This window comes from Urtica dioica, chromosome 5 (assembly GCF_054948205.1).
Source record: "Urtica dioica subsp. dioica isolate 48M chromosome 5, U.dioica_male_clone48M_v1_H2, whole genome shotgun sequence".
Classification (NCBI taxonomy): domain Eukaryota; kingdom Viridiplantae; phylum Streptophyta; class Magnoliopsida; order Rosales; family Urticaceae; genus Urtica; species Urtica dioica.
The window spans coordinates 41,640,955-41,712,333 of NC_142760.1; the positions used below are offsets into that span (position 1 = coordinate 41,640,955).

The window sequence follows — 71,379 nt, forward strand, 5'->3', positions numbered from 1 at the left end:
GTTGACATATCAATAAAATTTCAAATAAAATTTCTAGATTAGTTAGTTGACATCTTGAAAATTATTGACAAATATATCAATAAACCTTAAAAAAAAATCATTGTCTAACTTTATTAATGACAAGGCAGGTCGATGACAAGAGAGGCATTATTAGTTGCCAAGGCTGACGAGGGTGGACTTGCCAAGTTTGGCCCCTTTATGAGGCACGTCGCACGTATGAAACCATTTTCTTAAATAAAAACCATGTTCGAAATTATTCATGGACATTCCTTGACAAAAAAGAAAAAGAAAAAAAAAAAGAAGAAAGAAAGTCCAATCTTGGGAAAGGCACATGAGGTTTGAACGAATAAACTCCAAAAGAAGAACCGCATGAAAGACCTTTCGTATTAGGGAATTGATTTTCGGCCCGATTCACGATTTCAAACGATCCACTCACGTGTTGACACGTGGCAACAAACTGAATGCCAACAATGCCAACAATGGCATCATCCCAAATATTCTACCTCGGAATCACTCTCAGAAGACGACATATATTCCGGATCAATTTCCGATAATCTAGCCCTACTCTTCTCAATGCCAACAATGGCATCATCCCAAATTTTAGCGGTATGTTGCTTCGCTACAAGATCAACGTGGTTCTCCTCGAGCTTATCGAACTCTGCTCGTAAAGCATCGACCTTCTGATTTCCTTCAGTTAATTCCTTCTCCAAACTCTTCAAAATCTCACGAGTTTCCACAACCCGAGCTTCGAGTTTTTCCAAGTCTTGTCTAGCTTTAGTAAGGGCGGTTTTAGACGTCTTTAAACCTAAGGCAGCTTCTATATTCAAACGAATGAGATCTTTTTTGCTAGTGCCTCCGAGCTCTTTCTTTGCTTCTGAAACAAGGCATTGGTATCGAATGAAATCCTTCGCCGCGTTGTACAACTCCTCGAAATCTGCACCGAACGCGTTCAGCGACACGAAAGCAGCGTTGGACAAGTCGATCATGAACTCGACGTCCACACCGTCTTCGCAAGACGTAAGCTCGGCGATCAAAGTTGACTTCACCGCATCAGCCAACGAGTCATACGACTCGCTCAGTCTCGAGCTGTGTTGGCTCTCGTTTGGGTTGAACTTTCGAAGCCTTGACATCAAGGCTGTCACGCGGTCAACCATGTTCGCCCCACCTGAAAATAAAAGATGAGAGCTCAGTTGCGGAAAAACATTTCATTTGCTAATTGTTTTCCAATCAATTAATTTCGGAAAAGAAAAAAAAAACATACATATAAGCTACAATATATTTGCGTGTAAACAAGGTAATGCAAGTGGGTTTTAATAGGTTTAGATCAAACTCGAAGGTGAGAGATTGCATTTGCTTGTTACGGAGCTAGAGCAAGTCCTTATTAGGGGGACTAATTCGATAATAAAAATCTCTTGGGGGCTAATTTGGAAACAAAATCTGAGAGACTAATTTCAAAAAATTACATGTAAACTAAAGAAAAAATATGAACAATAATAAAGAAAAAAAAAATCAATATTTGTCCGCATACATATATATCAATGGCAGAGCCAAGTGGAAAGACAAACCCTGAATGGATCAGTTAAGGAAAAACCCTAAATTCAGAAAAACTTAAGTGTTTATATTTAATATGTAAAGTGAAGCGTTCAAAATTCCTTCTCTGTAACTTTTCCCGCAACACACAAAAAGGTTCCTAAGGTTGCTAGTATAAAATCGGTGAAAGAAATTTTGAGACCAGAGACTAAATAAAAAATATGTGTAGTGTGTCATTATACAAACTACAATCTTTTGCATGTGTACAAGATATAGAGCAAGTGGTTTTAAAAGGTTGATTTAAGATAGATAGAACTTACAGTTTGTAATCAAGTCCATCTTCAAGGGCGAGAGAACAGTCACAAATAAACAAATAAGAATGACAAGAGCCGATCGAGTGGAAAGAGACCAAGATTCGACCAGTTACTTCATAGAATGAGTTTATCAGACTTCGTGAGATTCCAAGCGTGTCAGCAATAAATATATTGCTTAATTACATTATAATTTAGATAAGAGACTTGGGTTTGGTATCAAAAAAGAAAATAAATACGTAAGAGGCTGAAAAGACTAGGGATGGCAATTTGACCCGTTACCCGCATTTCGGCCCGTTACCCGATTTATTCGGGTCGGGTAATACCCGTTCTTTTTTGGTAAACGGGTAAACGGGTAATACCCGTTAAGGTTTTAACGGGTCCGGGTACGGGTAACGGAATAGCCATCCCGTACCCGGTTACCCGGGACCCGACCCGTTAACTTTTAAATATTTAAAAATATAATAAATCATATGTTTACCTAATTAGATGATATATTTTAAACATGGTTTTTAAAAATATAATAAATCATATGTTTACCTAAAGATGATATATTATTTTTAAACTTTATATTGTTGATGGATTTTTATTTTATAAACGGGTAAACGGGTCTACCCGACCCGCTACTCTTTTTTTAAACCGGGTAAACAGGTAACGGGTCCGACATTTTAAACCCGTTTACCCGGCGGGTATCCCCATTACCCGGCCCGTCTCAAAATCCGGGTAAACGGGTCCGGGTAACGGGTAAAAAATTATAGCGGGTACGGGTAACGGAATAGGTACCCGGCCTTACCCGTACCCGTTGCCATCCCTAGAAAAGACTATATTAGACTGTTAGTCTATGGCTCTATGCTCACTTGGTAATACTACTTTTTAACGGAAGCGATAATTTTATTAGGTAATTTTTTTGCCTTCCCGATAATATTTCTGTTAGGCAATTTTTTGATGAAAGTGATAATTTCCAATTTTTAATATAAAATAATAATTAATGAGACAACTAATACCAATTGTTAGATGTGTAATTATCAACGGTTCAAATTTTTTTAATTAAAAAAATACAAATACAAATAACTAATAGAAATTAGCGGAAAGAATACCTTCTGATAGCATTCTTCCACCTCCAAAACGCTATTGGAATAGTTCCTTCCGATACCGTTAGCTACGGAAATGATAATTCTGTAAGACACAAAAAAGCAAATGGTATATTATATGCGTAAAAATCTCACGGACTACGCCACTTAAGACATAATATTTGCAATTTAACCAACGTTTTAAGCATATTTAAAATCTTGCGACATTTGATGATGACGTTGTCTTATTAATCAAATCGTATATGATATGATTGTCTTTAACATATTCATACGTTAATTTTGGTAAATATATGTCAATTTTAGTAAATAGCTAATTACCAAAATAAACAAAATATTAGCTAGTTCCTTATAAATCAACTCCGTAATTGGCTAAAAAAATTCTAACATAATTGTAGACCACCGATGATTCTTGTGTTACAAAATTTTCGGCTCTTGAAACTAGATATTGTGTTTGGTAGTTAACTCAAAAGGTTTTTGTTTTTTATTTTTTAATTTTTGTAGTTGTATTGAAAAATTATTTTGCAGTTGTTTTCAAAAAGCTGTTTGGTATAGTTTTCATTTTTGTTTTTGAGAAATTGAAAAAACTGAAGAAAAAAAAAAGTGTTTGGTATAGTTTTTATTTTTGTTTTTGAAAAAATGAAAAGAGAAGATGAGGAGAAGGAGGAGAGAAGAGAAGAAATTTTTTTTCCAAAAACACCTTTTATTTGTTTTCAGTTTTCTTTACTCTTTTACAAAACAACTTCAAAAATTTTTGAAAATTTTTTCCAAAAACTTAAACCAAACATGTTTTCAATTTTTTCCACTCAAAAACTAAAAAATTGTTTTCGAGAGGAATACCAAACACATTTAGGAAGTACAAATGTAAATTTTAATCATTTGAGTGACTAATTTTCAATTTGCCTAAAATGCAAATTCACATTTATAAAAATGCTTTCACTATAGTGCCCAAAATAACTTTGTAGGAAAACTTTTTGATTTTCATACACCACGTTCAGCATGCCATTCGTGGACCATTTTCATAAATTAAGTTAATTTTTATTTATATTTTTTATTCGGCAACAAAGTTATAAATCATTCAGTTGTTCATTTAATTTATATTTTGACCATTTGTTCAATTTAAGCATTAAAGTGCTGATTTAAACTCACCCTCAAAGGCTTAATTCTTGTGGTAAGACCTCTTGCATGTGAAGTGATCTCTGCGAGAATACGAGAGTTCAATATCTAGAAAATGCAATATTGACGTTTGAATATTAGATCTTGTAATTGTGCTTAAATATTCAATGTAATTGATGATATGATGTATAATTGAATTATTAAAAAAAAAGTGGTGAACTAGCCAAGTTTGTCATTCTTATTGGAGGAATAGCCCAAGTTTCATTTTATTAAGCAAATAGCTCATATTTTGGGCTCAGACCATAATGCACTTGGTAAATTCGCGAATTGGTTAATTTAATTAACCTACTGGAGTGAGTTAGGTTAATTATTTAACTTATTGATTGAATATTACTTTAGGTTCTTATTTTTTTGTGAGTAAAGTTAATTTACTAAATGATTGAATTCGGAATTAGGTTGATTAATTGAATGCTTTGAATATCAATTGACTTAAGTTATGATTTTCGTAAATTTTTTGTGAATTTCAAATCCTTCACGAATCAGTTAATTAATTAACCTAACTCACTCCAGTAGGTTAATTAAATTAACCGATTCGCGAATTTACAAAGTGCCTCTCCTCAATCGCCGCCGATTTCCTCTCCCCCCGCCGATTTCCGAGTCAATCTGGTTCGTTTCGGTGAGGTCGAGCATCGCCGCCGCCGGAGCTCGACGGAATCGACGGCGTCTATGGCGGATCTTGACGACGGCGTTTATGGCGGATCTCGCCGGCGACGTGTTAGGGATCAGCAACGAGGATGGACGACGATCGGCGACGACGCGGCGGCGTAAAATGGATCGACCCGATCGGCGACGTGAAGTGGATCGGTGGATAACGAGTTTAGGTTTAGGTTTTGAGAAAATTGAGTTTTGCTTTTATATATGAGGGTAATTTAGGTAGTGAAATATTAATTGGGTTATTCACTTAATTTATTCAAACTTTGACTATTCTCCTAATATTAGTGGGTTGATTGGACTAGTATGCTCACTCACCCTTTAAACTCATTAGATTATCCAATTATTTTATGTTACTCAAAACGTACTACATATATTTCAACTAACGGAACTTTGAGTTTTTTCTGAATTTAAATTTAAATTCTAACCACTTGAGTATTGAGTTTAGTGAGCATAGAAATGACAGTTTACCATAATATTAATAAATAAAATCATCATTTACTATAATTATAAAGTAAAAACTATATGTGAAACAATAATTAAATATATGTCGATTACGTAAAAAATAAAAATAAAAAACTTTGTCGATTATTTTTATTATAAAAAATTAACTAATACAATTTGAAACTGCGTTTGGAGTAAAAAAAAATTACATTAATGAAACTCTAAAAAGTGTACTCTATTTTTTAATATAACATTCAAAGGCGAATATAAGGGGAAAAAATGTTATATGTTTCTTTATTATTCATGAAATGAACTTGATTATCTTATGATCTGTAAACAGCACATTATAATAATTTAAAACACAATTGTTAAGATTTCTATTTCCCATATTAAGAACCGTAATATTACGCGTATGAGTGCGTACTCATGAACTTCATTATCTTATGAATAGTGGTAGCTAGTTTGGTAGCTTAAAATGAAAAGTTCAGATAGAGAACAAACAGTTCAAACATTCCAAACAATACCATACAACAAAATCTTAATTACAAATATGTTGTTTACTTTGGCCTTAGAACCCGTGTCATGATATTTAATTAAATAGTATTAGTAAGGGAAAACAATTTTATTTTTCATCCGTCCAAAAAATTGGAGACAAAAAAATCAATTGAGATTTTGGCGCATTTAGATTTTTATTTGTCTATGTGAAGGAAGGTTGGAATATAATTCTTCTACAAATCTTCAACAAGAAAAAAAAAAATCTTTGGCACTTTAGTATGTGTATATGAAACAGTTGGATTTTTTTTTTTTTTTTCGCGAAAATAAAATTTAATTTTGTTTTTAAGCTTAGGAATTTATAAGGAAGAATCACCCTATTTTCTTAAACAATTTAAGCTTATTTCATATATAGAAACACAAGTTCGTTTAGTGTTTGTATTAAGTCTCATTAAAAAAAATTATTTAGTTAATTCTTACTCACTCAAACATTACCAAAAAAGCGAAAAAGATTTCCGAATTTTTTTTTATTATGATTTTGATAAGATCAATGAACACGTAGATACATCTATCGATATCAGTTCTTCTCCGACTCTGGGCCGTCCCTATATGAAAACTTTTATTTTTTTGGGTAAGATACTCTTTTCGGGTTTTTTCTTACCCGAAAGTGCCCCGGAACTTAAACCTAAAACCTATCATTTTGCGCTATAAATTCATCTCTTAGATGCACCAAATCTTATAAGAAATTCACAGCCACCTCTTCGTCTTTCGCAGCCTGAAGAAGAACGTTGTAAACTGTAAGAACTAGCCCTCTCCATGATTTCATGTTATTTGCTTAGCTTATTATTTAATCTTCATAAAACTTAAAATTTACAGGCCTTATGTGTATATATTTTAACTCTTCGTTTCAATTGTTTTTTTTTTCTTGATTTGTCCGATTGTACAGTTTTCGTGTCGCAACGAATGGTTGGTGATATACATAACTGAAAATATATAATTTAATCCAAATCCATAGGTTTATTCATTTTCTTTTCAGCGGGACAAAATTTTACGCATGAATTGAACTCGACATGGGAATATATCATTATATGTTTTTCTTAAGATTTTGTAAATCCTATATGCAATAATGCTCACTAGATATATTTAACCTTGGGTTTCTCTATTTTTATATTTCATCTTTATGTTCGTGTGTAATTAGTTGTAGCTTAGTTGAGTAATCGCTCTTAACTTTATTAAACCTACTGTGTTCAAGATTTCTCATTAGATCCATTTTTTGTATTATATTTTCGGTATAAATATATTAACTTATTTTTTGTTATTATCAATTGAAATGTAGTAGGCAGTTGATTCTTTCACCATGCAATTGATCACTATTTGTTTTTACAATGATTGCTTAGATCTTGAAGATATGGACCCCAATGCTCCGGAGCCAACACTAGATTTGTCTCGCCTAGCAACAAAGATCCCGCAATTTATCAATGCGCATAGGCGTCGCGAAGAAGCCAACTCAATTGTGGCCCACACTTCGTCTCCAAGGGAGCAAGTTCCTTGCATGAATCAAGAGACGGAAATCTTGTTCCCAATTATCGGACTCGAGCCCAATCCAGAAAAGCTATCAAGGCTTCGAGCTTATCCGAACCCAGGAGCCGAAGAAGACTCCCATTCCTCGAGGCTGAGGGAAGGGATTTTCTCCGACGCCCAATCCGTCAAGAGGGCATTGATCACAAGGCTTATGTCGGGACACGACAACAACATGGACATCGACTCAATGATAGATATGACAAACTCGGCTTTCGAGTCATTGAGCTCGTTCAAGGTAGATTTTGGCCATTTGTACGACGCGGTGAAGGTCTTCATTTACTACCACCTCCACATTCTAGAAGCAAATGACATGCTCAAAAGGAATGGGTCAATCCAAGATATGCTAGTCCATAACGGCAAACTTTGTGCCCAGTCTAGGGAAGTCGCGAATGCCTTGAGGAGGTGCAATGTCATACTAGCCCACACTTGCACAACCATGTTCATACTCGAGGCCCAAACGGCTCATACTCAGGAGGAGATGAGCCAAATCGAGGGACAATTGGCCAAGACACACGCCGAGGTTCTTGCCCTGCAGAGAGAGTCAACCCGGCTCAAAAAGACTTACGAGGAGGTGAAGGCCGAGCACGAATGCTCCTCTAAGAATATCGGGGAGAAGATGACAAAAGAGCAAGAGATCAATGTCCACCGGGACCATGTCATTACCGGCATTGACGAAATCAAGGGTAAATTGGGCACTCTTTTTTGGAGTAACTTTGACAATTGAGGAGCAAAAAAATTGAGGACCCGCCACACAGAAAATAATAAAAAAGCTTTAGTCCTATGGTTTTGGGATACATTGAACTAGTGATGATGAGAATAAATTAAGTATGAGTTTTTTTTTCTGTCCTCTTTTTCTTCTTTTGATATCTTACCAAAAGCATTGTGATTTTGATATATGTTTGCATGCTTATCTTTTATCGCATTTAAGGTGTTTCTTATCATTATTATCTAAAATTCACATTATAACTAACGGCTAAAAAATGTTTAAATGTCCATATATACAATTTTGTTCTAGAAATTATTAGTTACCTAAAATATAATCATATTAGCTGTCTAGTTTTTCTTTTAAGCAAATTTTATTTTAGGTAACTCGAACTCATCTCCTTATTTAGGACTAAGTATTTGTTTACCAAGAGAAATTTAATATATTAGACTTCATGATGTATCTAAATTCAAACCTCGACTCACCATATTAATATATTACATACTAGAATTTTTGGACAAATATACACTTACCTTCAACAAACAAACAAAAAAATAATAACTATCATAATAATGTTGGTTGTAAAGCGCTTAGAACACTAAACTTATCGTGTTTATATTTACAAATAAACAACACATGTAAAATTTGGTTTATGATATATTAAAAATTAAAAAGTGATTCAAATTTATCTTATACAAGTAACACGAATTATGAAGGAAAAAAAACAAAAAGTAAAGCAACTCTAGATATATCAAGTCTTAAGCAAAAAGTGAAATAAAAAAGTTCGAGAATGAAACTCCGAATCATTTAGAAAAAATTATTGTACTAAGTCAAATGGCTACCTCAATTAAAATTATAGCTCAAATATTCAAATATTAGAAAAAAAAAAGTAGTTCAAGTCATGCATAAGTTTAATAATATGGCGCATGCGTATTGCTTGAGTTTGACATATTTTCTTAATTTTTAGAAACTTCGCTTAGAATTTAACACATGAAGTTTAATTAGACTATATATGCCTAATTATCACAATCATATATTTGTGAATATGAAAGTTGACTAGTTCAATTATAATTATAAATTAGGAGATGAGTTCGAGTCACTGAATCAGAAAAAATAAAAACAAAATTATTAAAAATTTAAACTTGTAGTCAATGTTAATTAAGGACGTAGTAGTGATATTATCATAAATATTATTGAATTATGACAATACTCGTAATTTTTGAAAGAATCTCTCTCTCTCTCTCTCACAATTTTTATTTATTTACAAGACGCCTATTCCCACTACATGCCTATTTTCTTAAAAAAAACAATTTTCTTTCACACGACACCCCGTGATGGAGTCTTAATTCGAATTCAGGGGGCATATTTGATCCCAAAGATATACGCTCTTAAAGCCAACCTTGTCGTGCGGTCTAGGGAAGTCGCCAAAGCGTGCGATCAAGCTAGCCCAATCTTGCTCGGATCTAGTCCGATCAAGGCTCGGGTTGAAAATGCTCAAGATCAAAGCTAGCCAAATCAAGGGACATTTGGGCAAGGCCAACACTAAGGAGACGCGAAGGGCAAATACTAATGTTTCTAGAGACAAATCGAAGATAAAATGTTGATCTAGAAAGAGATCGATCGATGTCGTGACCGTGCGCTGGGAAGTATTGAAAAAAATAAGGGTACATTGTGCACTTCTTATTGGAATAAACTTAGAGACTTCAAGAATTTAATGGTGTGGTATAGGCAAATGATTTTTTTTTTCTTGGAGTAAACTTAGAGACTTAAAATTTTTAATGGTGTGGTATAGGCAAATGATTTTTTTTTCCCTTTTCTTTTTAGGGAAAATATCAAGAGTATCACTCGTGTTTAATCGAAATGCGAGATTTATCCCCTCTATTTCTAGAAATATCAGACATATCCATTCAGTTTAATATAAATGACATATATATCCCCTAAAAATGTTATATTACAAATATCACCATTTTTCGTTTATTTTTTATAAAAAAATAATTTGAACTCCCCAAAATACCCTTAATTAAATAATTTTTTTATTTTCTATTCTATATACAAAAAATTAAATTAAAAAATTTCTTTATAAAAAGTTAAGGATTTTTTTTATAAAGAGAGATTTGATTTTTTTTAATAAAATAGTAAACAAATATTTATTATATTAAGGGTATTTTGGGGAGTTCAAATAATTTTTTTGTAAAAAATAAATGAAAATTGTGATATTTGTAATATAATATTTTTTAGTGAAGGTATATGTCATTTATATTGAACTGAAGTGATATGTCTGATATTTCTAGAAATAGAGGAGATAAATCTCGCATTTCGATTAAACACGATGGATACTCTTGACATTTTCCCTTCTTTTTACAATTATATATGATGTATAGGATATTTTGAACTTGTTGGGGGATGAAATAGTTCAATAGAATTCACTGTAAAATATTACCATTGGGATGAAATAATATCGCGCTAATATTTTGTTGGGGAAAGAAATTACCTCATTTTCAAAGTTTGTCTTATAATATTTTACCACTCATTTTTATTTCAAGAATAGCTTATTTGCGTTTTGCTAGGTATTTTAAGAATAGCTTGTTTTATGCGTACATTTCTTATTACATTCATTTTTTGTTTGTTTGTTTTTTTTGTTTTTTGTTTTTTGTTTTTTTTTTTCTGACGACGATAGATGAAATGTACTATTTTTTACGAAAACGTAGTAGAGTGTAGATTTATGTTACAAATACTAAATATAATTTCAGTGGTATTTTTGTTGTTTAATTCCTCCCTTATTTTGTTGCAGCGAATACGAAAAGTCGAATCAGAAAACCTTTCTTTCTTCCAACAAAAAAGAAGAGAAAAAAATAAAAGCCACTATCGCCAAATGTACAAAAAATGCTTTGGGGAATAATATTCGCGAGCTGTCCTAAACAAATCCAGTAGTGTCTCTTTCAAGTTCTGTTCAATCAACCAGGTTAGTAATTTCCAATTAAAAAACATATACTTTCTAAACTCTATGCTATATGATGCGAAAGTTCGTAACTTTCACCGTTCTTACTTACCGTTGTCGAGTTATTAAGCTAATATTGAAAAAAGAAAAAAAAATGATATGGGTTTCAGATTTTTTCAAAGATTTAGGTTTCTGCTTTGGTTTTAACTGTTGGGTATACTCTTCTGAGAGGCAAAACACCTCGAAGAAGTTCAGTTCGTGATTAAAAAAAAAAACTAATAGTAATATAAAAAAGGAATGTTGCACTAATCTATCTCACATTTTCACTTCTTATTGCTCAAAACGTTTGTGTAGTTACAGGAATATACGATGTAATTCCTGGGTTTTGTTTGCTTGGGTGAAAAGAGAAATGAAATATATTTTATTTTATTTAAAATGTCATGTTCGTGTGATAAAACCAGACTCAAATTGAGTATCCTAGAACTGAACTAACCACTGTTTTATTCTGATTTGCATTCTTGGTTATGGAAATATTAATAACAAGTTTGTGTCTTTCCTTTGATTGGCTTTTGAATCATCATCATCTTATAGCCTGACTGGACAGTCCGATCGATGGGTCGTATGAGACGTGGCGAGTCATTGGTTTCGAAGCTGTCGAGCCAAGGAATCACAATTTACCCTCCGTCACCGCCAAAGAAACCGGGTTCTTCGAAAAAACTACGGTCACCGACCACCACCGTGAAGATAGGGACTGAGAGCCAGAAGAGGAAGAATAAGAAACCGGAGCCGATTCTCGTACAGATCAGCGATAGCGATTTGCGCGAAACCAGCGAAGAAGAGAACGACGACGCTCCGGCCGCTGAAAGTGTCCTCGGAAAGCGACAAGCTTCGAAACCGAAGAGATTCGTACAGAGCAGCGACAGCGAGTCTCGCGGAAGGGTCACCAAAAAACGACCCATTTCGAAATCGCCCGCGAAGGGAGCGAAGAGGAAAATAGTCTTACGAGGAAGCTCGAGCGAAGTAAACGAGAACGTTCTGGCCGATGATGAAGATGATCCCAGAGAACGACCCGCTTCGAAACCGCCCGTGAAGAGAGTGAAGAGGAAGAGAGTCTTACGAGGAATTTTGAGCAAAGAAAACGATAGCACTCTGGCCGATGATGAAGATGGTCTCAGAGAACGCCCCGCTTCGAAATCGACCGCAAAGAGAGTGAAGAAGAAGAGATTTTTACGAGGAAGCTTGAGCAAAGAAAACGATAGCACTCTGGTCGATGATGAAGATGATATCGGAGAACGAACCGTTTCGAAACCGCTCGCGAAGAGAGCGGAGAAGAAGAGATTCTTACGGGGAAGCTTGAGCGAAGGAAGCGATAACACTCTGGCCGATGACGAAGCGGATCCCAAAAGACGACCCGCGTCGAAACCGCCCGGGAAGAGAGTGAAGAGGAAGAGAGTCTTACGAAGAAGCTCGGGCGAAGAAAACGATAACACTCTGGTCCATGATGAAGATGATCTCAGAGAACGACCCGTTTCGAAACCGCCCGCGAAGAGATTGAAAAGGAAGAGAGTCTTGCTAGGAAGCTCGGGCGAAGAAAACGATCTTATTCTGCCCGAGGAAGGCAATCCCAGAGAACGACCCGCTTTGAAATCGCCCGAGAAGAGAGTCTCGCCAATAAGCTTGGACGAATCTCGTGGAAGCGAAGGCCGTCCGAGCGAATCTCAAGGCCGCGAAGAAAGCGAATCTCTTGGTCACGACAAGAGCGAAGACAAGGCCAAGACCGAAATACTCTCGAGGCTCGGCCGTTTTCAAGGCAAGAAGCTCGAGAATCCGACTTTTTCCGAAGCTGAATCCGGGAAGAAGGCCCTGATATCGTACCTCGTGTCGTCAAAGGACAGCTCGGGCGTCGAATCGATGATCGACAAGGCCAACGAGGCTTTCGCGTTGCTAAGCTCGTCCCGACTCGACTACGCCGAGTTCTTCGACTCGGTGAGAGACCTCATATCGTGGCGCTACGAGGTCGTCAGAGCGAAGAGCGAGGCCGAAAAGAGCCGGCCGATGAAGGAGATGATCGAGCGCCAGAACGACCTCCTCGAGCGGTCAAACGCGGAGGTCAAAGCTCTGGTCAACTCTGAGGCCTCGCTGGCGAGGGCGAGGGAGTGCCTCGCTTCGCTGGCGGAGTCGGCCGAGGCGACGAGGGAGCTTCTGAGGGAGCTCGAGGACAAGTTGGAGCGCGAAGTTGAGGCGATCGATGGGCTTCGAGTCCAATGTCGCGAGCTCGAGAAGAGCTATGAGGCCACGAAGAGCGAGCAAAGAGAAGTGGCCGAGGAAATGGAAGAGAGCCGAGAGATCGGAGAACGACGCGAAAAGGCCGAGGCTGGTCTCGAAGCCGCCGCGGCTCGGCTCTACTCGCTTTGAGATTATTTTGGATGCAAATGTGGCTAATTATTGTTCTTTTATCTGGGGTAGAAATGTAAAGAAAAAGAAAGTATAATTAGGGTAGCTACGTGTTTGGGAGCTTCTGTTTTTTGGTTTTTGGCACGTTTTTTGGGAGCTGCAAATGTGGCGATTTTTTTTTTTCCTTACTGCGAAATGTTCGTTGAAAACTGGCATTCAAATCCGAGTATTATGAAAAATAGAACCATCTGTCAATTATCAGTCTTTTAATGTTGGACAAAGAAATGAGACTGCTTTGGTTACACTTACAAATGGACGAAGGCAAATTTTGAGAGTTTTTTTTTTTTTTTTGAAAAGTGAGACAGACTTCAACCATAATAGAAACAAAAAATTGACTACGTAAACCACGTAAACTATAAGAATTGTAAATTAGTCAAACTTTGGTAAATACTTTGTAAATAGTCAATTTGCATACGTGGCAACCTATTAACTACCTTTTTTACTTGTTTGGTTGGATTAAATAAGTCTTTTATTAATATGTTAATAAATTAACTTGACTATTTACAAAAAATTAACGAAAGGTGGGTTATATCTCAATTCACTATAACCGTGTAGCTATATAACTTAATAAAATTACAGCCTTTGAGGACAACCTCCGACCACATTATATTACAACAAAGATCAATATCAATAGCAGATTTATCCAAGTAATGGGCCACATAATTGCAAACTCTAGGGCATGAAACAAGACTCAAGCTTATCAAAGAAATCAGAGAGAGAGAGAGAGAGAGAGAGAGAGAGAGAGAGAGAGAGAGAGAGAGAGAGAGAGAGAGAGAGAGAGAGAGAGAGAGAGAGAGAGAGAGAGAGAGAGAGAGAGAGGATAGTACTCAGGTCCGAACACGGTACTCTCTCTCACGATAAGAGGCAATCGGAATTAACCTCATATGCATTACCTCGAGTGTCAAGGGTGGATACATCAGCACTAAAGGTCCGTTTGGAATTCGAAAAATGTGAAAGGAAATTTTTTTTGAAGAAAAACGAAAATGTTAGAGAGAATGCCTTGTAGATATCGATGTTCGACGATCGGTCCTGCCCGGTATTGTATTTGAAGCAGTTGTTCGAATTTCTTATGATATGCAATTGAAATAAATTCATGCTAATGGTTAAAATAGTGCTTTGAATATCGAGGTTCTTATTTTACCCGAGGGTTACTAAAGCTATCAACAATTCTTTTAGCTTGATGGAAATAAAAAGTTTTTCCTTTAGATTCTATAGAGATAGATAATGAAGTAATTAGAAAGAGTCTTAGAAGCTACTTCTATAGAGATCTTCTAGAAAGCGGGTCAATTCAAAGAATATCAAAATTCTCTATTATGTTTGGAAGTAGTGAAAAATATAAGAGAAATAAAATTAAAATCCTTAGCATTTTCTCCTCCGGTGGCTGCTTCTGCTTCCCCGCCAAAAACCCCGTTCCTATTATTCCAAATATGCCAAGCCAAAATGAGGAACACATTTTGATAATACTAGATGAGATATATTTGTTCATTTTTTTATTTTATTTTTGAAAAAGACTCCCGTTAAAAATTTTCTTAGCAAACTCAAAATGAAAATCTCGGACTAATCCAACATTTAATATTTAAAACTAAAAAATACAAAATAAAATAAATATATGAAGGACTAAGTTCATCAACTATTTATTTTTTGAATTTTGACCTATCTTAGGAAATAAATAATATGACCAATAAGTTCAGCAACATGCTGTAATTCCATCCATATAAAAAGAAATCTAATTAGAATTAAAACAATTAAGATTTCACTTTGAAGTGTTAGAAGTTTAGAACATAGTTTTAAATTCCGACGAAATTCGGCGGCGGCGCCGCTGCTGCCGGAGCATAAACGGCCGGTGAAGTACAAAATTTTCGTTTTATCGTTGTTTTTCGCCGAAAGTCGTCGTTTTACGTTTTATGTCGTTTTTCGTCGAAATGGTACATGTTTGAAATTAAGCAGAGCACCAGGGTAGGAGAAGTAAGATTTCACAGAAATAAAGGACCAAATCGCAAAGACACAGCATTCAAAAACCTTAACCTGAAAGGCTCGGTTGAAAACGACGTCGTAATTGAATAGTATAAGACAGCACATTTCTACCATCTTACAGACTTGGCCTTCTTTTCCATCGATCTTTGAAAATCAAAACCCTTACCTTGCTCTCTCTGCATTCCATCGTTTACTTTCTCTCTCCAGAGCTCAGAGATCGCCGGAGATGGGGAGCGAAACCGAGCCGGCGAAGCTTCTCTTGCCGTACCTTCAGCGAGCAGATGAGTTGCAGAAGCCCGAACCTCTCGTCGCTTATTATTGTAAGCAACAACTCTCTCTCTCTCTCCCTTCGATTATGTGGAGTTCGAGCTTTGTTTTTCTTACGGTTATTGGATTCATTTCTCAGATGTTGCTTCGTATTGTGTTGTTCTTTTCCGATATTGATTTGGATGTTTTGGTTGTTGGTGTTGTTTCGTAGGTCGATTATATGCAATGGAAAGAGGTTTGAAGATTCCCGCTAAAGAGCGTACAAAGACGACGAGTTCATTGCTTATTTCTATTATGAACCAGTTGGAGAAGGTAATTTGATCTCTTTTTGCTTCTGGTTTATCTGCTAGGAAAAAAAGCGTTTATTTTTTCATCATTGAATTGGCTTTACTTAGTGTAATTAGATTGGATGTTTTGATGGACATACTAGCAGTAAACTGCGAATCTTTTTTTTTTTTTTTTTTGGTGCGAGAGAAAATAGCTCAGTCTAAGTATGTTTTGGGACCTGCTTTGAGCGAGGCTCTGAGTGACTTTTGGCAAACCAATCTCATAACTTTCTGTTTAGAGACTCTCTTTGAAGTACTGTAATGTGTTTTTCGCTGCATGTAATGTACAGTTATTTTGAATTCGTGGGCTTGATATATGCACAGCACTATTGTTGAGGCTCCGAGTGACGTTTAATATATTAGTAGCCTGGTCTTAATGTTCATTAGGATTTGGAACACCCTCTTTACAGCCAGTGTATAATGTGTTTATGCTACCTATATTGTCTGTGCGTTTTGAATCTTTGTTGGAGTTGTGATTTGTAATATTGTATAGCACTAGTACTGAGGCTCTGGGTGAAGATTAATTTACCAGTTGCCTGATCATTTAACTGTGCCAGAAAGAATTTTGGGACCCGCTTTGCAGCGAAAAATACCAATGTGTTTCAACTGCCTGTAATGCCCGTACAGTTTGAATCTTTGTTGTGTATACCAATGTGATTTTTATATTTAGCATTAGTACTGAGGCTCTGAGTGACGATTAGTTTACCAGTTGCCTGATCATCTTACTGTGCAAGAGAGATTTGGGATCCGCTTTGCAGTGAAAAAAATCAATGTGTTTCAGCTGCCTGTAATGCCCTTACAGTTTGAATCTTTGTTGTGAGTTTTAGATATAGCACTAGTACTGAGGCTCTGGGTGAAGATTAATTTACCAGTTGCCTGATCATTTAACTGTGCCAGAGAGAATTTTGGGACCCGCTTTGCAGCGAAAAATACCAATGTGTTTCAACTGCCTGTAATGCCCGTACAGTTTGAATCTTTGTTGTGTATACCAATGTGCTTTTTATATTTAGCATTAGTACTGAGGCTCTGAGTGACAATTAGTTTACCAGTTGCCTGATCATCATACTGTGCAAGAGAGATTTGGGATCCGCTTTGCAGTGAAAAAAATCAATGTGTTTCAGCTGCCTGTAATGCCCTTACAGTTTGAATCTTTGTTGTGAATTTTAGATATAGCTCTAGTACTTAGGCTCTTAGTGAAGATTAATTTTCCAGTTGCCTGATCATCTTATTGTGCTAGAGTAAAAATTTGGCACCCGCTTTGCAGCGTTAAAATTGTAACATGTTTCGGCTGCCTGTAATGCCCTTAAAGTTTGAATCTTTCACGTAATTAATAAATATGTATGTATCTCTAATATATATACCAAGGCTCTAAGTGATGATTAGTTTACTAGTTGCTTGACTATATCACTGTGCAAGTGAATAATTTGGGAACCACCTTGCATGGCTAAAATGTAATGTCTTTCGATTGATCGTAATGCTCTAACAGTTAAAGATCTTTATTATATGTATGGCATCAGTACTGAGGCTCTGTGTGAAGATTAATTTACCAGTTGCCTGATATTACTGTGCTAGAGAAAAAATTGGGACCCGCTTTGCAGCGATAAAATATAACATGTTTCTGCTGCCTGTAATGCCCTTACAGTTTGAATGTTGTGCTGTTATATTTTAGCATTAGTACTGAGGCTCTAATGACGATTAGTTTATTAGTTGCCTGATCTTACTGTGCAAGAGAAATATGTGGAACCCGCTTTGCAGCGAGTAAATGTAATGTGTATCTGCTGCCTGTAATGCCTTAACAGTTTAAGTTATTTTGTAATTTAAATACATAGCACTAGTACTAAGGTTATGATTAATGATTAAGTTACCAGTTGCCTGATCTTGCTGTGCAAGATTAATTTTTTACACCCATTTTGCAGCAGAAAGGATAATGTGTTTCTGCTGCTCGTAATGCCCTTATAGTTTTAATGTTTTGATTTATTAGCATTAGTACTGAGGCTTTGAGTGATTATTAGTTTACCATTTGCCTTTTCTTACTGTGCAAGAGAAACTTTTTGGGACCCGCTTTGCAGCGAAAAGTATAATGTGTTTCTGCTGCCTGTAATGCCCTAACAGTTTAAATTTTTTTCAATGAAAATATATAGCACTAGTACTAAGGCTGAGTGACGATTAGTTTACTAGTTGCCTGATCTTTCTGTGCAAGAAAAGATTTTGGGACCCGCTTTGCAGCGTAATTCGTAATGTGTTTCTGCTGCCTGTAATGCCCATACATTTTATTCCAATGCCCATTATTTCGTTTTTTTTAAAATTTTCTGAACAATAATTTGGGGAATCTTATTTATTAAGTCACATCTTTATTGATATTTACAAACCTGGTTTTTACTTGATAGGATAAAAAGTCTCTGGAGTTAGGGCCTGAAGACAATCTCTACGTGGAGGGTTTTGCCTCAAATGTCTTTGCTAGAGCAGACAAGCAAGATCGAGCTGGGCGAGCTGATTTGTATGTCAAATAATGCTCTCATTAATTCAAATGCTTCTTTAGCTATAATGTCCGATAACTTGAACTTCTTGCTCCCTTTCCTTTAGTACTAAGAAATTATATTTATTAATGCGAACCAATATATAATACAAGGGTTGTTGTTTCCTTGTTGGTGCAACTTGAGGATATTATATATGCAAGAGTGACAATGTGAATCCCTATTCCATTGATACTTGACATACGTGCTCCGTATTTTTTTTTAATCTAGATTATTTTTATAAATGTTTCAGGAATACTGCGAAAACATTCTATGCGGCTAGCATTTTCTTTGAGATTCTCAACCAGTTTGGCCCACTTCAACCTGATGTCAGTGCAATGACACTCTGTCTAAGCTTAAGAACATTAGTGTATTAGTTGGATTTCGATGGTCTTACCAATTAATTGAGGTGCTTATTTTCCGTTCTATGACCAATATGTTACAGATTGAGCAGAAACAGAAATATGCAGTTTGGAAAGCAGCTGACATAAGGAAAGCCTTGAAAGAGGGAAGGACGCCCACTCCGGGCCCACCTGGGGACGAGGAAGAACTGCCTGTACGTATCTAAAGCTATCATTAGTTTTTATTTTTATTTTTTTTATTTTTATTCAGTTTATTGATTAATGGGAAGATAGGAAAATATCATAAATGAATACCCCGTGTTTAGCTGAAATGCGACATTTATATCTTCTATTGTCATCTTGATCACAAAACATGTCCTAAATTTTCAGAAAATATTGATAATATCCCTTGAGCTTATTCTTTGGCTCTTGAGCATAGTAAGTTATTAAAAGAGATTTAAAGACCCTTATTTAAAAAAGAAATAAAACAACATATAAAATTGCAAAAACTATATATACTCCATTTTCTATAGATATTAATAATTGTGTGATTGTTTTTAATAGTTTTATTTATTAATTTATTTTTTTCTTCGAAATGAAGTGTAATTTATGTTAAAAAAAATTAAAGGTAATTTAGCCTTAAAATATATCGTATAGAAAGTTAAACAAAAATTGAATCTTAGCCATTAAATTGTACTTTTTTAATGCGATGGAAATTGCGACAATTTTATGGAAACACGGGGGATAGTCATGATCGATTTTAGAACAAAAGATGTCATCCTAATATTTTTGATTTTATTCACAACCATACATGTCTCTGCTTAGAAAGCTATGGTCACATGATCTCGAACCATTCATGAAATCTTTCACATTTTGCAGGATATTGGGCCAAGCGAGCCATCTTCAATAAACTCCAGACCCGAACCCGATCCATCTCAGTTTCACGATTCAGTCAACGACCGAGAGCCCACAAATTTCCCTCCACCCGCAAAGTTCCACGACAACCCGAAGAACGACCAAAACCCGACGAACATCCCGGGGCCCACTTTCCAGTACCACCACGATAAACCCAGCAACGACCACCAATCATCACCGAGCGCTCCGCAACACCATTACAACGACGAACCCGTCGACCGCCACCTGTCGAGCTTCCCGTCGGTCCCTCAGACTTACCCGACCCCCGGTTACTCTTCGCGGGACGATTTTCCTCCGTCCGAACCGTCGGATTACGCTCCGCCGTACCATCACCAACAACCATCGTACGGCCAAGATCATCCGCTGCCCCACCATAACAGCTTTCCCAAACACCACCACGAAGCCGCTCCTTCTCATCCCTTTCCTCACTTCCAATCGTACCCGAGTTTTTCCGAGAGCAGTCTTCCCGTGGTCCCACCGAACTTTCCTCCTCCGTACTATCAGGGCTCCGATGGTAATTTCGCTCCGTCGAGCAACGTCTCGGTTTCTCCGGCGCCGGCTCAGGCTCAAGCTCCGGTGCCGGCACCGGCACCGGCTTTCGAGTACGATTGTAATTACATGCCACCGCCGGAGAAGATCACAGAAGCTCATAAGGCGGCGAGGTTCGCGGTCGGAGCTTTGGCGTTCGACGATGTCTCGGTCGCTGTGGATTACTTGAGGAAATCGCTCGAGTTGTTGACCAACCCTTCGGCTAAATCAGGTCAATGGACTTGAATGATTTTTTTTTTTTTTTTTTTTTGGGTATATTTGTATAAAAGAAAAGAAATGCTGTTTGTGATGGACATTGTTGATATATTATTACCGGGTGTTGGTTAAAACGTACATGTCACTTCTGTATTTACGAGTGCCTGAGTTGAGTCTTCTTTACATAAAGGGATTTCTAATGGATCTCAATCAGTTTCTAACTGATCATAGTTATGGATAAACATTATGGTTAAACATATGCCACTTTTTTTTTTATAAAGAAAAATACTTTGTTAAACATAATACAAAGTTCCCATAAAGTAGGACCCAATGCATGATAGAAGAGACCTTTGAAGGAAAAGAGAACTTTGGAGACTTTGACGACAATTACCCTAAATTTCTCGAATAAAAATACAGAGAAGAATAGAGATCTGACTTTATGTCAAGGGATTTGGGAATATTAGTAAAATTAAAAGATTTTTTTTTTCTTTCCAAAATCAAGCATAAACAAAAAGTGTAATCATTATCGTAATTATTGCCTGTGTATATAGTTAATAAATTTAAAATTTGCTAATATATATGTCAATAAATTCAGTATTTATCTATAGTCAATAAATTCAGAATTTGTTAATATATGTCAATAAATTCAGAATTTGTTAATATACATGTCAAAAAATATACGATTTAGTGACATTTGTTAACAAATTCTTGATTTGTTAATATATATGTATGTTTTTTATAATTATGATTTTGGATTTTTTTTTTCGAATCAACCAATATTTGTGTCCAATTCCGTCACACATGGCTTTATCGAGTGAAGAAATGAAGACCTGAAAGAGTATTATATAACTCCAAAAGGAAAATGAAAAGGAAAAGAAAAAGGAGACTAAATGCTCCTAACCTTTTGAACGAAGAATGTAGATGATATTATTTAGTTTAATAACCGAAATAACTGCCAATTTTATTCAAAGCTCATAACCCATTGTTTGTTTAATTAATATTTTTCAAGACAAAAAGTTATAAAGAAAAAAAAAAGTGAAGTGAAGAAAAGTATAAAACTAAAAGGGTTACGAAAGAAAACTACTTTTTTTTCAGCGTAATAATTACTTGCAAACTTATCATTACAAAGTTACGAATGAAACGCAACGATATATCATTCAAAGCTCTTACTATCAGCTAACTTTATTTACCATGGTTTACATTAATAAAAAGGGAACACAAAGTCACAAAGCGCAAATATATATCACGAATAAAGGTAACTACACCAGTCAGTAATAACAACACCCACGACAATATAAAACATCAACACACCAAAAAAAAAGGAAAAAAAAAAAGAAAAGAAAGATAGCTAGCTAGCTAGCATAAGAAAGCCTTAGATGAAATTTTTTTTTCCCTCCTTTCTCTATGTGTTTGACTCCTCATTTTCTATGCAAAATGGAGGTAATGAAACAAACTAAAGAAAGTGGATCTAAATTTTTTAAAATAATAAAATAAAATAAAAAAAACTAAGCAAAAGAAAGAGAGGCAACAATGTGAGAGAATTGAAGCTGCTCAAGAAGCTCTTTTGCTTGGGCCGTGGCTCGGGTCTCGACCCTCGAGAAGAGCTCTTCGCTGAGCCGTTCTCCTATGTGAGCGTCCACCAAAACTCCGGCCACGCTCCGGCAACTATTGGCCAAGGCCCGGCCCACCTCGGCCTCGTCATCGGGCCGGCTCACCACAAGTGGGCTTCCACCTTTGAAAACCTCGAGCTTGTTGATCGAGAATGACCCGTCGGCTTCAACGACCTCCTTGAAGTCTTGTAGACTCGGCGCATAAACCGGGATGTTAAAATTGTCCCTTCTCTCACTACTTATTAGCCCCTGAAAATTGTTACACAATTTTTTTTTGTTATTGTTAGTAAAAATTAGAGATTAATCTCAATTGTGTTAATTGCTTTTTTTTTTTTTTTTTTTTTTTTTAACTTGAGTTTTTATTTGTCGCTTATTTATAATATGTTTAATATAATTTGATTTGGTCTATGACTGAAAAGAGGGACATAACCATACCCTTCTAGTTTGATTGAAAAAGAATACTAGTACAAGTAATTTCCAAAATGTAAAAGAAAAACAATATAAACAAGCAAAAGGTTTTTCATAAGTTTTTTATGATACAGAATTACATAATACAATTTTCAAATATAATTAGGTTCTTTTTAAGTTTTTTTATTTTTATTTTTATTTTGTGTGTGTGTGTGTGTGTGTGTGTGTTTAATGCAAGGATAACGTGTTTTTAAAATTGTAAACAATCACTCTTGATGTTTTCATTTAAAAAATAACGTGTTTTATTTAATGTTTACGATTTCATTTATAAAGAAAGTATTTATTTACCGCTTGAAAAAAATGTTATTTTTTAAAGGATTTAAAATTATCGTTATTTTATAAATATTACATTATAATACAGTTATTTTTGTAATTTTCTTATCTCAATTAGCTATACAAACATATTAGAATATCAATGCATGGACCACATATCACATGTACGTATGTTCATTTACCTTGGGGTAAAAGTAACATGCGTAGGTTAAACTTTAGGATACTAAATGTATTTTTCATGTGTATATATAATATAATATACTATGTAAGCTAGGCTCATAATTCTTCTATCAATGTTTATCATTACAATTCACACCGATTTTTTTCCCCTCTTTTTCTCTATGACCAAATGATTGTAACTTGCATTTATCACAGTTAATATATGAAAATTTAGTAACTAAGCAAATCTAATTCACCGTAATCACTGTATACGTACTCGCATGGGAAAAAAGGGGTTTAACAAGAAAATGGATTTTTTTTTTATTCATTTATTTCATAATCTTATCAAAACAATGATCCGATGCATGACTATGTACTCCTTGTCTCACTACACTAGATATGATTGTGTTGTGATATATAACATCACATAAAAATATTCTCATGATAATAAAAGTGGTCATGATTAGAGAGGAAACATAGATGGATATCGTGGACCAACCCACTAGCTACCAAATAGTTTTAACTCTACCGACACAGCGAAAACGGAGGGCCCAGATTGTTTGTAGGCCATATCCGACGGCCAACCATCATCGATGCGGTTCAATCACCACCAGTGGAATTTCATAATAAGGACTAAAGGGGTGTATTGTGATATGAAACAAAAAGAGCGCGTAATCAAGAGTGCTGATTTTTATTTTTAAATGCTATATGCCGTTCAAAAGATTTTTTTTTTTTTTCGCTAAGCATTCAATATTATATATTTTGTTTCAGAAATGTTAGGGTTATTTTTCCTTTTCTATAAAGTCACAAATATACTAAGTTCATAATTGAAAGTTGCTAATTTATTATTTCAACCCATTATCTTAAAATTCGAATTAATTAAAAAAAATTGTGTTAAGTAAGTAAGTTTTTATTTAATATAACTAATAAGTATAATTATTAAAATCTATATATAATTGTCACATTATGATGACCTAATAAAATTGAAACCTTATAATTATTAATTAAAAAAATATGTTTGAGATTAATGTACCTCATGGATAAGGTCTTCCCATGCATCTTGAAAGTGGGTCCCGAAGAGGAGGCCGGGCCCGCCTTGGTCGGTGGGGTCGAGGGAGGTGCGGCCGAGGCAGACGAGGAACATTGACCCACCTCTCTTCATCTCCTTCGATCTCGATCTCAGAAATCCGGCCAAGTCCGCCTGAAATTGCTTCTTGTAAGCCTTTGCCGTGCTCTCATTCGAGCCGTGGATGTAAACCCTCCCTTTGTTGTACGCCGGCGATCTTTTGTCCACCACGCATTCCGGGACCTAATAATTATATAAAATTCCAATTAATGATTTTTATTCATTATTAGTAACCAAACATTTAATGTATCAAAGAGAATTTTAATAAATTCAAGTAGTCACACTCATTATTAGGGGTGTTTTGTGAATTTAATGATATGAGCTGGGAGGTGCATGTTTTTTTTCCCCTTCTTTGGGTTCTAATTCAATTTGGACCAAACTCATTATTTGACTTAAATTAGTTAGAATTCATTGTAACTACATCAACTTGTACTTAATCAGCTGGCAAGAAACTTTGTACATAGAAACTTTTGATTGTATATGTATGTCTAGTAATTAAGATGTAACTTCTTGTGACTTAAATATTATATATACATACTTATCAATACTTTTACAAAAAGTCAAGGTGGGGCGTTGTCCCTAAATAATATATTATCAGTTTCTAAAATTGAAATTAGGGTTTGCTTACTATATATTTATATAAAATATTCTCAAGAGCAGTAATAGATTTATCTCTTATAGTGTGTATATATATGATGTCTATTAGTGTAATATAAATTATTGACGAGCTACTAGCTTCACTCAAACTTCTACTTTATAATAATGTACGTGTCGTTAGTATTATATACACTTCTCAAGCGTAAAGTCTAAACAATGTAAATTACGAGTACATTATATATATATATATATATATATATATATATATATATATATATAGATATATATAACCCTTTCTACTATCACAATACTATCCGAAAGAATATATATAACCCTTTCGTGTATATATACAATTTTTTATTTTTTTTTATTTTTTTATTTATTTTTATATATATATTCTCTTCTAGCTACCCGGCAACAAATTTTTAACATTTAAGATATATATCAATGGTGTAGAAGTAGATATTTAATACGTCATAAAGTCTACTACTGCATACCTAAAATAGCATGGACACATGTAAATCTTTTTATAATACATGAATATAGTACTATTCAAGGACTAATATCCGGATATCATGTTCATTTTGTGTGTCTCTCTACGTCCCTCAAATGAAAATATTATTATATTTATATGTTTAAAAGAGAAATAATAAAAAGTAATCAACATATTTTTGAATACTGGGGAAACATAACAAAAATATGAGACAAAATAAATTATCTGACTTCTTCAAAGACAGTGTTGAGTAAAAGAGGTACCTGAGAGAGCCAATGCAAGGAAAATGCCGAGTAAAAGACGTCGATAGAGTTCGCCGGAAAAAGCCTCCGGTAGAAGGAACCGGGAACTCCGGCGGCAAAATACGACCGGTGGTTGTCGGCGGCGAGGCACTCTTCCATGCTTCCACCGCCGGAGTTGGGTGGCAGGAGCTGAAAGAGAGTGTTGAAGTCGTTGCTCGGGAGATCGGAGAAGAAAGCCGAGAACTCGGGCGCTTCCTCGAAACCCGACGCCTCGTAGCGCTTGATCATGTGCTTCACGATCGCGTCGACGATGCAGATCGTGTTGTTCCCGCAGGAACACCCGAGATCGGCCACGGCGAATGGGATCTCCGGAGAGTTCAGTTGAACGCAGTCTAGGGTTTCCTTGAGGAGGTGAATCATGGATTTTGCATGAAGTGCCTGCATGGGAATAGTAAAGCTGTAAAAAATAGCTTGGTCTATACGTAAGTGTTATAGATATAATATCATGAATCCTATATTTTGCAAGTTCTTGAGTTTCAAAAATATATTTTACGAATTCTTGTTCATATATGAAACGAACATATCGTATTTAAACCAACAATATATATATGTTATAAGGTATAATATATACAAAACAGCGTATTAGAGATACCAACCTGAGCTTGGGAATTATTGGCATAGCTAGTCTCGCCTTTGCCACCTTTCATGCTAAGCAATCTCTCAAGCTTGACGTTAGAAACAACAACATTATTTCCCTTGGGAGTCATTCTAGTGTGTGTGTGTGTGTGTGAGAGAGAGAGAGAGAGAGAGAGAGAGAGAGAGAGAGAGAGAGAGAGAGAGAGAGAGAGAGAGAGAGAAAGAGAGAGGGAGAGAGAGAGAGTTGTTTGCACTATGGCTAGTTTGGATATGGAGGCTCTCTAAGTGATGAGTTTATATAGATGAATTGATGGAGTTATCTTATTCTTTAAGAAAATAAAAATTACCAGTAAAAATTTGTGCATTGGAATGAGAAGTTACATATTGTACGCTACATAGAGGACATGAATTATTATATTTATTTTATTATCTTATAGTGGTGGGGGATCACTATAGTAGGTGCTTTCTAAAAATTCTCTAATTGGGCCATGTGATTACTATTCCTTTTGAATTCAGTGGCACCACAAAAAAAGTGCACTGTTTTTATTTTTATTTTTGTAAAAAGTAACTATTAGTCCAATGTCGTTCTATAAAAAGTCGCATACATATTTGTCAAAATCACACCACAAATTATTTCTCTTCCATGTTTTTATTTTAATATCATTATGTTCAACCAACTCTTTTTTCAGACCAAGTAGATATATGTACTAATATTGAAATGACTCACTCTCTGCAACTGCAATATGTATATATACATATATGTATATATACATATATATATATATATATATATATATATATATATTTAATCGAGAGACAAATTCAATTCATCATCTTCGTTCAATAGTAGACATGAATATTGCAAAGCTTATCATATTCTTTTACATTGGGAAACCAATAATCTTTTTTGTCCGATTTGTATGGTGCATAGTACTATATATATGTATATATATGTATGTATGCATAATAGTGTCACACCTTAGAAAAATGATCATGACCTAAATGAAGTTACCATTTTATTCATTATGCCCAATGAATTCGCATGTCTCATGAAAGGACTTGTACTTATCATCTTTCCAAGAGACGACATAATTTGAAAACTCAGTGGGGGGAGAAATGAGATCTTAAATAGAGAGACACACACGCATATATACATGCATTTTTGTTCAGAATTGTTGGCCTTCTTTGTCTTCTTTTGTAAGAAAACATCCTCATATACATATGTGTTTATATATATATATATATATATATATATATATATATATATATATATATATATATATATATATATATATCATATTTTGTCTCTATCCAATGCCCATATATTAGTTAAATGGATTAATGGTTGCTATGAGAAAATTAAATCTTCAATTTATTCGTACCAAAACGACGATTAATTCATTATGATATTTGATAGCACTGATCTATGATCAATTTATATATCACCCGGCAAAGTTATGCATATGGATTATATGTTACATTCATATGCACTATATGATCAAAGTATATGTATGTATTCATATAGAGAGCCGTTGGCAAAACTATCTTCACCTTCTATGTCTTCATTAGTATAATAAGAAAACTTATCATACTCGACTTCATACATTTCAAAAACTTATTTCGTCTCTATAAAAAATGCAAGATTATAATTAGTTCATGAAATAATCGTTTTGGGGTTTATTTTTCTTTTTCCAATTCATCATAACAATACAAAACTTTACTAGATGATCAAAATCAAATTATATAGTGGCCGTCAAATAGCCACGCTTCTCGAATTTTAATTCATGTATGTCGAAAATGTGCTACGCAAGAAAATATAAAAATAAACTATACCCATCAACATAAGATATATTTTATCCAGATACATTGTACATTTGATAAAGTGGATATATATATATATATATATATATATATATATATATATATATATATATATATATATATATATATATATATATAGTCAAGTATATAGTGGAGCTCTAATAATCATTCGTTTTCCAATTCATAATAAATGCAAAATTTGATATCAATGTACCAGCATTTCATACAACAAAGTACTATAATTTGCCAACTGTACGAACTCATCGAATCTTCCAACAATGTAAAGAAGAGTTAAGATATATCTCATGCATAATGCATCCTGTTTGTATAGACCCCATCAAAAGCCGTGGTTTGTTTATTTAAAAGATAGATATGATAATTTGACGTTTTACTTAATTTATCACATATATATATATATATATATATATATATATATATATATATATATATATATAAATACTATTGATACAAGCTTTTAAGCTGGTTATGCAAAAGTAGTCATCATAAATGGTGGCTTGCGTGGGATAAGAAGCATAAATATTTGGAGTGACAATATGGCATGCCAACAAAAAAAATTTACAAAATAAATAAGTAAATAAAATAATTAGCACACCAAGCCAGAAAAAGAAATAAAATGCCATGATTTAGCACATAAGTAGCTTCCAATTAGGGAAGCACTACATTGCATTTCATGTATGTATAATAATAATTAGGTTAACAACGTTGGGTCAGCAATTATGATACGTAAACTATTTATTAAGACATTGGTTTTATGACTTAATTAGATATGACTCCCTGCTTTTATGCTATGTGTTATATATATACAAAGTTATCAAATAATTATTGACTAATAATCCCTTCACCAAATACGTATAATGACAATAACATCAAATTATTCTCAAACACGTAGAGGGTTGTTATTATATGCCTAATATTTTATCCCCAACTGTTGTCTAAAACATATGAAGGTTTTTTAATAAATTTTTGAATGAGTTTTGATGTCGGTAAAAAAGGGGACCTTTGTGAGATAATTAATTGGTTTATGAGGGGATCCATTAAAAGTTAAATCATGATGTGTTATTTTGTGATTAATTAAATCCATCCCCCAGAAATTAAGGTTCAATTTGTACCCTATAACCACTATTTTCTACTAACTACTGCTTTAGACCCTTTATAGCTGAATTATTCCTCTATCTTTGGGGATTTACATTGAAATTCGTTGAGAAAAGCTAATTTAAAGATCCAAACAAAACGTTCTCTCATCATTTGACTACGGATCCTAACTTAAACTATTATTTAAACTCCAAATTAGTTTGAAGATCTTGTCTTGTGCCCTACTTTTTTTTTTCTTTTTTCTTTTTTCTTGAAGAGCATAAGATCTGAGTGAATAATAAACCCAAAAAAAAAAAAAAAATACATGGTTGATAAATTAGGTAGTTAGAACTTAGAGTTAACCGACAAAATTAGCTAACTCAATGGTAAACACTCTACCCCCTTTAAATAAAGAGACGAGTTCAAATAACAACGAACACATTTAAAAAAAAAAAAAAAAGTTAACCTTATCGAACCTATAAATGGCTAGTTTACTATAATAGGAGATATTACAACGGTAGAAAATGAAAATAATCAATTACACAAAGTATAGATAAATGGGAAAATGACACATATATACCTTGTGTTTTAGTGAAATATCGAGTTTAACCTTTGGTTTTCAAAAATGTTGAGATCATATACCATCTGTTTAACTAAAATGACGAAATTATACCCTGAAATAGACAATAGTGCAACAAATCTTCTTTTTATTGACTTTTAATTGACGTTAACTATAATATTTATATGTAAACACCAATTATCTTTATTCGTTCGCGTCATATATGTAATTTATTTAAAAAAAACTAAAAAAAAATAAACAACAGTCTCTTAATCGTGAAGAACGCAAAAAGATGCAAAAATGTAAAAATCGACAGTTGATAGTCATCAAAATTACAGATTCGAACAGAGAACCCATGATTTAGAGTTGCAATTCGAACACAGAATGAAGTCACCTCTTGAGAGATATGAATTTTATTATTTAATTTCAATTTAAAGCTATTTTTATTTCAAAATTGGAAATTTGGAAGTTAGGATACTGTTTTGAATTTGATTCGGTTTTTCTCATATAAGAGTCAATATCATTGAAAATGAGATTTGTGACACTGTTATCCATGTCAGGGTATAATTTCGTCATTTTAGTTAAACAGAGGGTATGATCTCGAAATTTTTTAAAACCAAAGGTTAAAGTCGACATTTAACTAAAACACAAGGTATATATGTGTTATTTTCCCTAGATAAATCGATACAAAAATGTTATGATCATTTATACATAAGCAAAGCACATTAAGGAAAAAATACGAATGTTTAAGATCACCGACTTTCAAAGGGTCCTTATTACTTAGAATAATGTTTGAATTTGATATATTTTCAAATTGAACTACTTTTACGATAAGGAGCTAGCTCCTCAAATTAATTACAGCCGATTTCTAGTGAGATTACGGACCCTCTAGTTTTCTAGCCTCACCATCAACGAAACCACGAATCTCCTTGATCATGAACCTCCAACTTCCATAGAATCTTTTGCAAGACTCAGCTCGGTTCCTTGCTACGAGTTCATTCAAAGTCTAAATGATGAGTATGTTGATCTAAATTATCAACTCTTGAAATATCGAGTTTCACTCATTATCTCGGTACTTGTGATTATGAGCAAGATTTCATTAAATAGAGATTAGGAAATATAGTTTCCATAAAATCTTGTCAAGAAAGATCTTAGTCCTACTTTATTTAAGCCAAATATCCCATATCTTTTCAAATATGTGTCATATTATGATATTTTCACTATGACAAAATACGTTATCCGGTGCGACGAATGTCGCACCTAAAAGTTTATTAGGTGCGACATTAGGTGCGACAGAGTCGCACCGGATAATCCGTCGCAGAAGGTATTGGGTGCGACATGTCGCACCTAATAAGTCCCCATTTAGGTGCGACACTTTCAGGTGCGACATGTCGCACCTACTGCCCAAGTTATTTTCCTGCCAAATTTTATAGAATTGGCGGGTAAATGCATATCGGGTGCGACATGTCGCACCGAATATGTTCGCGCCATTGTATTCGGTTCGACATTATGTTTTTTCAATTAAAAAAGTAAATTAACAAAATAAAAATGAATTACATCATTCTAAATGAAATAAAAATTCAAATAATATTAATTAAACAAAATTCTAAATGAATTAGAAATAATATTATGAAAATAGAATTCTTAATTAAAAATACAAATTCTTTCCAAAAAAAGTGAAAAAAATGAATTCCTATTTTTTTTTCTTATAAAACTTATCGATAGTAGAATTTCCTCTATCGAATAAGTTGCCAGAACTTCGAGAACCGCTTCCGCGTCCTCGTCCACCGCTGCCTGACGCGCTGCCGCTCGTTCCGCCGCTTCCGTAAGGACGGTCTCGCAAGTAATCCATAGAACCAGGCGTAGAACCCGGCGTGGAACCTGGCGTCTGCTGATCCGTCCCACCTGGTTGCGATGCAGGCGGAGGTTGAGGAGTCGTGGGAGGCTGGTTGTGCTGCTGGCTGAGGAAGGCGATCTGTTGCCGCATCACTTGCAGCTCGGCTTGTTGGGCATCCATCTGAGCTCGCATCTCGGCAACCAATGGATCGGTCTGAGATGACGAACTTGACGAGCCTCCATCTAGCGTTTGGGCAACACCCAACGATGACCTTGGGATCGAAGGCCCTAAACCGACTTCCCAGTCTCCGCGCACTCCCAAAACATCGCGCATCGCGTACATCTCCGCGTCGGAGAGAGAGAGAGAGAGAGAGTTAGAGAGAGAAGAGAGAGTTATAGAGTGAGAGAGAGAGTTTGGGCGAAGAAGAAGACGCTCGGGTATAAAACATACCCTAAAACTATTAGGTGCGACACTGTCGCACCTAATAGTCATATATGTCGCACCTAATATGACTATTGGGTGCGACACTGTCGCACCCAATGTGAAATTCCAGAACCCAAAATATTCGGGGGGAATTTCTGACCGTTTTAAATTTTTAAACCCATTAGGTGCGACACTAGTCGCACCTGATAGTATTAGATGCGACAAAAGTCGCACCCAATAGTATTAGGTGCGACAATATCATATCGGGTGCGACAAAGTCGCACCGGATAGCACTAATCATCAGCGAAATTTTTAGTCGCTTGGAAGACTATCTGGTTCGACATGTCGCACCTAATACGTGCTTATGTGCGACATTTAGGTGCGACATGTCGCACCTAATACCCTTCCGCACCTAATATGTTAATTTGTAGTAGTGTTTATTGATATATATTCCTCATGTTGAAGGAGTTGAATGCATAAGCCTTTTTGGCTAATCTGCATAAACGGTCGATGACACGAATTATCCTAAAACCCAAAATTTAAAATAGAATTTAGAATTTAAAAATATAAAATAAATTAGATTTGAATTTGAACATTAAAAAAATCTACAGTATGTGAATTTTAACTATGACAGATACATTTTTTTATCCCGACAGTTTAGTTAATAAATAAGATGCCATAATTCATATACTATTTTTATCCAATGATTAAGTTCATAATTTTTTATTTAGTAAATTTTAAAGAATTTCATTATTGATAATAAACTTAATGTAATTGACAAAAGAGGCTATCTCAAATGGTAAGGACCTATGTCCCTTAGACAGAGAGTTCGAGTCACCAATCGAGAAAGCGAAAGTGAAAAAAAAAATTAAGAGTGTATGGTATAATGCTTGAGTATATATTCATAGTTTCATTCAAGATTTTTTAGAAAAAAAATGTTTGAAATAGGTTAATAGCTACCATTATTTAAAAGTATAAATTAACTATTCAAATATTAAACATATAACACAACTAAGTTACTAACTCTCCTATTATACAATGCTTCTCTTAATCTGGACCAAAATTTTAACATAGACGATCTTTAACATATTTAGGCATAAATATTTGAATAAATGACATATTTGCCCCCTATATTATGGCAGATATTTCAAGTTAGTCCTCGAATTCTGAAAACGATCTTATTCATATTTGAACTTTGTTTTTGGACCCATTTAGTCCTTCCGTCAATATTTGCATAACTCTGTCAGTCAATAGGCATATTTTAATCACGTGACAATGAAACAAGGGGCAATATAGTAATGATGCATATGAATTCGAATTGTTTTAAGGAAATTGTTTAATAAAACGTTTTCTTAAAATAACAATTAATTAAAAAAAAAGAATACCAAACGGGCTTGGACTCATCGTCGCTCACGTCGGGTCATTTGCACGTGGTTGAGCAGCGCCTCCCATCTACGAGCCCGCCCAGATCTGTGCCTCACGTCACTGCTCCAACTCGAGAAGAATTTCTCACCGGCATCCATGGTGCTTCAGCCCGGTCCTCGCGCAGATATGGCCTGAGCTCGGCCTTATTTGTTTCAGATCTGGTCCATGAAGACGAAACTCGCCTTCCTCTTATACTGACTTCAAGCGCTCACCGCGTGCCAGTCGGAGCTGAAGCATCAGGGGGTTCTTCCCCGTCGCTCGTGCCGGGTCTTCACGAGGGAGCAGATCCGGGCTCGCTGGGGGATTATTTCCTGGGACCCATGGCAGTCGCAGGTCTTCAACGGTCACTGCTTCGATCCCAGGAAACTTCGTCATTGGAGTTCATGGGATTCTAGCCCCTGGGAGCTCTTTCGTTGGCGACCATGGCAGACCCTAGCCTGTTCATTAAATGAAGTTGCTATATAACGCACTCATATTCTTAATTGGCCTTTGATTAGTTTTGTTTGTCTGCTCATTACTCAGTTGTTTTGAATTTGATTATATTCCTTTTCTGGGTTTGTGGATTTACCGAAACATTCATTAAATGAAGTATGGATACATTCATTAAATGAATTGGAGTTCTGTGTTTTTGTTATGGTTGAGCTACTGCAACCTGTTTCGATTAATAATAAAAAAATCATCTCCATTTATTATCATAAACAGATAGGGAACGAAGATCCGAATCAAACTGTAGACACATAACTTATACTTTTGCGAACATGGAAATCAGCAAGAAATACATGAGAGTATCCATACAATTTTGATGTCTGTATCGAGTTGGACTGAAGAGTTTTACCTTGTTTCATTACTATATTGCCCCTTGTTTCATTGTCCCGTGATTAAAATATGCCTATTTGACTGACAGAATTATGCAAATATTGACGGAAAGACTAAATGGGTCCAAAAACAAAGTTCAAATATGAATAAGATCGTTTTCAGAATTCGGGGACTAATTTGAAATATCTGCCATAATATAGGGGGCAAATATGTCATTTATTCTAAATATTTAGACGATATAGATATGATATATATTTTAACACATAGCTTAACCTCATATTTAGGCAGATAATATTACATAGACGATCTAAATATGTATATTAGGGGTGTAATTGAGTTGGGTTATCGGTTTTTTCATGTGCTATCAACCCGAACAGTTACAACTAATTTTTTAGTTTTAAAATCCAAACCAACCCGATTGAAATGTAAAACCAAACCAAACCAACCCGAAAAAATCGAGTTGGTTTGGTTGGTTTTTTCGGATTATAATTCTCGACAAATGAATTTATAACTCGAATGAAAACCATATACGTATATTATATCTAAAAAATATTGTCAAATAAAATCAAAATTTTACTTATCTTTAGAAAATTTACATTTAAATAAATTTTACGCATATTTTTAACTACCAAATTTTCATGTAGTCACAAATAATAAAGTATAATACTGAATATTTTTTTTATTTAATTATAATATTATTAAAAAAATGATATTTTTTTAACAATAGTACATATAAAATATTTGCAATCTTAAAAAAATTAAAGAATTAACACTATCGGGTTGGTTTGGTTAAACTCAATCTCAAGACTATAAAAAACCAAACTAACCCGAAACAATTGCGATTTGGGTTGGTTACAACCCAAACTTCATCGGGTTTTAATGGGGTAGTTTAAAAAATAGTGCAGTTTGGTTTGAATGATCGGATTGTTCGATTTGACGGTTTTGATGAACACCCTTAATATGTGTGTGTGTGTATATATATATATATATATATATATATATATATATATATATATATATATATTAATATATATTCTTTTTTTTTTTCATACCGACTATTACCTCATCATTTGGAGTTTGAAAATATATCCCGAAAATTATGTCTGACTGTTGTGTCTTGTGTGTCACTTAAGTTTCTTTTGCAAACCAAGATTGGCATTGATATTTCAAGAAGTTGACTAAGGAGCTGAACTTTCATATTCTCTCTCACGCACAAGTAAAACTCCTCCAAAAAGAAGTAGGAAAGGAAGAAAAAAAAGGTGTTATAGCTAGGTTATTAAACTAATAAAATAGAATAGTAACCGATACGACTCTTTAGTCGGTCCAAAATAATCAAAACACAAAAGATCCGGAATCTTGTTTTTCTAAAAAAAAAATTCAACCCTTAGATATTAATCTCTTTTGGTGTGTCTCTTTCTCTTTCCAAGTTTCAAAATCTAAAACTGCCGTGATAATCGCCGGTTCACATGAAACTAGGACGAACCATTTTCTTCTTTAGAATCTATCGTTACACCTTTATCTTTAACGTCCTAACTACCCTCTAGTACTAATAGTCTAATCTAGAGTGCTAATTGCTAATTTGTTAATATATAATCAACTTTTGTTTCGTGTGATATTCCTCTAAATTTTTTTTATCCCTAAACATAGAGTAAAATTAGAAAAGAAGACTTTTTAACGTTTATAGTCCTTAAATCATTATGGAAATGGTATTTTCATACTTTAATTGATTTTGTTAGAGAATAATCTTTAAATTACTGATTTCATATATATATATATATATATATATATATATATATATTATCAAACTATTTTATTAATGAAATATGAAGCCTAAACAACTTAAATCATATTTTTAAATTTTAAAGACTTATTATAATTTCAAAAATATCATTAAGACACAATCGCTGTAACATTAAAAGTTATTTAACTTTGATTTAATACTTTTAAGTTTTGATTCTAATTAAATTAATTTATTTCATAAAATTAGCGAGTCATTTATCAGAAGTATGTTTTGATTTCACGGTGATAAGCACTCAAAGTTTTATGTATTTGTTTAAGATTAAAATACTAAAAAAGTTAATAATTTGAGGATCATTTTGCTCATGTTTTTAGTTTACGATCAAACATCACTAGTTTTGCACTATAAAACTAAATAAATAAAGCAATTATCCTCTTCTTTGTTTTTTAACTTTGGAATGATGATCCTCGCTGGATTTGTGGGTCAATGGTAATTTTGTTTATTTGGGGTGACTCCTGTTTTTTTTTCTATCAGGGACGTAACAGACAGGAGTTAAAAAGATTTGTTTTTTTTGAACAAAAGTTAAAAAAACAGATGAAATTATATCAGAAAGGGCATAGCTGCATAAGTAGTGGAATGGTAAAAAAAAGAGAGGTGGTAGTTATTTTCCTTTTTTTTTTTTTTTTTTTTTTTTTTTTAAATATATATCGTTGTTGGCACAAGATATTGTCCGCTTATTTATTTATTTATTTATTTATTTACTATGTCACAATTTTTATTTATTTATTATTATTAATTTTTTGTTTGTGAATGTGGTTTAGAGCTAAAGCTAAATTTGAATGGAAAAACCAATACTAATTCATTATTAGTTTATACAGCTTGTACTTCTGTATCATTATGGCTTATATCATTAGCAAATTAAATTATTTAAGGCTTTTAGGCTACAATTAAACATAATTAACCCATGCATTAGCGACTATACAATTAACTATACACAACCATGCAATGGACGGTATTCATTCGTCAAAAGTTTTTCTTTATTTTTTATTGAGAAAATATCATATATATTCCTTATTTTTAATCGAAATGCAACGTCTATTCTAACGATTTCTAAAAATATCAGATATATTTTTTTACGTCATGATTTCTAGCATGTTGTATTCTCGGAAAGTTTTATTAAAAAAGATAGTCAGATTTGCAATAGGAGAATAATAATTTCTGAGAAACTCAACTAAAATCATAAAAAGGGTCATATTTGACGAATAAAACCTTTTAAGGTATAAACGCATTATTTATAATAATATAAAGAGATACATTAAATGTCTAGACACCATGAAAATTATGAATGCATTTCAATTAAACACAAAAGATAATTATGAATGCATTTCAATTAAACACAAAAGATGCTGTTTTTCCATTTTTTTTTTTCCTTTATTGGTATCCGTTGCTTTTTCCTCTATATAATAGTTCAAATTCTAACAGCTATGTTTTGGGAAGGGTCTAGGTTAAATATGAGAAGTTTCGAATATATTAACCTACTACTTAACCGTAAAGTTAGTTGGGATATTTGTGATTATATAACTATTTGGTTTTTATTTTATGTTTATTATTTATAGGAATATCTAATTAGCGTCTTTAATAATAGACTAATTTTGAGCGTAATGAGCAATATACCCACATTGAATACATCTTATCCAAAGCATGGTTTTGTAACTTACTCGAGGAACAACCTTCCCTCAATCATTCACTCTCTCTCTCTTTCTCACACACAGACAAACACACAAATATATATATATATATATATATATATATACACACACACACACACACACTACAGGGGGAATATTATGGGACAAAATAGGTAGAGTTCACGGAAGATAACTGGACGAGAGCCCAAACTATAACAATATATATTAATCACGTGAAAGCTAAACTAGGTTTTTTTTATGAGCCTTTTAGACATTTATTTTATATTTATCCGGATTCTGCTACGATTTGTTTGTAAAAGTTGTCTCAAAGAGTGACTCCATTAATGAATGCTATGTTCATGGTTGATTGATTTGCAAGAGTCATAGTTATTAAACGATTTTTCCTATGAATTAGTGTAAGAAACAAAGAAAATAATATGATGTTGTTTCAAAATATTGAAATTGTTTGCTTTGTCTTTATCTTGTGAAAGAAGGGCTAGCTATAAGCAACAGACTAAGTTATGAATAATTTTTCTTTTATTTGTTCAATTTTTGCAAGAAAACCTTAAAATATAAGCTCACAGTAGACCTTGTAGCTATAGCAACTTAATTTAAGGGTTATGGGGAATAGGTCTTCATGAAATTTAGGATTCTAAACTTTCAGAAGAAGAGTGATTGGATCACGAGCACCAAGCAAATATTTGCATTTAATAAATTTGAAGAAGTTACTTCTAGGTCTAGGCATTGGCTTACATTTTCTATGTATTTTAGATATTTTATATATTTTTTTTATATTTTTTATGTTAAATGTCGTATTTTGCCCCAGATACGTTAACCAAAGCTGCCGGTCGTCAATTTTCAAGTTTATAAAGTTTTGATAATTTCTCAATATTATAAGTTTGATATATTTACCAAAGAACACAATTCAGGACTAAATGCTAGTGATGGATGAGATTGTCACAAATTAATTTAATAAAAGAGCTCGATTTTGTTTTTAATATGTTTCCGTTCAGAATATTTAGAAGAATACTTGGGAATCCAACTCCAAAATTCCGAAGTTTTCAGCTTTGTTAATGAAAAAAAAATTAAAAATATCGTCGAATTTCGCATAAATTACTGAATTATCTACGAAATTTCGATATCGACATACAATAGTAGACGTCTTCCGAAAACAAAAAACAGTCTTCTTTTTTAGCTAGGGCGATTTATCAAAACCTTAACATTACACTACATTGAAATGAAAAATCCTTAATGTAATACCACATTAAAAAAAAATAAAAAAATCAAACATAAGACATCTGGTTCTTTAGCTCGTCATCTTATGGTTCTTCAACTTTACATCTGGTTTTGACACTTCCTATAGTAGCTTATTATTAAGGGCTCAAGTTATACAAATACATAGAATGAAACACAAGGCACTAAAAACAACAATAATCGTAAGGTCTTCCACGCAGAAGAAAGAAACTATCACTACATTCAGCGAGAATCTGTAATTGAAATTACTAAAAAAAATGATTTCTTAAAATTTTCCCCTAGTAAAACTAAAACCTAAGCTAAGAAACTACAATCATGTTAAGATTGGTCAAAACACATCACCACATGCTCGTAACTGGGAGAGACGATATCGCAGCAACAAAGAATTATCAACTCAGCGAAAGTCGAAAAGAAATGACCTGATCAACCAGAGATGGGCTGAAATGAACATTTTACCTCATCGTAAAGCCACCTGTAAAAAAAATAAAAAATAAAAAATAAAAAATTGTTATTCCATAATTTATGCGGATGAACGAACATAGGGCCATGATAAGAAATTGAAAGAAGAGATTCACGTACTTGCAAAGATATACCGGTGGAAGTCCAGTGGTAGATTCGGGAGATAGCTGATCTCGTCTTCCACATTCTTCTTGATATTTGGTCTGGGGAAGAACCTTGCAAAGTCCTTTCATTTCGCCGGTCGTTACAATGGCATCTTGATTAGATTCATAAACCTGCATAAATAACCGATTTAAAAAAAAAAAAAAAAATTCTGAAGAATCTACGATAGTTTGGAAAATGGTTGCGGTAAAAATACTTGGTTAAAAAATAAATAATATCATACCTCGTTGCTGCCGGAGGAACAAGGGCGGCCCAGACTTTCCGGTAAGTCACTCGGAAAAATGTATCTATTAGCAATAACCCACTTTGACCCGGTTTTTGCGTCCTCCCACATAGACTGTATGAACAATGATAAAAAGACAGAGACCATGTTACAAGAATATTTGGGAGATAAATTGTCACTGAACAGAAAATAATACGGCTGAACTAGTATATAGATATCATCGGTGGTAATATTCGGGTTTACTTGCCTTGATCTTTGACGGTGTCGTTTTCCCATGGTCAGATGCGAAGAGAGCATGATCTTGAAGATTGTATGTGACCCCATCGACTTGACATGTCTGGTAAAAGGTCTTCTCATTTACAACCTGAGTTACGTTACCGACCCATTCAAACGAAAGTGAATCGTTCGGAGGAGTTCCAGAATGTTCCACAACCTCATTTGCATTTTGATTCAGAGGAGTTCCAGAATGTTCCACAACCTCATTTGCAGTTTCATTTTCAGTTTCAGTTGCAGTTGCAGAGCTTGTGTCCTTCTTGTCCCGATCAGTAGTTTGCTTATCTTGCTTACTATTATCATCCATTAAAGCACATTCTGAAGTTTCATTCAATTTGACTTTATCCACGTCCATCTCGGTTGGTTTCTGGTCTTGAAGATCCCCAGAAGCATCATCTTCGGCGTGAGTTGACTGCTCTGGTGGGTCAACAACAAGCGATTCTTGAGGTGGTTGAGAACATTCGGCCTTGTTTTCAACAGTCTCAGGCGAGGGATCAACAGACTCGTCCTGAAGAGTCGATGATGGTTCGGAATTGTTGACGATTTGTGAAGAGCTTTCAGTCGAACCGATGTCCGAAGAAGCAACAGCCGCTTCCAAGGATTTCAGAGAGCTATTTGTGCAGTTTCCCAAAACAGGTTTCTCGTCAACGGTATTACTAACCGAAGAAGTTTCAACCTTTTGGGCATTCTGAACATCATCAACAGTCTTCGAATCTGCTGTTGAATCGACATTATTATGACTCTCTAGAGCTGAACTTCCATTTGCAGTTGTGTTCTGCAGAGTCGGTTTCGGATCTAGCGCACCAATTTTCTTATCCGAATCTGACTGAAATCCAGCCGAACTCAATTGACCTTTCACCGGTATATTACTTCTCATTACGCGGCCATATTTCGGAGGCAAAGGTTTTCCGTTGCTCAATGCCAAGCACTTTGAACAATGCCACTCGCCTCTAGGGATTCCTCTCTGATTAGACGACTGTGCACATTTGGTGTGATATCCTTTCTCACAGGCATCGCAAACGAGCGCGCTATCCACGTCGCTGATGGTGAGCTGGCAAATTTGGCAAGTCAAAGCCTTGTTCATATAGTCCCTCGACGGAGGAATCCACGTGGGATGATCGGGAAGCTTGGGTTGTAATAGCTTCTGAACTATCTTTGCGATTTCGTTGTGGGTATTGGCAGGAATTGAAGGAGGCTGAGAATATTTTACGGGCTTCAAAGGCGAAATTCCGGGAACCGGTTGAGCGAGAAACGGCACGAAATTCTGATCTCTTGGAGGGATTAATCGTGGGACATTCGTTTGAGGAGTTGTACCAACCTTGGCGGGTATATGCATTTGATGCTTGTTCTGTTCCGGTCCACTTTTAGGAGCTTGAGGGTGCACAGTCCACGATGGAGCACTGACTGATTGAGGATTTGAAGAACTTACTGCACAAAAATATTAATCAGATATCACAAATGTAAGAGCGTCACATTTGGTTCTATAGCAAACCGTTATAAAAGTCTATATCTCAAACAATGTATCATAACATTAGTATGGTAGACATATTCGAGATGCTCTTAGAATATCCTACACATTAATTTTGAGGTAAAATAAAAATGAGAATCCAAATTATTTCGAGTGTTTGTACTGATATTACCTTGTCCTTGTGGCGCATAAGAAGACCCGTTTGGCCTTCCCAAATTACTAGTACCGGGAAAGCTATTAGAAACCGCGGATGGCTTGACATCATTACTTGGAAACTGATACTGCACCGATGTAGGCATTGCTGTGGAAACATGACCCACAACCGGATTCGATTGATTGCTCTGTTTATCCAACGGAATCGTTCGTGTAGTATGATGAGTAGTCCCTCGGCTTTCAGCGGCGGAGTTAAAGCCAGTCTGCAATGGTGGTGAGGTAAACGGAGCCGACTGTGCCAAGTATTTTTTGGTTTCCTCCATCTAGGATTTAGAAGGAAAAAAAAAAGAAAGATATGTTAGTCGAAATGCTTGTTTATAAAGTAATCAGACTCATCACTACAAAGCTTATCATCTCTATGGCCTATGTCCTTAAGTCATATAATTGCACTGAACCAACTTGATTAAACTTGAACATATCTAAGAATATATCAGATTTCTAGTTGTTGTATCCACAGGTGGATAGTTTCTTGGTTTAGTACAGAATTGGAAAAAATAAAAAAAAAAAGGTTCAAAGTTTGTTGTTTTCCTATGTTTCATAGATCCTAAAATCCATCAATTAGATTAATTCCAACATTACTAAGCAAACAACAGAAAGTTACAAGTTTCCTTCCCAGAGATGTTATTCCAAATTACCAAGACTTGAATATTCCCTCCCCTATTAGTACCTAAACACTAGAGGAGAAAAAAGTTTACATTTTTTTTTCTTACATCCTCAGACAGTCATCAAATTCTAAGAAACATGTATTGAACTACATATATTTTAGTTCCAAATTGTTAATTTCAATCAAGAGAGCAAAATCAATGAACTACACAATTGCATCATAAAAGTCTTGAACTTTCACTTATTTACAAAAGTCTAAAAACCAACTACGCATAAACATCAGAACTTGACTTGATTTACCAATAGACAATTTAATACGCAGAAATCAAACACCAAAATAAATAAATCTTAGTGCAAGTCAACCAAACCCAAAATAACTCCCCAAAGCAACAAACTTCGATCCATACCTTCCTCTTCGTCTGCGAAAACCTCTCCGCAACCGTCAACCTCGGACCCTTAAACCCTAACTTCTGATCCTTAAGCCGAGAATTCATCCCCAAATCCTCAATCACCGCACCGACAGCTTCCCTGGTCACGATATCCTTTGGAGCGAGTCCTTCGCAGAGCTCCGCGAGCTTCTCCCTCGCCTCCGCCATGAGCTCGATCTCCGCCGCCGTCGGCTTCTCTCCGGCGCGGACCCTCGCCATCGCCGCCAGGACCAGAACGATCTCCGCCACTCTCTTCTTCACTCCTCTTCCCCCGCCGATTCTCGGCTTCTTCGTCGGCCTAGCCTCCTCGGAATCGCCATTCTCCACCGCCGGGGCTAGATTCTCCGGCGCCGGGGCTGGATTCTCCGGCGCGGAATCCATCGACGGCCTTGAGACGAACACGCAGCTCGCGATTCAAGCTCGAGACGGAGAAAGTGGAGAGATAGCCAGAGAAACCCTAGAGCGAGAGAGAGATTGGGAATACGATTGTAAGGTGAGAAAAATCAGAGAAATCAAATGGCTGTTTTGGCGGGTAATTTGGGGGGAGAGATTGTTTAAGAGTGATTTTTATATAAGAGAGCCAAAATTCGAGTTTTTGAGGGAGATTTGGCTGTGCAGAGAGATAGTTTTAGTTTTAGAGAGAGAAACGAAAGAGAATCGATTTTTTATTTTTTCGTGATAAAGATTGGTTCTTTTCTTTCTTTTTATTTAAACCCGGTTTATTTTACTTGGGCTGGATTGGACTGCCTGTGGGTCTCATATTTGCGCAAATTAACTCCACTACCCTGTTTTCAAACCTAATTCCTCAAATATATATTTTTATTTCATAAATACTTTTTTTCCTTGTTTTTTTACACTTTTTTCTTTTCTTTTCATGTTTCCAGTTTTATTATTATTTTTTATTTATAAAGTTTCCAGTTTTATTAAGAATAAGAGTAAAATCAATAGAAAATAAAGAAGAAAAGTATTAATGAAACGTTTGGAATTTTGAGGTTTCAAAGAATAACCATTTTAAAAAAGGTGGAATTTTCCCTAAGCTTTTGCTGAAAAATTGGGGCCGGATATCTGTCTATATTTGGTGTAAATCAAGGTTTGAAATGCCGATTGTCGATTTTGTGTCGATGGTCTCAAAAATTGAAAATTGCAGTGACTAATAAAAATTGCGACGATGTGAAAATTTAAAAAAAATTGTATCAACGAAAATTGTGGTTGCCGACGGAAATAGTGGTAAAACACGAAAATTGCAATTGAAATAATATTGTAAAATATATATATATATATACATATATGTATATGTATAACATTTTTTTTTTCATTTTCGTTTACTGTTTGGTTTAGTGTAATTGTACTATGTATTATTTGAAAGCCTAGAGTGTAAACAACCAACTTATGCATTGAATCTCTTATTAAAACCTCTATCCCTTTATAACTAAGCCCAATTAATAAAGCACATTTATAATTTATATGCCCATTTATTCACCATATCACCAAAACCATACCTCACCAAAGCTATCCCAGCGTCTGTCCCTTCCTCTCCCCTGTTACCTCCCTCTCCTCTTATGTGCACCTCTATTATTAAAAAATAAATTAGACAAATTTTTTAATATGGATAAATAAATCATCAGATGTTTTATCCATATTTCTCTTCGAATTATATCATTTTAAGATGCAGAATGCAAATGTTGGGCTTGAAATTAACATTCGAATTTCGGTTTGACACCGAAGGAAATGTCGGCGACTTTACGGCGAAATGACGGAAATATTGTTGGTTTTGCAAATGAGGTGACGAAATAACGTAGTCTCCGTCGACATCGCGATTTCAGTGACACGACAATGAAAAAACGACGGCAATTTACGGCGAAACGATCAATAACTCACAAATGTGTGGAATTCCATATTTAATGCAATTTCGGCGTTATATCTTTGAAATTCCCCGAAATTTTAAATATTGGTGTAAGTAGTTTACAGTATCTTTTTTCAAACTTAATCCCCTCAAATATTTTGTCTACTTTTTCATTCCATAAATACCTCTAAATACTTGTTATTGTTTACCATTTTGTGGATATATTTTCAATATATATTTTTTGATCGAATATTTTCAATATATATTTTCGTTGTTGTTTACGGTTTTATTATACTGTTAGGAGTTTCATTCAAACTTTTCTTCAATTTATTAAATTCAATTTCATTTCAAATAACGAAAAGTAAAATATGAAATACCAACTCTCGTGAGTTTTTCAATATGTCAATTATTTCTACAACTTTTAGAGTTACAATTTTTTTTTTAATTTTTTTAAATTTTTTTTAAGTGTTTACTGTTTTATTTAAAATAAAGATGTTTTACAGTTTCTAAAATCGGTATTCATAAAACTTTTTTTATTGTCATATTCTTGGATTAAGCATACAAAATTGTACACGGCGCGCGCGCGCACACACACATTTTTTTAATGAAAGATTGAAATGCATTTTAATTGATGGTCAATGACTTAGTCAACAAAATTTATTGATCTCATGATTTTTTTTCCCTTCTACGTCGCAAAAATGCAGCAAAATTGTTATTAGGTTGTGATTTCCCTTTTCATCTACAAATGGAAAAGACGCCATTTATCAACGTACGACCGGCATTGAAGAATTCCTCCAAAATCATGCAAGTCCCAAAAGATGCTCTTACCGCCACATTAGGATTATGACCGAGGCTTTAACGAAAAACTCGGCGAAGGAGGCTTTGTGTTGGTGTACAAAGGAAAACTTTCTAGCGGTTCTCACGTAGCGGTCAAAATGTTGGGTAAATCCAAGGGAAACGGACAAGATTTCGTCGATGAAGTCGCTACCATCGGAAGATTTCGATTGGTTGGCTTTTGCGTCGAGGGTTCGAAACGTGCTCTCGTCACCAAACACTTGTTTACATTAAAATATTATAATTTCAAGAAGAATGTATTTTTCATCGAAAGGTTTAAATGCAATAATGATTTTTTTTAGGACAAAATTGTTTTCTCATGATTTTTTTTTTTTTTAACTGGAATGGGATTTTTAGGACCAAGAATAATAATTGGCGTTTCATTGGTGATTGCCCTTTTCATCTATAAATGGAGAAGACGCCATTCATCAACATATGACGATATAGAAGAATTCCTCCAAAGGCACGCAAACTTGATGCCCACAAGATACTCTTACAGCAACATTAGGAAGATGACCAAAGGCTTCAAAGAGAAGCTCGGCGAGGGCGGCTTCGGGTCGGTGTATAAAGGAAAACTTTCTAGCGGCGCTCACGTAGCGATCAAAATGTTGGGTAAATCCAAGGGAAATGGACAGGATTTCGTCAATGAGGTCGCCACAATCGGAAGAATACACCACATGAACGTGGTGAGATTGGTCGGATTTTGCGTAGAAGGTTTGAATCGCTGTCTTGTCTACGAATTTATGCCCAACGGGTCTCTAGAAAAATACATTTTCTCGAAGAAAGGTGAGCTACTACACGAGTCGTTGAGCTTCGAGAAAATATTTGACATCTCACTTGGGGTCGCTCGGGGCATCGAATATCTTCACCGGGGGTGCGACATGCAAATCCTTCACTTTGACATCAAGCCCCACAACATTCTTTTGGACGATAATTTCGTTCCGAGGGTTTCCGATTTCGGGCTGGCTAGGTTGTGTCCTTCGGACGATAGCATGACTTCGTTGACTGCGGCGAGAGGGACGATTGGATACATTGCTCCGGAGTTCTTTTACAAAAATATCGGCGGAGTCTCCCACAAATCCGATGTCTACAGCTTTGGAATGTTGCTCATGGAAATGGCGAATAAGAGGAGAAATGTGAATGCAGATGCTAATAACACAAGTGAAATTTATTTTCCGTCGTGGATTTACGGCCAATTCAGTCAAGGAAAGGGCATGGAGAAAGACGACGCGACAGAGATCGAATGTAGACAAGTCAAGAAGATGATCATCGTGGCATTGTGGTGTATACAGCTGAAGCCTTGTGATCGCCCCTCGATGAGTAAAGTCATTGAAATGCTCGAACAAGAACTCGAAGGCCTCCAAATGCCTCCAAAGCTATGCCTATATCCGCAAGAGCAGGACCAAGAGAATTATAGTGTTAGCGACGATGACCCTTCGGATGTGAAATCCACAGAGGCTAGTTTCATTTCAAATTCATATTTTAGGGCCACACTTAAATATGAAAGTATTTAATCCTTTACATGATGATAAATATGCTATGATCTGTTTTATTTAGTTTTTAGTGAAATTTAGTGATCGAGTGGTTGGTTCAGAAGTTGTTTATTGTAATATATATTATTTAATATTGTAATATACATCAATCCATTTCCTTTTTCTAGAAGAATACACGTTGTCTCATTTATTTTTAACAAAAGGATACTAAACAATTCCGCGGAAAATAACTAACTGAAAAGTACAAATACGTAAGGGAATACATAAGTAGAAACCTTACCGATGCATATATATGAGTCTGTTCCTAACGAAAAAACTACATATTAAAAACAATGAGCAAACAAACGAAGTATTCAAATATTCTAATTTAATTTTTCAGGAGAGATGTGAAGAATGAGAGAGAGAGAGAGAGATCCTCACAATGACCAATGCTTCGATACAGGAACCGGAGCACATATTAAAATAGATCTGCATCATTAAAGGTTATGAATCAGTTAAATGAATCGCGTAGATTTTTTCACCAAAACCCAAAAATTAAATAAAACTTTACTCGAGTGTACTTACGTCTATGGTGTGGGTAGAGAAGCTTGAATCCGTAGGCAAGCTCCTCGTGGACTTGCTCATATGAAGTCAAATTTTTATTCCTTGTCGAAATCAGAGTGACTAAATCTATACGGCAAGAGTACGTCCTCCAAATCCGAAAACGTTACCACATACGAGTGATATTTCTTGCCGGGGCGAGAAAAGGCCGAGCCGTTGATGCAAGGACTCGTGTGATCAATGTATCTTGAAGAGTTCACTCTCGCTTCGCAGCCCAAATTATGTTACACTCTGTACTAGTTTGCGAGTACCATAGGCTGGAAAATAATCTGAGCTATCAAAAGATGTGGGTAAATGGAAACGTGGTAAAAAGGAGCAATCATTTTGCCTAACATTACGATCAACGACTCGTATTGTGTGGTTGTCGTAATTTAAAGCCTCAACATAGTAATTGTAAAACGTTCTTTTACGTCTCTTTCTTTTTATTGATATTTAGCTTTGGAGTCACGTCAAAAGGAAGCCCACACGAATACAAACCATCGCCTACTTGTGAAGATTTAGATTCGTTGAGATTATTTAATTTCCGATACCAGTCTGGATACGAGATTAAATTCCCATTCAGACTACGAAACTTTCAGTCGGAGGAATGTGGATATCCCGGGTTCAACCTATCGTGCACAAGCGACGACGAAACAGTCCTTCACCTTCAAAATTATCCACACATGCTCTATGTTCGACACATGAGCTATCACGATCGGCGCATCGAAAATATCCCCATCCAAAGGCTATTATCGCTCGATCGAGGCTAGACGGAGTTTAGAGCCTGTCAACCTCTCAACAACTCGGTTTCAGTTCCATTTCGAGTTCTCGCGCCTTGTACGGATGAACTGCTCTGGCAGAGACAACAACAAAGTGTTTGTCCCGGATGGAATTCGTGTTTATGGAAGCTCGGAGATTATTCGAGACACTGGTGACTCTCAATTCATAGAGGATAACTGTCAGTTCATCATTTTGATGGTTCTTTTTCGCTCAGTTGGGGAACACGAAATTGTGAAACAGAACTTGGATGTCTTCGGAGGGTACAAAGAAAAGGTACGTATCCAAAATTATTGTATTGATTTTTGTCTGATGTCCAGCAAATCAAATCTTAAAAGTTTGTGTTTTATCATATTTTCCAGGTCCATTGAAATCGATACTAACTGCAGGTGAGTTTTGTTCTGGGTATAGATATATCCCCTTATTTTCACTTCTTGAATCTCGATTAATTATATACATTTCTTTCCAAAAAGATTTACCTGCTTAACCGAGTGCCCCTGAACTCTTAACCGTACGTATATAAGATTTACATTAAAACTTCACAGATTTTGTCCTTCTATGAAAACTGAGAAACGTGTGTTTTTGTTATTGATCTTCAGTTTGTACATGTACATGTAAGAATAATATAGTCTCTAATCCTAAAACATATGATTAGAAACATGAACCTTAAAGCGGAAGCTAAATGGATCAAGCGTTTACCTCCGGCCATTGTTATCGGAAAATCGTCGGAGCTTTATCGGTGACTCGGAATGGCTTCGCCGGCGTCAAGGAACGTCGTTTTGCTCTTCTAAACCGAAATAACCTCGAACTAGATGGTGTGTGTTTATGAATGAGATTAAAAGGCTTAGGGACCAAAACAACTCTCTCTCAATTTATAAACCGGTTCCTTTCCATCAAAGAGAAACGGAAATGAGAGGCTTAATGTGTATTGATTCGTTGCTATAATTATGGGATTTGATAGACCATAAATGGAGAGATATATCATAACGTATTTACTTAATATACTCCATATACAATATACGGTAATTAGTATCCATATATTCTATATTCGCAATGTATATCTTACATTCTCCCACTTGGTCTATAAATTCAATATATGTCACAAGAAAATTAATATATAGATCATGGCGATAAGTCCTCTATAAATGAGTATTATCTTCCATGTATCATATATATTACTTTTCACAAATTACCCATAAAAAAAATAATGAATAAACCATATGTTTATTCTAGGTCCAAACATAATAAAATACTTCTCAAATCAATAATGATAATGAATGTGCACAAACCATATGAGAAATATTAAACTGAATACGAGTTTCATAAATGGAAATGTAGCGTACTATGAAAAATTACATTATGGAACCAATAAGTCCCATATTTTCCACATGATCCTTAAATTTCTTTGGTGGCATGCCTTTAGTCAAAGGATCGACAATCATCAACTCAGTGCTAATGTGTTGGATGAGCACTTTTCCATCTTTAACACGTTCTCTTATGGCTAGATACTTGATGTCGATATGCTTACTTCGACTTCCACTTTTGTTATTCTTAGCCATAAAGACAGCAGCTGAGTTGTCACAGTACAACTTAATAGGCCTAGAAATAGAGTCTACAACTCTAAGCCCAGATATAAAACTCTTCAACCAAACACCATGTGATGTAGCTTCAAAACAAGATACGAACTCGGCCTCCATGGTGGAAGTAGTGACCAACGTCTGCTTCGTGCTTCTCCAAGATACAGCTCCGCCGGCTAGCATAAACATATATCCTGAAGTGGATCTTCTGGAATCTATGCAGCCTGCGTAGTCAGCATCAGAGTAACCAACCACCTCCAATTCATTGGTTCGTCTGAACATAAGCATGTAACCCTTTGTTCCTTGAAGGTATCTCATAACCTTCTTTGCAGCTTTCCAATGGTCAAGACCTGGGTTACTCTGATATCTACCCAATACTCCAACAACATATGCAATGTCAGGTCTGGTACAGACCTGAGCATACATAAGGCTTCCCGCAGCGGAAGCATATGAAATATTCTTCATTTGATCCCGCTCAAGATCATTCTTTGGACATTGATCAAGACTGAATTTGTCACCCTTCACAACAGGTGCTATACTTGGCGAACAATCTTTCATCCGAAATCTCTCTAGAACTTTGTTGATATAGGTTTCTTGAGACAAACCCAAAATGCCTCGTGATCTTTCCCTATGGATCTTAATGCCAATGACATAAGATGCCTCACCCATATCTTTCATATCAAAGTTCTTAGACAGAAATTGTTTCACCTCGTACAACATTCCATTATCATTAGTCGCTAACAAAATATCATCCACATATAAAACAAGGAAACATATCTTACTCCCACTGACCTTCTGGTATATACATTGATCCATGACATTCTCTTCGAAACCGAAAGAAGTTATAACATCATGAAATTTTAAATACCATTGGCGGGAGGCTTGTTTTAAACCGTAAATGGATTTATTAAGCTTGCAGACTAAATGCTCACCGTGACTAGAGGAGAATCCTTCTGGTTGTTTCATGTAAACCTCTTCCTCTAGATCTCCGTTAAGGAAGGCCGTTTTCACATCCATTTGATGTAGCTCGAAGTCAAAATGAGCTACTAATGCCATAATTGTGCGAAGTGAATCTTTCTTTGATACAGGCGAAAATGTATCAGTGTAATCAATTCCTTCTCTTTGAGTGAACCCTTTGGCTACAAGTCTTGCTTTATGTCTCTCGATGTTGCCTTGTGAGTCTTTCTTTGTTTTAAAGACCCATTTGCATCCGATGGCTTTTACACCATCAGGCAACTCGACAAGATCCCAGACTTGATTCTTTCCCATAGAGTTCATCTCTTCAATCATAGCCTCGTGCCATAAGTTAGATTCTTTAGAACTTACAGCTTGTGAAAACGTTTCAGGATCATTCTCGGCTCCAATGTTGCCGTCCATTTCTTGCAGATATACTTCATAATCACTAGGGATTGCTGAATTTCTAACTCTAGTAGATCTTCTTAATGGTGCTTCATCATGATCTTGATGATCTTGTTGTTCAACAGGTTGTTCAATATGTTGTTCAACATGATCTTGATCAGCAACTTGATCTACAGGATCAGCATTATCAACTTGTGGAACTTCAATAGTTGGTTGTCGTACACACGATTGAGCTTGAGGAGTGTGTATGATAATCAATCTATCACTTGAACTAGAAGGTTCAGCTTCATTGTGATCCATTGAAGAGACCGAATCACGCAATGGGTCACTCCCTCGAATCAAGTCATTCTCAAGAAATTTTGCATTCATTGATTCCACAATCCTAGTACTGTGAGATGGACAATAGAATCTATAACCTTTAGACTTCTCGGCATATCCAATGAAATACCCACTAATAGTCCTAGAGTCTAGTTTCTTTTCTTGTGGATCATAAATTCTCACTTCAGACGGGCATCCCCAAATGCGTATATGTTGCAAACTGGGTTTCCAACCTTTGAATAACTCAAAAGGCGTTTTTAAAACAGCCTTGGTTGGAACTCGGTTTAATATATACACAGCCGTCTTTAGTGCTTCAGTCCACAAGAATTGAGGAAGTTTTGTGGTACTCCTCATACTTCTCACCATGTCCATTAAAGTTCGGTTTCTTCTTTCTGATACACCATTTTGATCTGGAGTACCAGGCATCGTATATTGGGCAACAATCCCATGTTCTTGAAGAAACTTCGCAAATGGCCCAGGTGCTTGTCCATTCTCTGTATATCTACCATAATACTCACCACCCCTATCTGATCTCACTATCTTAATTTGTTTACCGCATTGTAACTCTACTTCAGCCTTGAAAACTTTAAAGGCATCTATAGCTTCATCCTTAGAACGAAGTAAATAGAGATACATATATCGTGAGAAATCATCTATGAAAGTGATAAAGTATTTTGGACTACTAGCATCCATGTCTGGACAACAAATGTCAGTATGTATGATTTCTAACAATTCAGTACTTCTCTTTGCACCCTTTTTAGACTTATTGGTTTGCTTTCCCTTAATGCAATCCACACAAGTCTCGAAGTTAGTAAAATCAAGAGTACTAAGTACCCCTTCATTCACCAACCTCTTGATTCTTAAAATGGAGATATGTCCCAATCTCCGGTGCCACAATAGAGAAGAATTTTCATTCATAATACAACGTTTCAACCCAGCAGTAACATTCAAAGAGTTATAAGCAGTATTATTTTGCAAAGTAACAGAATAAAGACCATCATGAGACAATGTACCATAACCAACAGTTTTAGATTTATTTAATAATGTAAAACATCATCCAAAAAGTTAAAACCAAAACCAAAAGGTACAAGTCTCGAAACTGAAATTAAATTCCTTGAAAAACTAGGAACATAAAAGGTCTTTTCTAAATGCAAAATAAAACCAGTACTCAAAACCAAATTGCAAGAACCAACAGCCTCCACATGTGAGCTCATCTTCCCTCCTGAGAGGATATAGCACTCACTACCCACTGGCTTCCGTAGGTTTTGCATACCCTGCAAAGTATTTGAAACATGGATTGTAGAACCAGAGTCAATCCACCAAGTATTATGATCAACATCAGTTAGATTTGATTCATAACATACAAACGAAAATTGAATACCTTTCTTCTCAAGCCAATTCTGGAACTTAGAGCAGTCTTTCTTCATGTGTCCTTTCTTCTTGCCAAAGAAACACTTTGACTCTTTCTTAATGTCCGGTTTGACAGAGAGCTTGCCTTTGCCTTTGGCACGATCTTTCTTCTTCCTTTCGGAGAAAGTCAGATTCACTTTCTCACCCTGTTCCATAGCCAACCTATGCTCCTCTTGAACACACATGGTCATGAGTTCATTGATTGACCATTTATCCTTATGTGTGTTATAAGAAATCTTAAATGGACCATATTGTTGGGGCAGAGTGCACAGAATAAAGTGAACCAGAAAGGTTTCAGACATTTCAACTTCCAGTGTCTTTAATTGAGCCGCAATATCCCTCATACGCATGATATGATCACGCATACCTCCTATTCCAGTGAGCTTCACGGATGAGAACTGCATGATAAGAGTACTAGCCAAAGCCTTATCTGAAGTGACAAATTGATCGTCTATTGCTTTCATTAAGAGACGAACATTGTCATATTCCTCAATTGAACCCCTAACCCCAGCAGATACTTTGGTCTTTATGAACATAACGCAGAGGCGATTAGATCGCTCCCACTTTTCATAAAGATCAACCTGATCAGGGGTACTTTTCTCAGTGATTTTAGGGGGTTCAGGCTTCCTTATGGCATAATCAATATCCATCCATCCCAGCTGAAGGAGAACTCTTTCTTTCAAAACCTTAAAGTTGTCCCCTTTGAGTTCGGGGACATCGCACTTAACATTAGAGTAACTAACAGTTTGACTAGCTGCAATTTATAGAAATTAAACATGCTTATAAGAATTATGTTTTTGAAGAAATTAACTATATCATGATTTACCAATGCAAAACATGTACTTAATGAATCTAGAGACATAAAATTTGCCTGTGGGCTAAAATTCTAATTCCATTAGATTCACACGATTATGATAAAACTGTCAAACTATGTTCCTTTTCCTAATACCTGTGGGTTAATTAGGAAATATAATTTGATATTTTATCCTAATTAATCATACAAATATTACAAAATTCCTGTGGGTAAATTTCATAATATAGCATATGATTAACCACAATCATTATTTTAATGTGATTTTAATTCTAAATATACAACCTAGATTAATTAAAGATGCTGTGGCTACTCTCTAATTAATAAAGATCGTATTAATCACAAAATAATATAACTAAATAAATAATATTATGCTAGTCATTAAATTGCTAAATGTTATATGCATATTACTAAATAATAATAATAAACAGTCATATAACTTCTTAATTATTCTAACACAATATAAATTTAAAAACTAAATATTTGCATACATATTCTAAATAATGCAAATAAAAGAATTAAAAGGATGTACTATTATAATAATAATATACAAAGCCAATATGCCAAAAGATGCTTGTAACAGATGTGTGCTTTCGTATATATACAGAAATAACAATAGTAATTGAAAAGCCAAATATGTATACCTATTATATAGGTTCCGTGCATTTCACCAAAAAGCACATCAAGGGATGTATTATAAATTATAACAAATATAATAGTATACATCCAATAAAGCCAAAAGAATGTTCACATGCCTAATATACTCCAAAGGCCCGGATATAAGAAACAAAGGCCCAAATAAAGGCAAATATAATCAGACAGGCCCAAGAAAACTCTAATAGCCGAGCAGTAGTAATCAAAACAACAGAATCTTAAACGACATAATTTATTTTATTTTAAACAAAGGGAAAAAAAAACATGTCGTAAAAGTCATCTTCTTCACCCGTTTTTCTGATAAAAACCCGCAAACCCGGTTAAAAAACCCGACAGTTTCTCCTTTATTTCTCCACGGTTTTCATGATTTTAAAGCACAGAATCGATCGAAAAACAATTTTAAAACGTTTGGACGTGATAGTTTTAAAATAACGTGTATCATGAAAATTCTCGAAATGGAAAAATAACAACACCGTAAACAATAAACAAGGCAGAGATATGATAATGCTCTGATACCAAATGTAAGAATAATATAGTCTCTAATCCTAAAACATATGATTAGAAACATGAACCTTAAAGCGGAAGCTAAATGGATCAAGCGTTTACCTCCGGCCATTGTTATCGGAAAATCGTCGGAGCTTTATCGGTGACTCGGAATGGCTTCGCCGGCGTCAAGGAACGTCGTTTTGCTCTTCTAAACCGAAATAACCTCGAACTAGATGGTGTGTGTTTATGAATGAGATTAAAAGGCTTAGGGACCAAAACAACTCTCTCTCAATTTATAAACCGGTTCCTTTCCATCAAAGAGAAACGGAAATGAGAGGCTTAATGTGTATTGATTCGTTGCTATAATTATGGGATTTGATAGACCATAAATGGAGAGATATATCATAACGTATTTACTTAATATACTCCATATACAATATACGGTAATTAGTATCCATATATTTTATATTCGCAATGTATATCTTACAGTACATATATATAGCTAAATATTCACTGCAGGTTTGTTACGTGAACTATGCTAAAGAATAGGAAACTGAGCAAAAATATCTAACAGAATAAATGAGAGGATAATATCTAACAGAACTAACTCCTAATAACAAGCTAATTATTCTAACTACTGTGATGGGGCGAGGCCGGCGAGTGAGATATATATATATATATATACATATATATATATATATATATATATATATATATATATAGAGAGAGAGAGAGAGAGAGAGAGAGAGAGAGAGAGAGAGAGAGCTTACAGTGAAGCTCGGCGGCGGGATCCGGCAAGGCAGAGGGACGAGAGAGAGAGAAAGAGAGTAAATGAGAGAGAGAGAGAGAGACAGAGAGTAAATGAGAGAGAGAGAGAGAGAGGCGGGTGTGAAGAAGAAGAAGATGAAGAAAGTCGTTTATAATGTTGACCTAAAATCCGGTGCGACATGTCGCACCTGTTGCTCGTATTGGGGTGCGACATGACGCACCTGTTGCTTGTATTAGATGCGATATATCCGGTGTGACATGTCGCACCCAATGCCCATTTAGGTGTGACATATCGCACCAGATACCCTTGCGTACCAGAAAATGAAATTTGTAATAGTGAGATCCGAATAACACGAACACGACGAGAAGAGAAGCACTTCACCAAACTCAACCTACGTGCCATTATAGAGTCCGATCCTAGATCGAATCATGGGAGGTTTTTAGTGCTAATAAAAAAACGTGATTAACAACAATCATTATAACAAAAAAAAAAAAAACACTGAAAAATCATTAGAAGATCATTATTTTACGTTCAAAAGTTGAGCAATATTCTCAAGGTAGAAACTACATCTAGTTCAGAAAACAATCCATTTATAAGGACTTAAAATTTTGTTTAGTAACAAGCGCTACTCATTTTTATTGTCAATTTATTTTAGATAAAATGCAACGAATCTATGGTGGTAAAAATCAAATTGTACTGAGCACGAAATAAAACAGAGGAATTATTCAGTGAAACCTTTATTTGACATTTTAGTTCTCCACAATAATTTATAGCTTAAAAGTAGGAATTCTACAAAATATCAAACCCATCGGAACCCATAAAGCTCGTAAATGATAAGTAGGACCACGTTTACTCAAGTGGACCCCTCTTGCAGAAGACTTTAGTTAAGACCAATGTTCAAAATATCGCCGATATCTCGTGATATATCGGCGATATATCGCTACCGAAGCATACTCGGTAAAAAAACATTATAAATCGTTTCGTTTTATGAAAACTCGTTAAAATATCGAAAATACCGGCGATAAAATGAAAATATCGCGATATTTTGAATTTGAACAACAAACTTTGAAAATATCGTTAAAAAACCATTAAAAAAAAATTAAACTGTTTTCTCACGGGCCCGCAGACAATACGCAGGTCCAACAGCCCAAGAATGCTCTGATGAGAGATTGTCAATTCTTTTGTATTTATATAGTACATGAAAGTTTAGAATAGTCACTAAGCAAGCGATGTGGGACTTTTAACACATCAAACTTGCTTTTTCTCATAATGTTTTACTTTTATACTGTAAATCTTTGCATTGCATACATATATACATATATATATATATTTATATTTTTATGTACGCAGCAAGAAGTTAACATATATATAATATATATACATATATCTATAAAAGTATATATATATAGATATAAGCAAGAATATAACATTTTATATTATATACATATATAGATGTAAGTTTATTTAATTACTAAAATAATTAATCATACTTTTATTTGTAATAATTTTTAAAAAATATAAATTTTATCATTAATTAATTATAAATAATATTTGAGTGCATATTAAGAATTAGTAACATATGATAATTATTTGGAGACATATATAATATATATATTGGGTATTTTCAATTATATTTTGTTATAAGATTTTTGTCGATATATCCGTCGGTAATCGATATATCATCGATATATCACCGATATAATCGGTAGTCGGTATTGAAATTATTATAGAATATCCGTCGATATATCCGTCGATACTCGATATATCCGTAAAATCAGAACCTCGGTATGGATATCGGTATCGATATTTTAAACCTTGGTTAAGACTTTGAATTTTCATTTCTAAAGTTTTTGATATTTTTATAATGGAGAACAGAAGTAAAGTTAATTTTTTCATAAGGTTTATTTATTTATTTATTTTTTCTCGATTCCAACCAAAGACTGAAGACGTGTTGAAAAACATTTGTATGGATCAGAAATTTATCTTTGATTAATTAAATTAAAAATCACTATTCTTAATTATAAGCCGGTGACTTTATATAAAGACTCGGTAAGCTTTGAAGGACGTTAAAAGGACGCAAAGTTGATTGATGACGACGACATATAAATGTTTTTGACTCATACAATCAATAAGTTGGTTGTGAAGCGTGTATTGGTGTTAGTTTGCTGACTATAGTATAGACCGAAATAAAATTAAATATGTAAATGTATCACGCAAATTATATACCATCTATTAAAAAATATCGCGTCATTATTGCCAGTGATTTTGGCTTTGAAGACTTTTGGAGTAGAAGACAATCTAGATGAAGGTCATGGGAAAGTGGAAAGACTCTATTTATTCTGTTTAAGCACAAAATTCTTAGAAGATTACTTCTTAGAAAATAGCTTACTGTTATGACCTTTGTTGATTTTTACATTGTCGAGTATGAAATTAACATGTAAGAGTCACACATCACTAAAATATGAGTATAATGTGTGGATTTATATCCTCTTGGACATTATTTCCTTAATAGCTAATTTTTTGGAATGAGTTTTACTCAAAGAGTTGTATCACTTATCAAACCAAAGAAAATTAAGTTAATTATTCTATTTAATTTAGTTTAGTTCGATATTGTTGACTATTATTTTTAATAAAATTAAAATTTAACAAAAATTTAAAAAGACGTTAGGGGATTTTCAATTTTTATTTTTTATTGTAGCATAAAAAAGTTAAGAAAAACCATTTCCAAAGAAGAATAAAATTCAAGATTATCAATTATGGGCCTGGTGTATACATATATATTCTTGCGAGTTCTACTTTGGAACTAAACATTGTGGAAAACAAATAATGTCACTTACAAGTCTCTGTTTTTAATTTTAAAATAAGATTACCTCTCTGTTTTATAGCAGAGTAAAAGGGAAATTATAATATTTTTTTATTGATGAATTATTCATCTGCATTGTTTTTTCGTCACCCGAATTTCCTCTTCTTTAGTTAGATTTTGTTCCAAAATGTGAAAATTATAGTTACTACTTCGCTTAATTCATCGCAAATATGAATATTTCCCGTTGAAAATTAGCATGCCCTCTCAAGATATAGGTCATAAACAAGATGAATAAATGTTTGACACAAAATATTGGTCCTACCTACTTATCATTTGTATGGGTTAATAATTTAGAAAGTTTATCGTTTAAGCTATATTTTAGTGTAGGGAAACCAATAATGTACATTAAACGGATTATTTGTTTTTTTTTTTGTGCTAAAAAAATAACTACCATATTTAAAGAAGTGTAAGGAATTGGTCTATGTTAACAATGTTTGGGGTGTAAATATTTCCAAGAAACAGTGTTTAACATGCTTGACAATGCAGATTAACCCAAATCAATAGAGAGCTAGAGATCTTATCTACAGTAGTCTCAACTCTTAACCCATCCATAAAACTCAACCAGAACGAATCATAACAATTGTAACCGGGTTCGATCTCATCGCATAAAAATAATTCTTCTAGAAGCGCTCAATATAGTTCACACAAATTGTAGTAGAAAATGTTATCCACAATGCTAGAAGATTTTTATGTTCAAATTATCAAATACTCGATTTAAAAAATCCTACATCAGATTATAAAGCAATTAGCAGCTAACAAGCAAATTAACGATATCATTATACAATCAAATATTGATACTCTATTTTACTACGCAAGATTATTCAAAGAAATACTTGGATATAATTAACAGCATAAAATTGAAAGTTAAACAACCAAACAGTGACAGAGTAATAATCACGAAACTACAGCAAAACAAACACGCTAATGTTTAACATAAAAGATGTAGGGAAACATATTCCCAACACCATGAACTCCTGAATTTATTTTAAAGCAGACCAAACAACCACAAACTACACATACAAGATAATTATTGTAAAATCTCGTCATGATCCTCTTCCGATAGTGTCGAACACCATGACGACTCTGTGCATTCACCAACTTCTACATTCTGATTCTCATGCTCTTGATCTTGCGGATAGAGACACGGCTTAGGAGGCATTTCTAGGCTGTCGAAATCTCCTTCGAGCATTTCTATGACTTTGCTCATCGATGGTCGATCACATGGCTTCATTTGTATGCACCACAAGGCCACAACAATCATCTTCTTCACCGCTTCAATTTCATCCTCACCAACATCTTCTATATCATCGAGATCGTTTCCTTCATTGAAGTGGTCGTAAATCCATGTAGGAAAGTATATTTGGCTCGTTTTCTCCGCGTTCGCCCTAACATTTTTCCTTTTGCTCGCCATTTCAAACAACAGCATTCCAAAGCTATAGACATCGGCTTTTTGAGAGACTCCTCCGATATTTTTGTAAAAAAACTCTGGAGCGATGTATCCGATCGTTCCCCTTGCCGCGGTCATCGTCACGATACTGTTCTCCAGCGGACACGATCTCGCCAGCCCAAAATCAGAAACCTTGGGAACAAAATTCTCATCCAAAAGAATGTTGTGGGGTTTGATATCGAAGTGCAAAATTTGCATGTTGCAACCTTGGTGGAGATAGCTAATCCCGCGGGAGACTCCGAGCGAGATCTCTAATATTTCCTTGGGGCTCAAGGACTTTCTGTTACTAATAACTCCTTCTTTGGAAAATATGTACTTATCCAAAGACCCGTTTGGCATGAAGTCATAGACCAGAGCTCTTTTCGACCCCGTTGCACAAAAACCGATCAAGTGAACGACATTGACATGGTGAGTTCTTCCGATGGTCGCGACTTCGTTCATGAAGTCTTGCCCATTCCCCTTTGATTTCCCCAACACTTTGACGGCCACGAGGCGACCGTTTGAGAGCTTTCCTTTGTAAACAGATCCAAAACCTCCCTCGCCAAGCTTTTCCTTGAAGAATGTTGTCATGATTATGATCTCCCGATATGAGTACCGGATTGGCATGAAGTCATTATTGCCTTGGAGAAATTCCTCTATTCCGTTGAACATCGAGGAATGTCGCCTGTACCATGTGTAAACCAGAAGCGCGATCACCAGAACAAGGCAAACCATTCGAGGTATCTCTGTAAAATTTTATGAAATTAGGACAAGGCTAAAAGATATTCCTTAAGATAAAGTAGTTAGACACTACCAGCTGAAAGAAAAATAACTTCAAATTTTGCTTTAGGAGTATGCTTTTTTAATGATATAACGAAATCAAAGATAAAAAATAAAAATAAAAATAAAAAGCTTACCGATGTATACAAGTACTTTATGAGTAAAAGCTGCAGCAAAAGCTATGCACAAAATAGAAGAAGAAAAATGAAATCCAAAATTAGCTTTTCAAACATTGCAATTGAATTTATAAGAATTGAAATGAAAAAAAAGGAAGAGATAAATCCTCACATCCAAGATGGGATGTAAATATGCACCAGTAGTCTGCATCATTCAACATCAGAGAGAATAGTGATATTACAATCAGTATGAAAGATAAATTATAAACAAAATATTGATTTCACTTTAATATTCTTACCACATGAATAAGGTTCAACAAAATCCGGACATGTACGATTATTGGATTTTTCTTCAATGTAACACCTTCCATTATAATCACTGACATCACGCCATGCAAGCTCGAAACCGTAGGCAAGTTCTGCATGGACTTGCGCATATGAACTTAAATTCTTATTCCTCGCCGAAATCAGAGTGACGACCTCAATACCACAGGAGTCCTTTAAATCCGAAAAGGTAAAATCACTACCCACTACCACATATGAATAAGAAGAGGCTGAACCATTGATGCAAGGACTCGCGTCGATGTATGTCGAAGAGTTCACTCGCTCTTTGCACCTCAAAAATATAACGGGCTGTGTGAGTTGGCGCGGACGACTGATCGTTTCGTTGGCTGATAGATACTCAACCTCTGTTTGCATCATATCACTCTTACGCGTAAAAAAATCTTTGGCTAAAGGAAAAAGTGGGAGAAAGGAGCAGTTATTCTGCTTAACATTAGGGGCGACGAGTCTAATTGTGTGGTTGTTGTAATTGATTGCCTCAACGTAGTATCTGTAACTCCTTCGTATTTTACGATAAATGGAAAGATCTTCACTTGAACAGTACATACTTCTTCTACGTCTACATTCACTTAGTATTTCGATTTGATTATTTACACGGTAAAAAACTAGAAAATCAGTCAAGTATATTACCATTCGACTATTCTCACAATAGAGCTTGTAGCTCGTATCGTCATAATAGGATACTCCAGGCAAGTCGATGTCACCACATGAAGAGGATGGAGAAGAAACAGGACTGGTAGTTGAAGCAGAATACTCTGCGTAGCTTTTTTGGCAGATGATCATCAAAATTGTAAAAAAAGAAAATGTAGTGATCTCCATGACTGACACTTTTCTATACTCAACAAAATCATTTCAAGGTAAGTTATATCTATTTAAAATGTATGAAATGAGTCTTCACTATTCATAGACTTGAAAAGTCATTACCTATTTGATAGAGATTGCAACTTGAATTGGTCAAAAGTAGTTGCCTCTGGCTCCAATCATCTCTACTTTACATCATTTTCAAGATGAGCTGTATATATTTTGAATGTAATCAATTAGTCTTCTCTATTCATTAATTTGAAAAGTCAATACCAATTTGATAGAGAATGTTAGTTGAATTGTTCAAAATTAATTGCCTCTCCTCCGATCATGTCTATTTAACATTAGTTTCTCTTTTCAACATTTTTCTATATTAAAATCAAGGATGTATATATACACACATATATATACACAAATATATACACACACACAAAAATAATTTCAAGATGAGCTATATATATTTTGATTGTAGACAACGAGTCTTCTCTATTCATTGATTTGAAAAGTCACGAGAAATTCCTAGAGATTGTTAGTTTGAATTGGTCAAAATTAGATCCCTCTGCCTCCAATCATGTATCTTTTACATTAATTTCTCTTTTCAACATTTTTCTATATTAAAATCAAGGATATATATTATATATATATAGTATTTTTTTGTTCTTAACAGACTACTAGCTCCAATTAAAGGCTTATTGATTACATACAAAGATCTTGATTTTTTTTTTCTTCTCTAGATCAAGCAATGAATAATAAAAGTATCGGTTACTTCTCTGTCTATTTGTTTTTCTTGATATTTATTTCAGGAGTAGTCGTCACAAAAGGACGTGGAGACGATTGCAAACTTCCTGTTCCAACGTGTGGATATCAGCATAGGATCAAATTCCCATTCCGACTAAGAAACTTTCAGGCGGAGGGGTGTGGTTACCCAGGGTTCGATCTATCATGCACAAACGACAACCGAACCGTCCTTCACCTCCCAAATTATCCCCACAACCTCTACGTTCAACATATCGACTACTATAATCAACAGATCATACTGAAACCCGAGGAATCTTATTTTCCCTCGACTGAGTCTACGCGGAGTTTGGAGCTCCTCAACCTCTCAACGACTCCTTTCAGTTTTAAGTTCTCACGCTTTGTACGAATGGATTGCTACGGCGGTGCCGCAGTACAGTATGTGCCGAGAGCAAGACTTATCCGACAGTTGGAGGATATTCGAGATGTTTCCTTAACCAGCCGGGTTGAGGATAACTCTCATTTTTCCCATTGCAAAAAGACGTTCAGCTTCAACGCGCCGGCCGATCTTCATATGATAGGAGGCTATGAAATGCCTCAATCCTCGAAACCTTTTTCGCTCCGTTGGTCCTTACCAAGTTGCAAAACCTGCTTACTGAAATCCAAAGGATGCAGAAGGAAGAACAATGCCGCTCAAATCGAAACGGAACGCTTTGACTCTATACAGCGTGAAGGTAAGACAAAATAAACATGTTTAAATTTTAGTTAAGTAATCAGCTGCGTTTGGAAACTTAAAATTATTGCAAGGGAAAGAAAATGAAAATGCTCTATATTCTTTTTGTCCATTTTGGTTTGCCAAAATTTTGAATTGGAAACTTAAGCAGGAAAAATGTGGTGATCAGACTTTAAAACAAGACTGGAAAATAGTAATGATATACGGATTTTTCCCTTAATTTTACATGACTTACAAATTACGAATTTTTTCACCCAATATCTTTATTTTCGTTTAAATTTTTACTTCTTTTTATAAATTCCATTTCAAATGTAGCCTTTATCTCCAGTTGATTTAAATTTCAATAATATGTGTTTCATCATATTTTTCCAGGTCCAATAAAAGCGATCGTAACAGCGGGTGAGTTTTGTTATCTCTAAGAATTACATCTTGAAGGTTTAATAAGTTGAATTTTCAAGACTATCAAAGTTTTTATATTTATTTTGATGGCTAAATGTTTATAACAAAATTGCAGTTTCGACGCTTGGTTCATTTCTTGTTCTCTGTATGGCTGTTAGTATGCTTTATGTTTATAGCCGGGATAAAAAAGAAGAAGAACAGCGACTGAGAATTGAGAAGTTTCTTGAGGATTACACAGCACTCAAACCATCACGGTACAGCTACATAGACATCAAGAAGATCACAGATCAATTCAAAGTCAAGCTGGGCCAGGGAGCGTACGGGACGGTGTTCAAAGGAAAGCTCTCGAGCGACGTTATCGTGGCAGTAAAGATTCTAACAATGCCATGTAACATTGCCGGAAATGGAGAAGATTTTGTCAACGAAGTGGCAACAATGGGTCGGATCCACCACGTCAATGTAGTCCGCTTAGTTGGCTTTTGTGCCGATGGGTTTAGAAGAGCTCTCGTGTACGAGTTCTTGCCTAATAATTCCCTTGATAAGTACATATCCCAAAACCAATCATCGCTTAGTTGGGTTCAATTTAGTGGCATTGCTTTAGGGATAGCGAAAGGGATAGACTATCTCCACCAAGGTTGCGACCAAAGAATCCTCCACTTCGATATCAAACCCCACAACATTCTACTCGACCAAAATTTTACACCTAAAATATGTGACTTTGGGCTCGCTAAGCTTTGCTCAAAAGATCAAAGCATCGTGTCGATGACTGCGACTCGGGGGACAATGGGTTACATTGCCCCCGAAGTCTTCTCTAGAAATTTTGGAAAGGTGTCATATAAGTCAGACGTCTATAGTTTCGGGATGTTGCTTTTGGAGATGGTGGCCGGGAGAAAGAACACCGCTAGCTCAGAGGAGGAAAATGGAGCCGAAGAGATTTACTATCCAGAGTGGATCTACAACCTTCTAGAAGATGGAGAAGATCTTCGGATTCAGGTCGAGGATGAAGGGGACGGCGAGATCGCAAAGAGGCTCGCGATCGTGGGGCTGTGGTGCATCCAGTGGCATCCGGCAGGCCGCCCCACCATGAAACATGCCGTTAAGATGTTGGAAGGAGGAGGCGGAGATTTAAAGATGCCACCAAATCCTTTTTCTTCCATGTCGGGTCCAACTGTCACGATTCCAAAGATCCCAGCGATGCCGCGTATGGCTTTTGAGTTAGAAGTTATTGATGAGTGAACTCTTCTCATATTTACTTATGTCTAATTTAATGTAGTGTCTATTGCTGAAATAGATGCGATTTTAGGGCGTTTAGACGGGATCATGTCGCGATTAAAGCCCCTTTTTGTCCTAGTGTAATTTGTTTCTTCATTTTCTTAATTTCTTGCGAAAAAATAATTGTGTCATGTATATGTCTCAAAACCTAAGCTTTGTTGTGTGTAATAGGAATTAAATTTCAAATGTAATAATGAGACTGATAGTAAGGAGAGCTAGGGACATGTCTCATTTGAACCCCTTGTATGAAATTTCTTGTCAAACCATCATGTGATTAAGAAATTTGAATTGGTTAATTTAGAATTATAATGTATAGTTTAATTTACTATAGTTTTTTTTATTTAATTTGCGGGTGATTTAGCTAATAATTAACTAATTTAAAGTAAAGAATTTGTAAAATAGCCAAGATTTGCGTAAAATTAGTGAAATAGTCAAAATATGCAATAATGAGCTTTCAAATGTTTTTTTCCCTAAGATTAATATTTTTAAAGTGATAAATTATTTATAATAATTCAAGAAATTTTTAATCTTAGTGTCAAAAATATTTTTCACAACGTAACTTTGGTATTTTGCTTAAAATATAAAAATTGGGTATTTTGCTAAAAGAGTTATTTACTGAATACAGTTGTCAATTGCAGAGTTGAGGATAAGTATATCCTCCAAAATGAATAATTACGAGTAGATCAGCTAAAAATCAGAAGGACACTATGCAATGTACTCAACAAATATTCGTTAGTTTATTCATATGATTAATTTCTATCTTTTTCAAATCATAATAAAAAAAATTAGATCAGTATAAAAATAGTATTTTTCTAGTTTGGTATTGCGAGCAGAAAAGAAGAAGATAGTTGTCACTTGCATGAAATAAAAAAGAGGAGTAATCGATAGGGACTTTTACGTGACATAATTTATTTTCACAAAATTTTAAAACTTCCACAAAATTTAGAACTTCCACATAAGGTACACATATAAATGATAAGTAGGGCCATAATTACTTCAAAACGACCCATGTTCTAAATTATTATTTCACAACTTTATGAAGCAATCTTTGTGGAAATCAGTGTAGAGCCCACCTCCTGGTTAGCTCTTATAGCTTGGATCTAGTTGAAGACTTTTGAGACGACTTTGAATTTCCAATTTATAAAATGGAACCACATATCGTAATAATGATAATTTTTCTCTCTCTCTCTCTCTATATATATATATTTGTTTTGATAATAAGATATATTTATATTTGAAGAGAGATACACTGTTATGTATTGTTCTTTTCCTTCATCCCAAACAAAGACTATAAAGACTTGTAGAAAAAGTAGTCTAATGAGAAATTTGTCTTTTAATCATAACGCTGGGGGTGAATTTTTGTGAAGACTTGATTAGCTACGGACTTTAAACGACAAACTTAACTGATGACAACAATACGTAAAATTTGAGACCCATACAACCAATAGTTTGGTTGTGAGGCAGTATTGGTGTCAAGTGGTCAGACACAAAATTAAATATATGAATAAGACTCAATAGAGACGTGATGAAAATATCATGAATGAGAAATCTATTGTAATTATTGCCAGTAACGTTTTCTCTGAAGACTCTCACTCTTTAAGCTAGTCTATGATAGAGTAGAAGATATAATGTAGCGGAAGTTTATAGGAAAGACACAAAATTCCCATAAATGACTCTGTTTTTATATTTTAGGGTAAAACGACATGAAGAGACTATTCTCTCTACCGACAAGGATTCATGATTTCCATAAATTAAGACTTGCTTAACATTTCCCCATCAATATTATGTCGAAAACTAATAATGTATAAAACCATTTCCTCACTTGGCATACAAAATATGATCAAGCATCTTTTAAATTCTAAGGCAATTGAAATTTCGAAAAAAAAAGACTACGAAGACTTATAAAAAAAAGCATTTAGATGTGAAATTTGTCTTCAACTAAAATACTGATGACTTTCTGCGAAGGCTTTGACCCTTTCAGTTACTTAAAGATAAGAGATGAAAACGTCAATCTGCATTGCTCTCTCGTCACCCCGAATTTCCTCTTCTTTAGTTAGATTTTGTTCCAAAAATTGAAAATTATAGTTACTACTTCGCTTAATTCATTGCAAATATGAATATTTCCCGTTGAAAATTAGCAGGCCCTCTCAAGATATAGGTCATAAACAAGATGAATAAATGTTTGACATAAAATATTGGTCCTAGCTACTTATCATTATATCAAGCCCAAATATAATAATTAAGCATGAAATAGACAGTTAGTAAATTAATAGTATATTGAAACCAATATCATCACTTACAACAAAATAAAAAATTGACACTCTATTATTAAATGAATGTAAAAAGACTGTAATACCCTTGATAAAATATATCACGAAATTCATTTCGTGATAGATGTGTCACGATTGGAGAATTTTTTGACAGATGAATCACAAAATGTGTCACGAAACCTGAACGAAATTGAAGAATTTCGTGATAGGTTTTGTTAAGGGTATTTTACATTTATTTAGTAAAAAATTATCAAATTTCTAATTTTGGTTGATTTTTGGTAGGCAGTCAAATGATAATATTAATGTCAATATCTCTAAATTAATATTAAATTAATCTATATATACATATTTTTATAAATTAAAAAAAAATACAGAGTATGTATATTGGGTGTCGATTTTTTTTTTTTTTTTTTTGCATAAAAAACAATATATCAATGGAACATGATTACAAAAGCTTTAACGAAAATCCACATCAACCATGCATATTCAGAGGAGACATGGTGGCTGACTCGCTTAATAAGTTTGGTTGTTTTTTAGATTATTTTCCTGTTTTTTTTTTTATTTTGATAGTTAACCAATTAATATTCCATTTTTCATTATAAAGGATGACACACACGCATAGATATCATATAAAGAATGACACACACGCATAGATATCATAAAAAATTTATGTAATATATATACTTTTTACTTTCTTTCTTCTTTTCTATTTATTTTATTTAATTGATAAGTAATAATCTTGTAACCACGATTTTCTCCGTCACAAGTAAGAGCTTTTTAATAAAATTACATAGTAATGTCCACGTTTATAAAAATTAAAAAATTAAAAAAAATAAGTAACAGAGTAATTTTTATGCGAATTTAGTGTCTTTCCTGTAACCTTCCGCTATCATATCTTCTATTTAAAAATTCTGGAAATAAAAACCAAAAAGGTAAATTCAGAGTCTTCAGATCCGAAGTCACTCGCAATACTAACGAGAAATTTCTCATCCATCAACTGTCTTTTGAGTCCTAAATTTAATTCTTTTTCTTTTGTTTTGGTCAAGTCAACACTTAACACCTTATCAAATCTTCACACAGAAAGTCACACCAGCCTATTGTTTTAGTCTTTTTTTTTTACCCGACGTTTCTCTTTTGTGGAATTTTTGACACCATAGCGCACGCAACTACTAGGGTAGGAATTGGTCAAGTTTTGAGACTAAAACAATCTTTTATTGATTTTACTACTTAGTTTTTCAATAAAAAATTGTCGTTTTCATCTCTTATCTTGAAGTACCTAAAAGAGTTATCGTCTCAACAGAGAGTCATCAGCATATTAATTCAAGACAAATTGCTCGTCTAAATATCTTTATTATCTTTGTTTTGAATTTTCTATTGACGTAGAAGCTGCTTGATCATATCTTATTTGTCTATGAATTTTATGCTCTCTTTATTACTCTGTTACTTATCATTTATATTTTCTAGATATTTTGTAAAACTTTTACTTTTAAGTTTGGTAAAAAACGAATAAAGTTATTTGTAAAAAACTAATAAAGTTATTCAAAAGCTCTCTGGGTTGTTCTTCTATTTTTTCTGACTATACCGTGCTAGAAAAATAAATGAATTCTAAGCTGAAGTATTTTTTTTTTTTTTTTTTTTTTTATATAATATTTGAAATTGATGATTAGCTAGATAAACTAAAGACCTGCACAATCTATCTCTTTTTTTCTTACGTGATCTTCTGACAAATTTCTGAGGTTACTTCACACATTTATTTCTTTACTGAAGGACGCATAATCTAGACTTTGAATTTTAACAGTAGGATAAAATATCGGAGCATCTCTTATTAACGATTTTAGTATTAATGATTTTTGGAAAAGTTGACATATCTTAAAACGGAAATGAGGTAAAGATGATGAAAATCAGGTGAACAGAAAATGAAAATAAAACAGAGTAATTATTGAATAAAATACAGAGCTATTAACATTTTTGTATCGTTTACCACGAATGCAATAAAATCAAGGGATAATCCAGAAAAAACTTTTATTCGGCATTATTGATTTTCCACAAAAAATATTGATACTATTTACGAGTTTATAGAAAATAAATTACCTTTTAATTTGACTACAAATTACCTTTTAATTAAAAGTACAAAGCATAATAGTCAATTTAAACTAGTGTATGTGTAAATAGCCAAATTTTGTCAAAATTTAGTAAAATAGTCAAAACCTTAAAAAAATGTACAAGTATTTGAAAAGCTTTCATCCGAGCCTTCCAATATGTATGATTTGTACCTTCCAAGAGAGGAGGTCGACCTATGTGTTGCCCCTCTTTCATGTTCATCTTAACACAAAAATACGTTAGTAATCAAACAAGATCACACTTAGTGAATCAAGTGACCCGCTCTGATACCGATTGAAATTACTTAACGTGATGTTAGATGGTTGTTCAACTAAGTTGTTGTGACTACTTGCTGAACAACTGATTGATTTTATCCAGATAACTAAGAGTAATGATCAATCAAACATATGAGCGAAAGCAATAAGAGACACACAAGATTGGTAACCCTGCTCGGTGAAAATCACTTACACTCAGGGAGACTGATACGTCCGAATGAAAAGCAATCCACTAACAATCGTCAAAGGTACATGAATATTAAGTTTGACTAAACTCCCCTTCGCAAAACATTCGTCTTTGACACCTTCTGGATTCTTTGTAACCTAAGCTCCTCTTAGGTTTGAGACTCACATCAATATGCAAAACACATGTTCTCATACTTAGTACGACGATACAAAAGCTATGAGTTGCTCTGAGTTTGTTGTCGATGAAGATCTCCTGAATGGTGAAACCAAACTCGAAGCTATGGCTACGTAAATTTGCCAAACAATAAAAAGAACGACCCAGTCACACAAACCCTCGATGGTTTTTATATGACTAGGTTCCTATACATTCGCGAAGTCTAATAAGTCGGATTCCCCAATCGGATCTTATTCATCCAAGAAAATCGGAACTAAACTACTTGTTTTAGTTGATTTGTTCCGCGCGGGAGGAAAAGACACAAATACCCCTCTGCTAAGTTGTTTGAACAACTTCTTGATGCTTTGACTTGAACAACCCTGTTGCAATTTGTTTTGTCAAGCATAATTATGCCACAAAAGATCCAACAAATTATATTTTGTATTGGGTCTAGACTTAATTTGTTTGGTAATTTTTGTTTAAATATGCAATATAGTTGACAATCCAATAGGATTGCTCACCTTGAGGACAAGATCGATTTGAAGGAGTGAGGCCCTAATATAGGATATTATAGTTAGGCGTCTTAATTTCTTATATAAAGCAAATGTACAATGTACCGGGAGAAATTCATAACCATTTTTACGTCTATCGATTTATGGGTCCAGTGACTGTCTAGCCATATGAAACATTAGAAATTTTCAAATAATTTTTGGTAAATAGCCACGTAAATCTATTTTCGCTATCAAAATGATAAAAAAAACGTAGAGTAAATTTCTAGTAAATATGTGTAAATAACGTTGGTTGCGTCATATTTTTGCCTATTTGCGAAGCATTCAGGCTATTTACGAAAAATTTACAAAACGTTGGCTAAAACGCAAACACTTATATTTATGTGGCTTATATCGCTAAATTTCTATTGATTTATTTGTTAATAACTTCACGTGGGAGATCCCAAAGCTGCTCGGAATGCTCAAATTGCTAAAGGGCCTCAAATTTTTCCCACAAATCGCTTAGGGATACTCAAGGGCGGAGCTATGAGGTAAACATGTTGGGCCAAGGGGAAAAATATAAAATTAGAGTAAAAATCGAAATAAACTTTTAAGAAGGTCAAAATTTAAATTTAAATATTTTAAGAAAAAAAACTGACTACATGTAATTTATGACAGTATAAAAATAAGAATAAGAAATTTTTAATTTTTTTTAATATAAATTAAGTGTTGCTATAAAAAAAATTATTTGCATTTCTGACCAATTTTAATTTTGTTTTTTACCCTAATTTTTTTTATTAATCAGCCCTCCTAAATGTTTTTTTTTTTTTTTTTTTGCATATTAACCCTCCCTAGTTTAGGTTTATTGGCTTCGTCCCTGACTTTATCCCTGTGACGCTTGAGCAACCTCGACGGTTAGACCTCTCTTCTAACTTGGATATTTGTGAAGACTTTACTAAAGACTTTGAATCGTCCTTCAAAGTTTTTATTATCTT

The 71,379-nt window shown here is 34.6% G+C and overlaps 8 protein-coding genes and 1 pseudogene across 8 annotated transcripts; 4 read left to right on the plus strand and 5 right to left on the minus strand.

Moving 5' to 3' along the window:
- Positions 1–323: 323 nt before the first annotated feature.
- LOC149398614 (uncharacterized) lies at positions 324–1,920 on the minus strand. The gene is made up of 2 exons (XM_089616112.1): positions 1,851–1,920; positions 324–1,165 (listed from the first exon to the last, which is right to left on the minus strand). Exons 1-2 carry the CDS (start codon positions 1,867–1,869, stop codon positions 486–488), a joined length of 699 nt encoding a protein of 232 aa, XP_089472238.1. The 5' UTR covers positions 1,870–1,920; the 3' UTR covers positions 324–485.
- Positions 1,921–10,809: 8,889 nt separating this feature from the next.
- LOC149398615 (uncharacterized) lies at positions 10,810–13,637 on the plus strand. Its single transcript, XM_089615450.1, has 2 exons — positions 10,810–10,938; positions 11,506–13,637. The coding sequence occupies exon 2, from the start codon at positions 11,527–11,529 to the stop codon at positions 13,327–13,329; it is 1,803 nt and encodes a 600-aa protein (XP_089471576.1). The 5' UTR covers positions 10,810–10,938; positions 11,506–11,526; the 3' UTR covers positions 13,330–13,637.
- Positions 13,638–15,467: 1,830 nt separating this feature from the next.
- Positions 15,468–20,703, plus strand: EXT-LIKE (hydroxyproline-rich glycoprotein family protein). The gene is made up of 6 exons (XM_089615896.1): positions 15,468–15,662; positions 15,821–15,921; positions 18,323–18,432; positions 18,702–18,777; positions 18,894–19,004; positions 19,669–20,703. Exons 1-6 carry the CDS (start codon positions 15,569–15,571, stop codon positions 20,476–20,478), a joined length of 1,302 nt encoding a protein of 433 aa, XP_089472022.1. The 5' UTR covers positions 15,468–15,568; the 3' UTR covers positions 20,479–20,703.
- A 742-nt stretch (positions 20,704–21,445) lies between these two features.
- On the minus strand, positions 21,446–26,254 carry IAMT1 (IAA carboxylmethyltransferase 1). The gene is made up of 4 exons (XM_089615149.1): positions 26,073–26,254; positions 25,438–25,854; positions 23,992–24,267; positions 21,446–22,307 (listed from the first exon to the last, which is right to left on the minus strand). Exons 1-4 carry the CDS (start codon positions 26,181–26,183, stop codon positions 21,954–21,956), a joined length of 1,158 nt encoding a protein of 385 aa, XP_089471275.1. The 5' UTR covers positions 26,184–26,254; the 3' UTR covers positions 21,446–21,953.
- Positions 26,255–38,692: 12,438 nt separating this feature from the next.
- On the minus strand, positions 38,693–43,208 carry LOC149398618 (uncharacterized). The gene is made up of 6 exons (XM_089615388.1): positions 42,514–43,208; positions 41,463–41,766; positions 39,797–41,250; positions 39,550–39,663; positions 39,285–39,439; positions 38,693–39,177 (listed from the first exon to the last, which is right to left on the minus strand). Exons 1-6 carry the CDS (start codon positions 42,913–42,915, stop codon positions 39,129–39,131), a joined length of 2,478 nt encoding a protein of 825 aa, XP_089471514.1. The 5' UTR covers positions 42,916–43,208; the 3' UTR covers positions 38,693–39,128.
- A 2,323-nt stretch (positions 43,209–45,531) lies between these two features.
- On the plus strand, positions 45,532–46,866 carry LOC149398619 (rust resistance kinase Lr10 pseudogene; annotated as a pseudogene).
- A 5,908-nt stretch (positions 46,867–52,774) lies between these two features.
- Positions 52,775–54,805, minus strand: LOC149398620 (uncharacterized; the record flags this gene model as incomplete). The annotated part of the gene is made up of 2 exons (XM_089614630.1): positions 54,796–54,805; positions 52,775–53,478 (listed from the first exon to the last, which is right to left on the minus strand). Coding segments are annotated over exons 1-2 (714 nt in total), but the record flags the coding sequence as incomplete, so codon positions are not given.
- Positions 54,806–59,124: 4,319 nt separating this feature from the next.
- LOC149398621 (rust resistance kinase Lr10-like) lies at positions 59,125–61,853 on the minus strand. The gene is made up of 4 exons (XM_089613994.1): positions 60,929–61,853; positions 60,802–60,834; positions 60,651–60,692; positions 59,125–60,479 (listed from the first exon to the last, which is right to left on the minus strand). Exons 1-4 carry the CDS (start codon positions 61,788–61,790, stop codon positions 59,335–59,337), a joined length of 2,082 nt encoding a protein of 693 aa, XP_089470120.1. The 5' UTR covers positions 61,791–61,853; the 3' UTR covers positions 59,125–59,334.
- Positions 61,854–62,386: 533 nt separating this feature from the next.
- Positions 62,387–65,214, plus strand: LOC149398622 (rust resistance kinase Lr10-like). The gene is made up of 3 exons (XM_089613995.1): positions 62,387–63,241; positions 63,613–63,639; positions 63,755–65,214. The coding sequence occupies exons 1-3, from the start codon at positions 62,515–62,517 to the stop codon at positions 64,873–64,875; spliced, it is 1,875 nt and encodes a 624-aa protein (XP_089470121.1). The 5' UTR covers positions 62,387–62,514; the 3' UTR covers positions 64,876–65,214.
- Positions 65,215–71,379: the final 6,165 nt, after the last annotated feature.

What these genes read in the sequence shown, in the direction of transcription:
- LOC149398615 (XM_089615450.1), top strand. Translation starts at nt 11,527, where the DNA reads ATGGGTCGTATGAGACGTGGCGAGTCATTGGTTTCGAAGCTGTCGAGC.
- EXT-LIKE (XM_089615896.1), top strand. Translation starts at nt 15,569, where the DNA reads ATGGGGAGCGAAACCGAGCCGGCGAAGCTTCTCTTGCCGTACCTTCAG. An exon ending in ACCTCTCGTCGCTTATTATT is followed by an intron (nt 15,663 to 15,820) that starts GTAAGCAACAAC and finishes GTTGTTTCGTAG; the next exon opens with GTCGATTATATGCAATGGAA. An exon ending in GGGACGAGGAAGAACTGCCT is followed by an intron (nt 19,005 to 19,668) that starts GTACGTATCTAA and finishes CACATTTTGCAG; the next exon opens with GATATTGGGCCAAGCGAGCC.
- IAMT1 (XM_089615149.1), bottom strand. Translation starts at nt 26,183, where the DNA reads ATGACTCCCAAGGGAAATAATGTTGTTGTTTCTAACGTCAAGCTTGAG. An exon ending in CCAATAATTCCCAAGCTCAG is followed by an intron (nt 25,855 to 26,072) that starts GTTGGTATCTCT and finishes ATTCCCATGCAG; the next exon opens with GCACTTCATGCAAAATCCAT. An exon ending in GGGAAGACCTTATCCATGAG is followed by an intron (nt 22,308 to 23,991) that starts GTACATTAATCT and finishes AACAATTTTCAG; the next exon opens with GGGCTAATAAGTAGTGAGAG.
- LOC149398618 (XM_089615388.1), bottom strand. Translation starts at nt 42,915, where the DNA reads ATGGATTCCGCGCCGGAGAATCCAGCCCCGGCGCCGGAGAATCTAGCC. An exon ending in TTATGCGCCACAAGGACAAG is followed by an intron (nt 41,251 to 41,462) that starts GTAATATCAGTA and finishes ATTTTTGTGCAG; the next exon opens with TAAGTTCTTCAAATCCTCAA. An exon ending in CCACCGGTATATCTTTGCAA is followed by an intron (nt 39,178 to 39,284) that starts GTACGTGAATCT and finishes TTTTTTTTACAG; the next exon opens with GTGGCTTTACGATGAGGTAA.
- LOC149398621 (XM_089613994.1), bottom strand. Translation starts at nt 61,790, where the DNA reads ATGGAGATCACTACATTTTCTTTTTTTACAATTTTGATGATCATCTGC. An exon ending in TGTTGAACCTTATTCATGTG is followed by an intron (nt 60,835 to 60,928) that starts GTAAGAATATTA and finishes TGAATGATGCAG; the next exon opens with ACTACTGGTGCATATTTACA. An exon ending in ATTTACATCCCATCTTGGAT is followed by an intron (nt 60,693 to 60,801) that starts GTGAGGATTTAT and finishes TTTTGTGCATAG; the next exon opens with CTTTTGCTGCAGCTTTTACT.
- LOC149398622 (XM_089613995.1), top strand. Translation starts at nt 62,515, where the DNA reads ATGAATAATAAAAGTATCGGTTACTTCTCTGTCTATTTGTTTTTCTTG. An exon ending in TGACTCTATACAGCGTGAAG is followed by an intron (nt 63,242 to 63,612) that starts GTAAGACAAAAT and finishes ATATTTTTCCAG; the next exon opens with GTCCAATAAAAGCGATCGTA. An exon ending in AAAAGCGATCGTAACAGCGG is followed by an intron (nt 63,640 to 63,754) that starts GTGAGTTTTGTT and finishes ACAAAATTGCAG; the next exon opens with TTTCGACGCTTGGTTCATTT.